The sequence below is a fragment of the Anomaloglossus baeobatrachus genome, chromosome 5 (assembly GCF_048569485.1).
Source record: "Anomaloglossus baeobatrachus isolate aAnoBae1 chromosome 5, aAnoBae1.hap1, whole genome shotgun sequence".
Lineage (NCBI taxonomy): Eukaryota > Metazoa > Chordata > Amphibia > Anura > Aromobatidae > Anomaloglossus > Anomaloglossus baeobatrachus.
Genome location: NC_134357.1, coordinates 503,938,838 through 504,010,926, shown reverse-complemented (window position 1 = coordinate 504,010,926; position 72,089 = coordinate 503,938,838). Strand labels below are relative to the sequence as shown.

The 72,089-nt window shown below is 45.8% G+C and overlaps 1 protein-coding gene and 1 long non-coding RNA gene across 2 annotated transcripts; both read left to right on the top strand.

Moving 5' to 3' along the window:
* Positions 1–12,983: 12,983 nt before the first annotated feature.
* Positions 12,984–29,628, top strand: LOC142311963 (uncharacterized). The gene is made up of 3 exons (XR_012754318.1): positions 12,984–13,110; positions 29,191–29,335; positions 29,465–29,628. It is a non-coding gene; the product is annotated as an uncharacterized LOC142311963 (long non-coding RNA).
* Positions 29,629–29,730: 102 nt separating this feature from the next.
* Positions 29,731–45,301, top strand: LOC142311943 (uncharacterized). Its single transcript, XM_075350813.1, has 4 exons — positions 29,731–29,850; positions 29,934–30,031; positions 30,772–30,862; positions 43,224–45,301. The coding sequence occupies exons 1-4, from the start codon at positions 29,766–29,768 to the stop codon at positions 44,147–44,149; spliced, it is 1,200 nt and encodes a 399-aa protein (XP_075206928.1). The 5' UTR covers positions 29,731–29,765; the 3' UTR covers positions 44,150–45,301.
* The last annotated feature ends 26,788 nt before the right edge of the window (positions 45,302–72,089 follow it).

Genomic DNA, 72,089 nt, shown 5'->3' with positions numbered 1-72,089 from the left:
TATACTCTCATCCTCCTCATATACTCCCCAGCCTGCTATATACTCCCCATGCTGCTCATAATATACCCCTATCCTGCTCATATACTCCCCAGCCTGCTCATTTACTCCCCATGCTGCTCATATACTCCCCAGCCTGCTATATACCCTCATCCTGCTCATATACTCCCCATGCTGCTCATAATAAACCCCTATCCTGCTATATGCTCTCATCCTGGTGTATGGCCGCATCATGTGGCACATAAAAAAAATAAACGTTCATACTCACCTCACTCCCTGCAGCACCGCTCCTCTTACCGTCTATGTCAGCGGCAGCGACGCTGAATGCAGCCGTCCCCCTGCAGCATCGCGATGTCCTCCGGTGGTCTATGCCGGCGGCTGCGTGTGGACACGTGCGCACATCGATGACGTCATCGCTGTGCGCGCCGCTAGTCATGCAAGTCAGCTGACCGGACAGACGGGAGGAGGAGCGATGCTGCAGGGGAACGGTGAGTAATCTGTACTGATTCACTGCCCCCCGCACTGATGATGATGTGCGGGGGGTAGTGAATACAGCCGCACATGATCACTCCAGGCTGCAGTTGCCAGGGGTGATCATGCGGACCGGCTGTTTATTCCTGCCCATCCTCCCGCCCACCTGTCAGCGCCGACTTTACCGCTGAGAGATGGGCGGGAGGATGAGCATGCATATTAAATGAGCGGGCCCACGTGGTCACGGCAGGCTGTTACAGCCTGCTCATGCCCCCGATGACCCGCTCCACCGTAGCACCCACATTCCCCGCAGCCAAAGTCAGACCATAAGACGCACCCCCAACTTTCCCCCAACATTTGGGGGGGGAAAAGTGCGTCTTATGGTCCGAAAAATACGGTAAAAACAGATTTCCTAAGACAAAATCCAAACACCTGGCCTCAAAATAATGACTTCCAAGAAGGATTGAAAATTGTCAAAACATTAAAAGTAGTTAATGATATGGCTGAGCGTGGTGTTAAGTTAATAACCGACTTTAACGACCTTCTGACAAAAGATGGAGAACAAAAGCAATATGTCCTGCAAGTTGTAAGCAAATGCCGAGCATTATATTCTGACATTTCAAAAACTACTTTAACAAAAGCTCTAGAATAGATTAGATAACAATGTAAAATTATCAACTCATGTAGGTACTACGTCTGTATCTTTTCTGTGTCTGTTTTGTATGTATTATATACCTCATTTTTATATTTTAAAATAAAAAATGTCATTAGACTTATCAGTATTACTTGTTTTTTTGTTATATTTCTACTTTAAACTGAAAAATATACAAAAAAACACAAAATTTATCACTTACCGTATTTTTCGGACTATAAGACGCACCTGACCATAAGACGCACCCTGGTTTTAGAGGAGGAAAATAGGAAAATAAAATTTTAACCAAAAAATATGGTCATGACACACTGTTATGGGGCGAGGATCTGCTGCTGACACTGTTATGGGGTAATGTCCCCAAATTCTCTACTAAGGTACCCCATTCTGGTAAGGATCCTCCTGCCTTGTATATGATCCTGTTCATATACCCCCATCCTGCTCATAATATACCCCCCATCCATCCTGCTCATAATATACCCCCCATCCATCCTGCTCATAATATACCCCCCATACATCCTGCTCATAATATACCCCCCATCCATCCTGCTCATGATATACCCCCATCCATCCTGCTCATGTTATACCCCCATCCATCCTGCTCATGTTATACCCCCATCCATCCTGCTCATGTTATTCCCCCATCCATCCTGCTCATGTTATTCCCCCATCCATCCTGCTCATGTTATTCCCCCATCCATCCTGCTCATGTTATACCCCCATCCATCCTGCTCATGTTATTCCCCCATCCATCCTGCTCATGTTATTCCCCCATCCATCCTGCTCATGTTATACCCCCATCCTGGTATATGGCCTGTGGCACAGAAAAAAAAAATAAACGTTTATACTCACCTTTCCTCACTCCCTGAAGCACCGATCTCTGTCTCAGCTGCAGCGCCGCTGTGTGGAGCCGTCACCGCGTGTAGAGCCGTCACCGTCTGCAGCATCGCGAATCGATGTCTTCCTGTCTGTGCCGGTCAGCTGAGCTGGTGGACACTAGCGGCGCGCACAGCGATGACGTCATCGCTGTGCGCGCCGCTAGTGACCAGATCAGCTGACCGGCACAGACAGGAAGACATCGCGCGATGCTGCAGGGGGAAGGCTCCACACGCGGTGACGGGTGAGTGCACTGATTCACTGCTCCCCGCGCTGATAATGATGCACGGGGGGCAGTGAATACAGCCGCACATGATCACTCCAGGCTGTAGTTGCCAGGGGTGATCACGGCCGGCTGTTAATTATGCGCGCACCCCCCCGCCGCCCATCACCCCGCCCACCTGTCAGCGCCGTGTTCGCTGAGAGATGATGGGCGGGAGGATGGGCGTGCATATGTAATGAGCGGGCCCACGTGGTCACGGCAGGCGCTGCTGCAGCCTGCTCGTGCCCCCGATGACCCGCTCCACCGCAGCACCCACATTCCCGGCCGCAGCCCTATAGTCAGACCATAAGACGCACCCCCCACTTTCTCCCAACATTTGGGGGGAAAAAAGTGCGTCTTATGGTCCGAAAAATACGGTAATAACAAAATATACGAAGTATGCTCCTAGTGGTACCAGGTCACTTTCTTGGGGCTAAAAGCTGTTGTAACTCAGTTTGACATAAAATAACAACAATTATGTATAAAATATACATTTTGAAGAACAACATTAGCGTTCTTTTGAGATATTAAGCATGTTTTTATTATTTACTGTTCTGGAGTTATGGCTCCATATGTCAGATTTTTGGCCAAAAATTTGGATTTTTTCAAACTTTGAGCAACGAGCGGCACGGGTTAACATCGTTTGATCGAGCTCAAATTTTGGCTATCTCAATATCTGGAAAGGGGAATCGTTTTGTGGGGTCCAGACGGACAAAATTCCGACATCGATTTTTTGCGGTCACCCTAGTACACACACAGCTCCGCTCCGTACACATTGTATCCTCATGGCTCCACTCCATACACATCATATGCACACGGCTCAGGACTGTACATACAGTTAGGTCCAGAAATATTTGGACAGTGACACAATTTTCGCGAGTTGGGCTCTGCATGCCACCACATTGGATTTGAAATGAAACCTCTACAACAGAATTCAAGTGCAGATTGTAACGTTTAATTTGAAGGTTTGAACAAAAATATCTGATAGAAATTGTAGGAATTGTACACATTTCTTTACAAACACTCCACATTTTAGGAGGTCAAAAGTAATTGGACAAATAAACCAAACCCAAACAAAATATTTTTATTTTCAATATTTTGTTGTGAATCCTTTGGAGGCAATCACTGCCTTAAGTCTGGAACCCATGGACATCACTAAACGCTGGGTTTCCTCCTTCTTAATGCTTTGCCAGGCCTTTACAGCCGCAGCCTTCATGTCTTGCTTGTTTGTGGGTCTTTCCGTCTTAAGTCTGGATTTGAGCAAGTAAAATGCATGCTCAATTGGGTTAAGATCTGGTGATTGACTTGGCCATTGCAGAATGTTCCACTTTTTTGCACTCATAAACTCCTGGGTAGCTTTGGCTGTATGCTTGGGGTGATTGTCCATCTGTACTATGAAGCGCCGTCCGATCAACTTTGTGGCATTTGGCTGAATCTGGGCTGAAAGTATATCCCTGTACACTTCAGAATTCATCCGGCTACTCTTGTCTGCTGTTATGTCATTAATAAACACAAGTGACCCAGTGCCATTGAAAGCCATGCATGCCCATGCCATCACGTTGCCTCCACCATGTTTTACAGAGGATGTGGTGTGCCTTGGATCATGTGCCGTTCTCTTTCTTCTCCAAACTTTTTTCTTCCCATCATTCTGGTACAGGTTGATCTTTGTCTCATCTGTCCATAGAATACTTTTCCAGAACTGAGCTGGCTTCATGAGGTGTTTTTCAGCAAATTTAACTCTGGCCTGTCTATTTTTGGAATTGATGAATGGTTTGCATCTAGATGTGAACCCTTTGTATTTACTTTCATGGAGTCTTCTCTTTACAGTTGACTTAGAGACAGATACACCTACTTCACTGAGAGTGTTCTGGACTTCAGTTGATGTTGTGAACGGGTTCTTCTTCACCAAAGAAACTATGCGGCGATCATCCACCACTGTTGTCATTCGTGGACGCCCAGGCCTTTTTGAGTTCCCAAGCTCACCAGTCAATTCCTTTTTTCTCAGAATGTACCCGACTGTTGATTTTGCTACTCCAAGCATGTCTGCTATCTCTCTGATGGATTTTTTCTTTTTTTTCAGCCTCAGGATGTTCTGCTTCACCTCAATTGAGAGTTCCTTAGACCGCATGTTGTCTGGTCACAGCAACAGCTTCCAAATGCAAAACCACACACCTGTAATCAACCCCAGACCTTTTAACTACTTCATTGATTACAGGTTAACGAGGGAGACGCCTTCAGAGTTAATTGCAGCCCTTAGAGTCCCTTGTCCAATTACTTTTGGTCCCTTTAAAAAGAGGAGGCTATGCATTACAGAGCTATGATTCCTAAACCCTTTCTCCGATTTGGATGTGAAAACTCTCATATTGCAGCTGGGAGTGTGCACTTTCAGCCCATATTATATATATAATTGTATTTCTGAACATGTTTTTGTAAACAGCTAAAATAACAAAACTTGTGTCACTGTCCAAATATTTCTGGACCTAACTGTATCATATACTCACGGCTCTACTCTATAGACATCGTACACACTCGGCAACGCTCCGTACACGTCGTATGTGCACAGCTCTGCTCCGTACACATTGTATCCCATAGCTGAGGTTTGTACACATCATACAAATGCAGATCCAGTCCACAAACATCATATTTACACGGCTCAGCTCCATACATGTTGTATGTGCACAGTTCTGCACCCTACACCTCGTACACACACGGCTCCGCTCTGTACACGTAGTACACACACGGCTCCGCTCTGTACACGTAGTACACACACGGCTCCGCTATGTACACGTAGTACACACACGGCTCCGCTCTGTACACGTAGTACACACACGGCTCCGCTATGTACACGTAGTACACACACGGCTCCACTCTGTACACGTAGTTGCCCTCTTAGAGGAAAAGGTGCGGGGACTGGAAGAAAGAATAGCAACTTTGAAGCTAATTAAAGAACATGAGGACTTCTTGGACGAGGCAGAAGCAACAATTGAGGATATGGAAAGTGAGAAAAGCTTCAGAACACATACAGAGGCTGAAAAGTGGACACATGTGACCAAAAGAAGCCAGCGGATCAAGTGGTCGGCACCACCCACACAGCTTAGCAACCAATATGAAGCCCTCATGCTGGAGAACGAAAATGGCACAGCTCAGGATGATACCGTCTCTACAGGAGAAGACACAGTATCATCAAAAGAAGTTACTTTGTCAACAAAAGCAGAAACAAAAGACACTCAAAAGCACTCAGGAGCAACAAGCAGTGCGTCCAGAAAGAAAAGAAGAGTGGTAGTTATGGGCGACTCACTACTAAGAGGCACGGAGGCAACTATCTGCAGGCCGGACATAACCGCACGAGAAGTATGCTGCCTCCCTGGAGCAAAAATCAAGGATGTGGCCAACAGGATACCAACTATCCTCGGATCCAAGGACGAATACCCATTCCTATTGATACATGTAGGAACAAACGACACGGCAAGAAATGATCTGCCAACTATTTGTGAAGACTTTGAAATTCTGGGGAAGAAAATAAAGGAACGGAACGTACAGGTTGTTTTCTCATCAATCCTCCCAGTCGATGGCCATGGTGTCAGAAGATGGAATAGGATACTAAATTTGAACAACTGGCTACGACGGTGGTGCAGGCAGCAAGGATTTGGATTCTTAGACCATGGAGTGAATTACCTCTACGATGGACTTCTCGCAAGAGACGGGATACACCTCACAAAACCTGGGAAACACACGTTCGCCAGAAGGCTTGCCACACTCATCAGGAGGGCTTTAAACTAGAAGAAGAGGGGATGGGAGAAAAAACAGCAGACAAGAACATGCAGCAGAAGGACAAACTAATCAAGGATACTAGATGCCGTAAAGAGGACCCAAGACAGGGTACTAAGAAGGAAACTGAGAAAAGGGGAGCAAAACTTCTTTCCTGCATGCTGACCAATGCAAGAAGCCTGACCAATAAGATGGAGGAACTGGAGCTGGTAATGTATGAGGAAAAATACGACATAGTAGGAATAACTGAGACATGGTTAGATGATAGTTATGACTGGGCGGCTAACCTGCAAGGACATGAATTGTTTAGGAGGGATCGTAAAAAAAGGAAAGGGGGTGGAGTCTGTCTATATATAAAGTCCAGTTTAAAGCCCAGACTAAGAGAAGATATTCAAGAGGGAAATGAAGAGGTGGAGTCTCTATGGGTGGAGATACAAGGAGGGAAAACTAATAAAATCCTCATAGGGGTTTGTTATAAGCCACCAAATATAACAGAAACCACTGAAAATGTATTATTGAAACAAATAGACAAAGCAGCAAATCACAATGAGGTGATTATTATGGGGGACTTCAATTACCCCGATATAGACTGGGAAACTGAAACCTGTGTATCTCAGAAAGGAAACCGGTTTCTGTCAGTAACTAAGGATAATTATCTGTCCCAACTTGTGCCGGGCCCAACTAGAGGGGCAGCCCTTCTGGACTTAATTTTAAGCAACAGGCCAGATAGAATAACAGACGTACGAGTGGATGGGCACCTAGGGAATAGTGACCACAATATAATACAATTCCACTTGTCCTTTAGTAAGGTGCCTTGGAGGGGGGTTACAAAAACGCTGAATTTCAGGAAAGCAAAGTTTGATCAGCTTAGAGAAGACCTTCGCCAAATTGATTGGGACAATGTCCTCAAAAATGGGAGCACAGAAAATAAGTGGGAAATTTTTAAATCAGTATTAAACACCCACTGCGAGCTAGCCATACCATACAGAAATAAAAGGGCTAGGAACAGGAGAAAACCAATGTGGCTTAATAAGGATGTAAAAGGGGCAATGAATAATAAGAAAAAGGCATTTAAAAAGCTAAAACAAGAAGGCAGCGAGGAAGCATTAAAAATATATAGAGAAAAAAATAAAATGTGTAAAAAACAAATATATTTAGCAAAAGTAGAAACTGAGAGACTCATTGCTAAGGAAAGCAAAACAAATCCCAAACTATTCTTTAATTATATAAACAGAAAAAAGATTAAAATTGATGGTGTTGGCCCTTTAAAGCAGGGGTGGGGAACCTTTTTTCTGTCGGGGGCCATTTGGAAATTTCTACCAACCTTCGGGGGCCGCACAAAATTATCAATGTTTAAATGACCCTGCTATATTGGGTGAAGCAATTAATTAACTGGGGGCATGGGGCTGGGGGCACAGACACCACACGCAGGGCTGGGGGCACAGACACCACTGGAGGGGCTGGGGGCACAGACACCACTGGAGGGGCTGGGGGCACAGACACCACTGGAGGGGCTGGGGGCACAGACACCACTGGAGGGGCTGGGGGCACAGACACCACTGGAGGGGCTGGGGGCACAGACACCACTGGAGGGGCTGGGGGCACAGACACCACTGGAGGGGCTGGGGGCACAGACACCACTGGAGGGAGGCACAGACACCACTGGGGGGAGGCACAGACACCACTGGGGGGGAGGCACAGACACCACTGGGGGGGAGGCACAGACACCACTGGGGGGGAGGCACAGACATCACTGGGGGGGAGGCACAGACATCACTGGGGGGGAGGCACAGACATCACTGGGGGGGGCTGCACACGACTGGGGGGGTGCACACAGGACTGGGGGGGTGAACACAGGACTGGGGGGGTGAACACAGGACTGGGGGGGTGAACACAGGACTGGGGGGTGCACACAGGACTGGGGGGTGCACACAGGACTGGGGGGTGCACACAGGACTGGGGGGGTGCACAGGACTGGGGGGGTGCACAGGACTGGGGGGGGGTGCACACAGGACTGGGGGGTGCACACAGGACTGGGGGGTGCACACAGGACTGGGGGGTGCACACAGGACTGGGGGGGTGCACAGGACTGGGGGGGTGCACAGGACTGGGGGGGTGCACACAGGACTGGGGGGTACACACAGGACTGGGGGGTGCACACAGGACTGGGGGGGTGCACACAGGACTGGGGGGGTGCACACAGGACTGGGGGGGGTGCACACAGGACTGGGGGGGTGCACACAGGACTGGGGGGGTGCACACAGGACTGGGGGGGTGCACACAGGACTGGGTGATGGGCTGCACATAGGATTGTGTGGGGGTGCACACAGGACATTGGGGGGCTGCACACAGGACTGGGGGAGGGGTGCACACAGGTTTGGGGGGATGCAAACAGGACTACTGGGTGATGGGGTGCACACAGGACATTGGGGGGCTGCACACAGGACTGGGGGAGGGGTGCACACAGGACATTGGGGGGCACACTGCGCTGAGAGTTTCATGCAACTCTGGGGGAGAGGGTTTACAGAACTGGTGTGGGGAGGCACAAAGCATTGGGCAGGGCACATAGCAGCAGAGGGTCGGCGCTGGACTCACAGCAGCATTGCACTCACATCACCGGAGTGCAGGAGCCGGACACACTGCATCAGAAGGAGAAGGCAGGCACTGATCTCCGGAGGGCAGGGGGCGGATACACAAGGCTGGAAGCTGAGGCTGCTGTAGACCCGCCCACAATTGGCACTGGCCGACGGGAGAACACATTGCAGCACAAACAGCAATGTGTGGATTTAAAGGGCCGGCGGCAGCAAACCGCGGTGACAGCACGAGCACTGCCTCCCCCGGGAATCTGCCAGGGGGCCACAGAAAAGGTCATGGCGGGCCGCATGCGGCCCGCGGGCCGGAGGTTCCCCACCCCTGCTTTAAAGAATAATGAGGGTAAAATCATACAAAGCGATGTGGGAAAAGCAAATGTTTTAAATACTTTTTTCTCAACTGTGTTCACACAGGAAAAGCATATGCCAGGGGAAATGCAGAGTGATCATGTAAATGCCCCATTAAGTATGACCTGCCTAACCCAGGAAGAAGTGCAGAACCGACTTAGTAACATTAAAATTGACAAATCACCAGGCCCTGATGGCATTCACCCTCGGGTATTAAGGGAGTTAAGTAATGTGATAGACAGGCCTCTATTCCTTTTATTTAAAGACTCTATAGAAACTGGGTCTGTTCCACTGGATTGGCGGCTAGCAAATGTGGTACCAATATTCAAAAAAGGGTGCAAAAGGGAACCTGGAAACTATAGGCCGGTAAGCTTAACATCTGTTGTGGGTAAAATGTTTGAAGGGTTTTTAAGGGATACTATTATGGAATGTCTCAATGTTAATAACTGTTTAACTCCATATCAACATGGATTTATGAAGGATCGCTCCTGTCAAACTAACCTGATCAGCTTCTATGAGGATGTAAGCTCTCACATGGACCGAGGAGAATCATTGGATGTCATTTATCTCGACTTCGGTAAAGCATTTGACACTGTCCCACATAAAAGACTGCTAAGTAAAATGAGAAAGCTTGGGCTCGGGGAAAATGTGTGTAGATGGGTAGGTAGCTGGCTTAGTGGTAGAAAACAAAGAGTGGTTATTAATGGTGCATACTCAGATTGGGCCAGGGTTACTAGTGGGGTGCCACAGGGGTCTGTATTGGGCCCCCTACTATTTAATATATTTATTAATGATCTGGTGGATGGTTTACAGAGTAAAATATCAGTATTTGCAGATGATACAAAACTATGTAAGGTAGTTAACACAAAGGAGGACAGTTTGCAACTACAGATGGACTTGAGTAAATTGGAGAATTGGGCTGAAAAATGGCAAATGAGGTTTAACACAGATAAGTGTAAGGTTATGCACATGGGAAGGAGAAACAGATGCTACGATTACTTACTAAATGGGAAACTGCTGGGGAAATCAGACATGGAAAAAGACTTAGGCATCTTAGTGAATAAGAATCTAAATTGGAGTGCCCAGTGTCAGGCAGCAGCCACCAAAGCAAATAGGGTGATGGGATGCATTAGAAGAGGTCTGGGGGCACGAGATGAAAACATCATTCTCCCTCTGTACAAATCACTAGTCAGACCACACTTGGAGTATTGTGTGCAATTTTGGGCGCCGGTGCTGAAGAAAGACATTACTGAACTTGAAAGGGTTCAGAGGCGGGCTACTAAAATAATAAATGGAATGGGTGCATTACAATACACGGAAAGGTTATCAAAATTAGGTCTATTTACTCTAGAAAAGAGAAGACTTAGGGGAGACCTAATAAATATGTACAAATATATCAGAGGGCCATATAGAGATCTCTCCCATGATCTGTTTGTACCAAGGACTATAACAAGAACAAGGGGGCATTCTTTTCGATTGGAGGAAAGAAAATTCCTACATCAGCATAGAAGAGGGTTCTTCACGGTAAGAGCAGTGAGGCTCTGGAACTCTCTTCCTGAGGAAGTGGTGATGGCCAACTCACTGAATGAATTTAAGAGAGGAATGGATGCATTTCTTGTTAGCAAAAGTATAGAAGGTTATAAATAGCATAATCTTACAGGTAGATAGAAGAGCGACCAAGATTATTAGAGGAATGGGTGGGCTGCAATACCAAGACAGGTTATTAAACTTGGGGTTAGTTAGTTAGGAAAAACAAAGGCTTAGGGGGATTTAATCACAATGTATAAACATATGAGGGGACAGTACAGAGACCTTTCCAAAGATCTCTTTACACCTAGGCCTGCGACTGGAACACGGGGGCATCCGCTACGTCTTGAGGAAAGAATGTTTAATCATAATCACAGATGAGGACTCTTTACTGTACGAGCAGTGAGACTATGGAGCTCTCTGCCGTATGATGTTGTATTGAGGGATTCACAAGTAAAATTTAAGCAGAGCCTGATCGCATTAATTGAAAAATATAATATTACCAGTTATATATATTGGATTTTATGACAGGGTGTTGATCCAGGGAACTAGTCTGATTGCCGTATGTGGAGTCAGGAAGGAATTTTTTTCCACATTGGAGCTTATTTGACACATTGGGGTTTTTTTGCCTTCCTCTGGATCAACATGTTAGGCTACGGCAGGGGTGGGGAACCTTTTTACTGCCGGGGGCCATTTGGAAAATTCTACCAACCTTCGGGGGCCGCACAAAATTATCAACTTGAAAATGACCCGGCTATAATTAGTCAAACAATTAACTCTCCCCTATACCCCTACTGTGGCGGCCGTAGATGATTCTCTTTGGTGCGCTGTGATGTTTGCTTCTCACAACTGGTTTTCCAGGTTTGTCTTTGTTTGAAGCGCAGATTGGTAAATCATATATATCACACAGGAGACACTGTACACACACACACCGCTCTGACACACTGGCCGTATACTGCACACAGCCTTCACACAGGTTTCCTATTTTACACCACCCATGATACACACTGGCCATATATAGTACACATGCACAGGAGATACTGTATACTGCACACAGCACTCACACGCCGTATACAGCACACACACAAGCCATACACAGCACTCACACGCCGTATACAGCACACACACAAGCCATACACAGCACATACACAGCACACACGCCGTATACACAGCACATACACAGCACATGCACAAGCCGTATACACAGCACACGCACATGTATACACAACAGACGCTGGACACTGAAGTGACAAATACATTTGATATATGGTGGTATATATTAGATATAAACACACTTAGCGCAGATATAAGTACCTGCTGCTTAGGTGCCCTGTAAGATCAGGTGCAGCACAAGTGATGGATGCAGCAGCTCAGCTCAAGGGCTGCCTTCATTCTCGTCTTTTCTCTCCAAGAAAAGACCTGCTAGCCATGAACAGCCGAGCACAGAACGGGAGTGTGAGAGGTAGAACGCACGGCACTATACAGCCTTCTATATCCCGTGCAGCCCCTCCCCCATCACTCTGATTGTAGCTGCAATCTCACAGGGAGCATGTAGGAGCAAGAGGGAGGAAGTCCCACCCCCAGCGCTGTCTGCCGGCAATAGACAAGATGAGCGGCTGCCCAAGCACCACAGCCACCGGGAATCTGCTCCAGTGCCCCGGGGGCCACAGAAAAGGTCATCGCGGGCCGCATACGGCCCGCGGGCCGGAGGTTCCCCACCCCTGGGCTACGGGTTGAACTAGATGGACTTAGAGTCTCCCTTCAACCTTAAAAACTATGAAACTATGAAACTATGAAACTAGTACACACACGGCTCCGTTCTGTACACGTAGTACACACATGGCTCCGCTCTGTACACGTAGTACACACACGGCTCCGCTCTGTACACGTAGTACACACACGGCTCCGTTCTGTACACGTAGTACACACACGGCTCTGCTACATGCACACTCTAAACCCCTCGTGACCCCACACATAACCTTCCCCTCATCCAGCACCATGACAACCAACACAGCAGAATTCTGCACACTCTGAGGAACTGATCATGTGACCCCTGACTCCTCCCCTCCATGTGACATCATCACAGGTCCTGTAAGCACAGAACAGCCTGTATATCAGGGTAGCATCTAAATCCCAGTGGGACCTCTGCTGACGTCACGCCCATGTGACCAGAAAGGGGCGGGGCCATCACGACATTGCTCATACCAAAAAGATGCATTTTTCTTCTAAGTCCACATCGGCATAGAGTTGATTACAATAGAAGCGGGGGTCTGGGAGTAAGACCCCCAAGTGGCTAAATCCCAGTGGGTAGAAGGACCTGTGGGCGTGACGGTTTGTTTGGTGGGCGTGGCGATGTTTCCTTCCGTCCTCTATACTCATGCAAGGGGGGGGCTTCGCCCCCCTTTGCAACCCCCATGTGGGGGTCTTACCTCTAATCCCCCGCATCTATTGTAATCAACTCTATGCCGATGTGGACTTAAAAGAAAAATGTATCTACTTGGTATGAGCATTGTCGTGGAGGCCCCGCCCCTTTCTGGTCACATGGGCGTGACGTCAGCAGAGGTCCCTCTGGCCACTGGGATTTAGACGCTACTGTGCATTGTGCAGCTCTGTAGGAGGAGGTATGTGGAGGTTTTCCATTGCTGCTGTGCATATAATATATGGGCCCCTGTCATGTGTATATTAGTGAGGACATCAGACTGTATGGGCCCCTGTCATGTGTATATTAGTGAGGACATCAGACTGTATGGGCCCCTGTCATGTGTATATTAGTGAGGACATCAGACTGTATGGGCTCCTGTCAGGTGTATATTAGTGAGGACATCAGACTGTATGGGCTCCTGTCAGGTATATATTAGTGAGGACATCAGACTGTATGGGCCGCTGTCAGGTATATATTAGTGAGGACATCAGACTGTATGGGCTCCTCTCAGGTATATATTAGTGAGGACATCAGACTGTATGGGCCGCTGTCAGGTATATATTAGTGAGGACATCAGAATGTATGGGCTCCTGTCAGGTGTATATTAGTGAGGACATCAGACTGTATGGGCTCCTGTCAGGTATATATTAGTGAGGACATCAGACTGTATGGGTTCCTGTCAGGTATATATTAGTGAGGACATCAGACTGTATGGGCTCCTGTCAGGTATATATTAGTGAGGACATCAGACTGTATGGGCTCCTGTCAGGTATATATTAGTGAGGACATCAGACTGTATGGGCTCCTGTCAGGTATATATTAGTGAGGACATCAGACTGTATGGGTTCCTGTCAGGTATATATTAGTGAGGACATCAGACTGTATGGGCTCCTGTCAGGTATATATTAGTGAGGACATCAGACTGTATGGGCTCCTGTCAGGTATATATTAGTGAGGACATCAGACTGTATGGGCTCCTGTCAGGTATATATTAGTGAGGACATCAGACTGTATGGGCTCCTGTCAGGTATATATTAGTGAGGACATCAGACTGTATGGGCCGCTGTCAGGTATATATTAGTGAGGACATCAGACTGTATGGGCTCCTGTCAGGTATATATTAGTGAGGACATCAGACTGTATGGGCTCCTGTCAGGTATATATTAGTGAGGACATCAGACTGTATGGGTTCCTGTCAGGTATATATTAGTGAGGACATCAGACTGTATGGGCTCCTGTCAGGTATATATTAGTGAAGACATCAGACTGTATGGGCTCCTGTCAGGTATATATTAGTGAGGACATCAGACTGTATGGGTTCCTGTCAGGTATATATTAGTGAGGACATCAGACTGTATGGGCTCCTGTCAGGTGTATATTAGTGAGGACATCAGACTGTATGGGCTCCTGTCAGGTATATATTAGTGAGGACATCAGACTGTATGGGTTCCTGTCAGGTATATATTAGTGAGGACATCAGACTGTATGGGCTCCTGTCAGGTATATATTAGTGAGGACATCAGACAGTATGGGCCCCTGTCAGGTATATATTAGTGAGGACATCAGAATGTATGGGCTCCTGTCAGGTATATATTAGTGAAGACATCAGACTGTATGGGCTCCTGTCAGGTATATATTAGTGAGGACATCAGAACGTATGGGCTCCTGTCAGGTATATATTAGTGAGGACATCAGAATGTATGGGCTCCTGTCAGGTATATATTAGTGAAGACATCAGACTGTATGGGCTCCTGTCAGGTATATATTAGTGAGGACATCAGAACGTATGGGCTCCTGCCGGGTATATATTAGTGAGGACATCAGAATGTATGGGCCGCTGTCAGGTATATATTACTGAGGACATTAGAATGTATGGGCTCCTGTCAGCTGTATATTAGTGAGGACATCAGACTGTATGGGCCCCTGTCAGATATATTAGTGAGGACATCAGAATGTATGGGCTCCTGTCAGGTATATATTAGTGAGGACATCAGACTGGATGAGCTCCTGTCAGGTATATATTAGTGAGGACATTAGACTGTATGGGCTCCTGTCAGGTATATATTAGTGAGGACATCAGACTGTATGGGCTCCTGTCAGGTATATATTAGTGAGGACATCAGACTGTATGGGCTCCTGTCAGGTATATATTAGTGAGGACATCAGAATGTATGGGCTCCTGTCAGGTGTATATTAGTGAGGACATCAGACTGTATGGGCTCCTGTCAGGTATATATTAGTGAGGACATCAGACTGGATGGGCTCCTGTCAGGTATATATTAGTGAGGACATCAGAATGTATGGGCTCCTGTCAGGTATATATTAGTGAGGACATCAGACTGTATGGGCTCCTGTCAGGTATATACATCAGTGAGGACATCAGACTGTATGGGCTCCTGTCAGGTATATATTAGTGAGGACATCAGACTGTATGGGTTCCTGTCAGGTATATATTAGTGAGGACATCAGACTGTATGGGCTCCTGTCAGGTATATATTAGTGAGGACATCAGAATGTATGGGCCGCTGTCAGGTATATATTAGTGAGGACATCAGAATGTATGGGCTCCTGTCAGGTGTATATTAGTGAGGACATCAGACTGTATGGGCTCCTGTCAGGTATATATTAGTGAGGACATCAGAATGTATGTGCTCCTGTCAGGTATATATTAGTGAGGACATCAGACTGTATGGGCTCCTGTCAGGTATATATTAGTGTGGAAATCAGACTGTATGGGCTCCTGTCAGGTATATATTCGTGAGGACATCAGACTGTATGGGCTCCTGTCAGGTATATATTAGTGAGGACATCAGACTGTATGGGCTCCTGTCAGGTATATATTAGTGAGGACATCAGACTGTATGGGCTCCTGTCAGGTGTATATTAGTGAGGACATCAGACTGTATTGGCTCTAGTCAGCTATATATTAGTGAGGACATCAGACTGTATGGTCTCCTGTCAGGTGTATATTAGTGAGGACATCAGACTGTATGGGCTCCTGTCAGGTATATATATCAGTGAGGACATCAGACTGTATGGGCTCCTGTCAGGTATATATTAGTGAGGACATCAGACTGTATGGGCTCCTGTCAGGTATATATTAGTGAGGAAATCAGACTGTATGGGCTCCTGTCAGGTGTATATTAGTTAGGACATCAGACTGTATGGGCTCCTGTCAGGTATATATTAGTGAGGACATCAGAATGTATGGGCTCCTGTCAGGTATATATTAGTGAGGACATCAGACTGTATGGGCTCCTGTCAGGTATATATTAGTGAGGACATCAGACTGTATGGGCTCCTGTCAGGTATATATTAGTGAGGACATCAGACTGTATGGGCTCCTGTCAGGTATATATATCAGTGAGGACATCAGACTGTATGGGCTCCTGTCAGGTATATATTAGTGAGGACATCAGACTGTATGGGCTCCTGTCAGGTATATATTAGTGAGGACATCAGACTGTATGGGCTCCTGTCAGGTATATACAGTGCCTACAAGTAGTATTCAACCCCCTGCAGATTTAGCAGGTTTGATAAGATGCAAATAAGTTAGAGCCTGCAAACTTCAAACAAGAGCAGGATTTATTAACAGATGCATAAATCTTACAAACCAACAAGTTATGTTGCTCAGTTAAATTTTAATAAATTTTCAACATAAAAGTGTGGGTCAATTATTATTCAACCCCTAGGTTTAATATTTTGTGAAATAACCCTTGTTTGCAATTACAGCTAATAATCGTCTTTTATAAGACCTGATCAGGGCGGCACAGGTCTCTGGAGTTATCTTGGCCCACTCCTCCATGCAGATCTTCTCCAAGTTATCTAGGTTCTTTGGGTGTCTCATGTGGACTTTAATCTTGAGCTCCTTCCACAAGTTTTCAATTGGGTTAAGGTCAGGAGACTGACTAGGCCACTGCAACACCTTGATTTTTTCCCTCTTGAACCAGGCCTTGGTTTTCTTGGCTGTGTGCTTTGGGTAGTTGTCTTATTGGAAGATGAAATGACGACCCATCTTAAGATCCTTGATGGAGGAGCGGAGGTTCTTGGCCAAAATCTCCAGGTAGGCCGTGCTATCCATCTTCCCATGGATGCGGACCAGATGGCCAGGCCCCTTGGCTGAGAAACAGCCCCACAGCATGATGCTGCCACCACCATGCTTGACTGTAGGGATGGTATTCTTGGGGTCGCATGCAGTGCCATCCAGTCTCCAAACGTCACGTGTGTGGTTGGCACCAAAGATCTCGATCTTGGTCTCATCAGACCAGAGAACCTTGAACCAGTCTGTCTCAGAGTCCTTCAAGTGATCATGAGCAAACTGTAGACGAGCCTTGACATGACGCTTTGAAAGTAAAAGTACCTTACGGGCTCGTCTGGAACGGGGACCATTGCGGTGGAGTACGTTACTTATGGTATTGACTGAAACCAATGTCCCCACTGCCACCAGATCTTCCCGGAGCTCCTTCCTTGTTGTCCTTGGGTTAGCCTTGACTCTTCGGACAAGCCTGGCCTCGGCACGGGTGGAAACTTTCAAAGGCTGTCCAGGCCGTGGAAGGCTAACAGTAGTTCCATAAGCCTTCCACTTCCGGATGATGCTCCCAACAGTGGAGACAGGTAGGCCCAACTCCTTGGAAAGGGTTTTGTACCCCTTGCCAGCCTTGTGACTCTCCACGATCTTGTTTCAGATGGCCTTGGAATGCTCCTTTGTCTTTCCCATGTTGACCATGTATGAGTGCTGTTCGCAAGTTTGGTGACGGTCTTAATTACTCAGACACGGCTGGAAAAAGAGATAATTAATCCAAACATGTGAAGCTCATTGTTCTTTGTGCCTGAAATACTTCTTAATACTTTAGGGGAACCAAACAGAATTCTGGTGGTTTGAGGGGTTGAATAATAAATGACCCTCTGAATAAACGTTTCACAATTTAAATAAAAAAATAAATAACATTCTTTTTTGCTGCAGTGCATTTCACACTTCCAGGCTGATCTACAGTCCAAATGTCACAATGCCAAGTTAATTCCGAATGTGTAAACCTGCTAAATCTGCAGGGGGTTGAATACTACTTGTAGGCACTGTATTAGTGAGGACATTAGACTGTATGGGCTCCTGTCAGGTATATATTAGTGAGGACATCAGACTGTATGGACCCCTGTCAGGTATATATTAGTGAGGACATCAGACTGTATGGGCTCCTGTCAGGTATATATTAGTGAGGACTAGAGATGAGCGAACCGGTCACGGTTCGGCTCGAGGTCGGTTCGCCGAACGGAGCTCCCGTTCGAGTTCGGTTCGTCGAACGTTCGACGAACCGAACTCGAACCAATAGGCTATAATGGGAGGCAATCACAAACACATAAAAATGCATTATCAATGTACACATACAGTTAATAAACATTGCCATAACACTTACCGGTCCCCGCGATCCCTCCTGCACTCTGTCTTCTGCCGCTATTCCATCCGATGATCGCTGAATCCTCCCGGTGACCAGCACTGCCAGCAGAGATGCAGGACCTATCGTGACGTCAAAATAGCCATGTGACCAGTCACGTGGCTATTATCTCATTGGCTACAGACTGGTCACATGACTATGACGCGTCATGTAGGACCTGCGAGTGCATCTCTCCGGTACACGATGCACATTTGTGTATCGCCGTGTACCGGCGACATGCTCTAGCACACGGTCGACTCCCCGTTCCGTTAGGGACCGGCTGACACAGCCGGTCATTAACGGAGATCACCGTTGCCATAGCAACGCAGTTAGCGGTGACGTCACCGCTAACCGCGGCTCCGGGAGCACCGTTGCTATGGTAACGCATTTGTCAGCGTTACCGCTAGCAGCACTGATCACTCACGGAGTGAAGGCTGCACGCTGCTTCTCGTGCAGCTTTCACGGAGTGAATGCTCCACGGGAAGCAGCGTCTTCCCCCATGCAGCAGTGATGGAGCAGAGCTGCATTTGTTGAACGAGAAAGACAGAAGACCATGGATCGTGGAGGGCTGACAGGGGGTAATAAAGATGGAGTCTCTAATGTGTCTGTGTATTTATTTCTATTAAAGTATTTTTTCTCTGTGTGGTGTCTTTTTTTTAACCCTTTATTGGAGATTCTTAATGGCCGGGTCAAACGTGCCTGACATTAAGAATCTCTGGCTTAATACTGGCTAGTAAAACAAAGCCAGTATTAACTCATGATTACCAAACAAGCCACCCGGCTCCAGGGCTGTTGGAAGAGTTGCATACAGCGCCAGATGATGGTGCTTCTATGAGAGCACCATTTTCTGGGACGGCTGCGGACTGAAATTCGCAGCAGAGGCGCCCAGAAACCTCGGGCTAACCTGTGCTGCGGATTCCAATCCCCAGCTGCCTAGTTGTACCTGGCCGGACACAAAAATGGGGCGAAGCCCACGTCATTTGTTTTTTAATTATTTCATGAAATAAGTGAAATAATTAAAAAAAACGGGCTTCCCTATATTTTTGGTTCCCAGCCGGGTACAAATAGGCAACTGGGGGTTGGAGGCAGCCCGTGGCTGCCTGCTGTACCTGGCTAGCATACAAAAATATGGCGAAGCCCACGTCATTTTTTTGGTGGGCAAAAAACGTCTGCATACAGTCCTGGATGGAGTATGCTGAGCCTTGTAGTTCTGCAGCTGCTGTCTACTCTTCTCCATACAGACAGACAGCAGCTGCAGAACTACAAGGCTCAGAATACTCCATCCAGGACTGTATGCAGAAGTTTTTTGCCCCCTGAAAAAATTATGTGGGCTTCGCCATATTTTTGTATGCTAGCCAGGTACAGCAGGCAGGTACGGCTGCCCCCAACCCCCAGTTGCCTATTTGTACCCGGCTGGGAACCAAAAATAAAGGGAAGCCCTTTTTTTTATTATTTCATGAATTTCATGAAATAATTAGAAAACAAATGACGTAGGCTTCGCCCCATTTTTGTGTCCAGCCAGGTACAACTAGGCAGCTGAGGATTGGAATCCGCAGCACAGGTTGGCCTGAGCTTTCTGGGCCCCACTGCTGCGAATTGCAGACGGCAGCCGCCTCAGAAAATGGCATTTTCATAGAAGCGCCATCTTCTGGCGCTGTATCCAACTCTTCCAGCACCTGCCTGCTATACCTGGCTAGCATACAAAAATATGGCGAAGCTCACGTCCTTTTTTTGTAGTTTAATGGCAAAAAAAATAAAAAATGCTTCCCTGGATTTTCCATTGCCAGTGAAGGTAACACCAAGCAGTGGGGGTTAGCAGCCAGTAGCTGCTTGGATTACCCTTAGCTAGCAATACAAAAAATGCAGCGGGAGCCCATATATATTTTTTTTAATTATTTTATTTAAATAACTAAAAACAAAATGGGCTTCCCTGTATTTTGATTGCTGGACATCACAGTGCTGTAAAAATAAATCTTTAAAAAAATGACGTAGCGCTCCGCGGTATTTTTGATTCTCAGTGCAGATAAAGCAGACAGCTATGGGTTGCCACCCCCATCTGCCTGCCGTTACCTTGGTTGGCAATCAAAATACAGGGAAGCCCATTAATTTTTTCTATTTAAAAAATAGTTAAAAAAAAAAATGACGTTGGGTCCCCCCATTTTTGATAGCCAGCTAGGGTAAAGCAGACGGCTGTAGCCTGAAAACCACAGCTGGCAGCTTTACCGTGGTTGGGGATCCAATGTGGAGGTCCCCTCAGGCTCTTTTTTATAATTATTTTATAAATATTAATAATTACACAATAAAAGTAGGGTCCCCCCCAAATTGGATCACCAGCCAAGGTAAAGCGGACAGCTGTGGTCTGGTATTCTCAGGGTGGGAAGGTCTATAGTTATTGGGCCTTCACAGCCTAAAAATAGCAGGCCGCAGGCACCCCAGACGTGGCGCATCCACTAGATGCGCCAATCCTGGCGCTTCACCCCAGCTCATCCCGTGCCCTGGTGCAGTGGCAAACGGGTAATAAATCGGGTTGATACTAGCTGTAAAGTCACCTGAGATCAAGCCCAGCAGTTTGTGATGTCATGGCGTCTATTAGATACCCAACATCATAAACTGTCAGTACTAACAAAAAAAAAAAAAATCGACAAAAGAAATTTATTTGAAAAAACAGTCCCCATTTCCTCTTTCACCAATTTATTGTAAGAAAAAAAATAAAGGGGTCCCACGACGACTCTGGACCGTCTAGAATATGGGGGGGAGACACTCAGGGAACGTATCCCCCATTTTCTAGGAGTGCGGACCCTTCATGTGAGGAGTGTGGGTGCAATGAATCTGCACTCACTCTTCCCGGGTCTACAGCAGCAGAGTCCATGTCGTAATGGTTGCTACCAAAGCTGCAATGCCCTGCTCATGAGGTAAGGGCATGCCTAATCAGGAGAACTACTGTAGAGGAAGCTCTGCTCACTGGTATATAGGTGCTCAGAGGTAATAATAGATAAAATTAGTGAGTAACCTCGGCACTCTAAATCTCCCAGACTAAGTCAGTAAGTCACAACGGATAGTAATGCAAAATCTATCTTTATTGGTCCGTATTAGGAAAAAAAATTTTTTCATAAGCATATATGTTTTTGTCCAAAACAAGTTACAAATGACGTTTCGGCCTGATCCTTCGTCAGATTGGACTTATCTGCATGTAATCATGAAAAATGACAATAATCAGTATCACATAAGAGTGAGAGAACAATAACATAAACTCGAACAATGTAGAGGTACAATTGGGATGCAGCAAAAAAAAATTGCAACACAGCAAGAAATGAAACACATGATACAAATGTCATAATACAGTACAAGGACAATATAGTAATGACAAATATGGGGTCAGAGTAGGCTTAGACAGCTCTGGTACGAAAGAGATGTCAATCATAAAGTAACATGTGCAGTAGGTGTAGAGCTACACTATTACTGGCAGAGCTAATGGGTAGACCTACCATAGAAAAAGTGGAGAAAAGGTGGAGAAAAAGTGGAGAAGTGTAGAAAAAGTGGAGAAAAAGTGGAGAAAAAGTGGAGAAGTGGAGAAGAAGTGGAGAAGTGTTTGTTCATGCCAGATGGGAGATAAATAATTTTTTACCGGCGCTGTCATTTACTGTAACGTGATCATCGGTGTACGGTGTATACCTATGATCACGTGAGCTGGGACCGGAAAAACCGTCCTGAATCATGATCTCCAGGGTCTCAGCTAGCCCTGAAACCCCGGAGATTTTCTGACGCCGAGGGGCGCTATTCACTTATTTCTGCCTGCTGTTTATAAACGGCAGATCAGAATAAGGCTACATTAACACGACCGATCCATTTTTGCGGTCTGCAAAAAACAGTCCGTTTTTTTTCACGGGTGCATCCGTGGGGCATCCGTTTCCGTTCCGTAGACGGTCCGTATGTCATCTGTTTGTCATCCGAGTGCCTTCCGGTTTTTTTTGTGTACTGCAAAAAAAACTGAAGGAGGGTAAATGCATAAATTTACCCAGGATCCATAGCTTCATCCTACATGAGGCGGTCACATGTTCACTCCAGTGCCATTTTCTACTGCTTTTCACAGCGTAGAGCGCTCTGGTGATTTTCTTGTGCTTGTACACTTCATATCAGTCTTTTCGGGCGGCACGGTGGCTCAGTGGTTAGCACTGCAGTCTTGCAGCGCTGGGGTCCTGGGTTCAAATCCCACCAAGGACACCATCTGCAAAGAGTTTGTATGTTCTCCCCGTGTTTGCGTGGGTTTCCTCCGGGTTCTCCGGTTTCCTCCCACACTCCAAAAACATACAGATAGGGACTCTAGATTGTGAGCCCCAATGGGGACAGTATTGCCAATGTATGTAAAGCGCTGTGGAATTAATAGCGCTATATAAATGAATAAAATTATTATTATATTATTATTATTCTGTCATTATAATGCCAGAAAGACACAGAATGTCCCACTCTCCTGCATTTTGTAATTTTGCACCCTTTGGTGCCTTTCATGTGACACTAAAGGGTGCTTAGCTTTGTATTTAGCCAAAAAAAATGGAAAAAAAAAATGACGTAGGGTTCCCCCTAGTTTTGTAGCCAGCTAGGGCAAAGCAGACGGCTGCAGCCTGCAGACCACAGCTGGCAACCTCACCTTGGCTGGTAATCCAAAACTGAGGGCACCCCACGCTGTTATTTTAAATTAAATAAATAATTAAAAAAAAACAACACGTAGGGGTCCCCCCAAAATTGGATCACCAGCCAAGGTAAAGCAGACAGCTGGGGTCTGATATTCTCAGACTAGGGAGGTCCATGGTTATTGGACTCTCCCCAGCCTAAAAATAGCAGGCCGCAGCCGCCCCAGAAGTGGCGCATCCATTAGATGCGCCAATCCTGGTGCTTCGCCCCAGCTAATCCCGCGCCCTGGTGCGGTGGCAAACGGGGTAATATATGGGGTTAATACCAGATGTGTAATGTCACCTGGCATCAAGCCCTGGGGTTGGTGAGATCAGGCGTCTATCAGATACCCGACATCACCAACCCAGTAAGTAATAAAAAAAAATAGACGACAAACACATTTTTATTTGAAAAAACACTCCCCAAAACATTCCCTCTTTAACCAATTTATTAGAAAGAAAAACAAATCCAGGTCTGGTGTAATCCAAGGGGTTGCCATGACGATCCACACTGTCCCAGTCAATGAAGAGCAGGATGTTCCCCATTGGCTGGGAGAGCAATGCAGTGACCTGAGCTAACATCAATGGGTCACCCAGGTCACTGCAGGGGATGACAAGTGCTGCTGTCAGCGAGGTACATTACCTGCGCTGATCTCCAGCACACTGACAGCACCTGTCACTGAGTTCAATGACCGCCGCCTTCACAGCCAAGTATCGCGAGAGGCCCGTGACGTCACCGCTAGTCAGTCTCGGGTCGGAAGCGAGAGAAGGTGATGTGACAAGCGGCGGCCATGGAGGACAGTGACAGCGCTGAGGTCGGGATGGCGGGACTTCATCACCGCAGGTAAGCCGAGCGGGGCCATGTGTGCAGAGTGTGTGTGTGTGTGTGTGTGTGTGTGTGTACGTGTGTACATGCCGCGGGCAGGAGGGGGCGGAGCGAGCTGAGCGGGGAAGTGTGGGCTTCCTGCACGTAACTAGGATAAACATCGGGTTACTAACCAAAGCGCTTTGCTTGGATACCCGATGTTTATCTTGGTTACCAGCTTCTGGCAGGCTGCCAGCGATGGCTCCTGCACACTGTAGCTATATAAAGCCCTGCTTTTTGCTGCTAGAACAGTTCTTGAACGTATCTAGAACTATCGAGCTTTTAGCAAAAAGTTTGAGTTATAGTTCGATCTAGAACAGCCCCCAAAATCACTCGAACTGCGAACTGGAGAACCGCGAACCGCGCTCAACTCTAGTGAGGACATCAGACTGTATGGGCTCCTGTCAGGTGTATATTAGTGAGGACATCAGACTGTATGGGCTCCTGTCAGCTATATATTAGTGAGGACATTAGAATGTATGGGCTCCTGTCAGGTGTATATTAGTGAGGACATCAGACTGTATGGGCTCCTGTCAGGTATATATTAGTGAGGACATCAAAATGTATGGGCTCCTGTCAGGTATATATTAGTGAGGACATCAGACTGTATAGGCTCCTGTCAGGTATATACAGTTAGGTCCAGAAATATTTGGACAGTGACACAAGTTTTGTTATTTTAGCTGTTTACAAAAACATGTTCAGAAATACAATTATATATATAATATGGGCTGAAAGTGCACACTCCCAGCTGCAATATGAGAGTTTTCACATCCAAATCGGAGAAAGGGTTTAGGAATCATAGCTCTGTAATGCATAGCCTCCTCTTTTTCAAGGGACCAAAAGTAATTGGACAAGGGACTCTAAGGGCTGCAATTAACTCTGAATGCGTCTCCCTCGTTAACCTGTAATCAATGAAGTAGTTAAAAGGTCTGGGGTTGATTACAGGTGTGTGGTTTTGCATTTGGAAGCTGTTGCTGTGACCAGACAACATGCGGTCTAAGGAACTCTCAATTGAGGTGAAGCAGAACATCCTGAGGCTGAAAAAAAAGAAAAAATCCATCAGAGAGATAGCAGACATGCTTGGAGTAGCAAAATCAACAGTCGGATACATTCTGAGAAAAAAGGAATTGACTGGTGAGCTTGGGAACTCAAAAAGGCCTGGGCGTCCACGGATGACAACAGTGGTGGATGATCGCCGCATACTTTCTTTGGTGAAGAAGAACCCGTTCACAACATCAACTGAAGTCCAGAACACTCTCAGTGAAGTAGGTGTATCTGTCTCTAAGTCAACAGTAAAGAGAAGACTCCATGAAAGTAAATACAAAGGGTTCACATCTAGATGCAAACCATTCATCAATTCCAAAAATAGACAGGCTAGAGTTACATTTTCTGAAAAACACCTCATGAAGCCAGCTCAGTTCTGGAAAAGTATTCTATGGACAGATGAGACAAAGATCAACCTGTACCAGAATGATGGGAAGAAAAAAGTTTGGAGAGAAAGGGAACGGCACATGATCCAAGGCACACCACATCCTCTGTAAAACATGGTGGAGGCAACATGATGGCATGGGCATGCATGGCTTTCAATGGCACTGGGTCACTTGTGTTTATTGATGACATAACAGCAGACAAGAGTAGCCGGATGAATTCTGAAGTGTACCGGGATATACTTTCAGCCCAGATTCAGCCAAATGCCGCAAAGTTGATCAGACGGCGCTTCATAGTACAGATGGACAATGACCCCCAAGCATACAGCCAAAGCTACCCAGGAGTTCAGGAGTGCAAAAAAGTGGAACATTCTGCAATGGCCAAGTTAATCACCAGATCTTAACCCAATTGAGCATGCATTTCACTTGCTCAAATCCAGACTTAAGACGGAAAGACCCACAAACAAGCAAGACCTGAAGGCTGCGGCTGTAAAGGCCTGGCAAAGCATTAAGAAGGAGGAAACCCAGCGTTTGGTGATGTCCATGGGTTCCAGACTTAAGGCAGTGATTGCCTCCAAAGGATTCGCAACTAAATATTGAAAATAAAAATATTTTATTTGGGTTTGGTTTATTTGTCCAATTACTTTTGACCTCCTAAAATGTGGAGTGTTTGTAAAGAAATGTGTACAATTCCTAGAAATTCTATCAGATATTTTTGTTCAAACCTTCAAATTAATCGTTACAATCTGCACTTGAATTCTGTTGTAGAGGTTTCATTTCAAATCCAATGTGGTGGCATGCAGAGCCCAACTCGCGAAAATTGTGTCACTGTCCAAATATTTCTGGACCTAACTGTATATCAGTGAGGACATCAGACTGTATGGGTTCCTGTCAGGTATATATTAGTGAGGACATCAGACTTTATGGGCTCCTGTCAGGTATATATTAGTGAGGACATCAGACTGTATGGGCTCCTGTCAGGTATATATTAGTGAGGACATCAGACTGTATGGGCTCCTGTCAGGTATATATTAGTGAGGAAATCAGACTGTATGGGCTCCTGTCAGGTATATATTAGTGAGGACATCAGACTGTATGGGCTCCTGTCAGGTATATATTAGTGAGGACATCAGACTGTATGGGCTCCTGTCAGGTATATATTAGTGAGGACATCAGACTGTATGGGCCCCTGTCAGGTGTATATTAGTGAGGACATCAGACTGTATGGGCCCCTGTCAGGTGTATATTAGTGAGGACATCAGACTGGATGAGCTCCTGTCAGGTGTATATTAGTGAGGACATCAGACTGTATGGGCCCCTGTCAGGTATATATTAGTGAGGACATCAGACTGTATGGGTCCCTGTCAGGTATATATAAAAGAATACAAGGAATCCTTCCAGCTCCACATGCGATTTTGTATTCGTGTTTTCCAATGAATAACATTACAAGTCAAGCATTATCGCTTTGATAAAATATTTTTTGGACGTAATGTAATGGCTATAGTAGCACTTCCATCTTCGCTTGAACCAAACAGGCATTTAAGTGAAGCCTGGTCTGGTGAACACACCAGTACATTGAACAAGTCCCCCATTAGCAGTAAGTGTAAGCATTGGTAAAAAAAAAAAAACAACAACTTTTTGCAGAACAAACTCTAAATACTGTGAAATCTAATATATAAAGCTGAATGTGTGTATGTCCGGAATTGGCATTGCACAGTCGCAGCTACAGCCACAAAATTTTGCACACTCACACGTCTGGACCCTGAGAGCGTCATAGGCTATGTTTTGAAGGGAAATTTTAACCTCGCGCTTTGGTTATTTGCCAAAAAACCTGCCTCCATTAAAGCGATTGGAGCTGGGAGCCACAGTGCAGCCAGAACTTCAGAAGAATGCGCAGCCACGCCCTTATATGGAATGTTGGCCTGTCACAATGCAGCCAGGGAAAGAGACAGACACAGACAGAGAAAGAGGCAGACACAGACAGGGTTAGAAACAGACGTAGACAGGGTAAGAGACAGACACAGACAAAGAGCCAGACAGACAAAGAGACAGAGATAGACACAGGGAAACAGACAGACAGGGAAAGAAAGGGAAAGAGACAGACAGGGTAAGAGACAGACAAAGACAGGTAAAGAGACTGACACAGGGAAAGAGACAGAGGGAAAGCGACAGACAGGGAAAGTGACAGAGATAGATAGACAGAGAGGGAAAGAGATTGAGACTGACGGACAAAGAGACAGACAGACAAAGAGAGAGAGACAGAGAGATATATACAGAAGGGGAGACAGACAGAGAATGGGAAAGAAACAGAGAGACATTTACTATCCTGGGCGTTAATATATTCTATTTATACATTCTATCCCGGGAATGTTAATACATTCTATTTTGTTAACAGCAGTTATTAACCCGGGCGAAGCCGGGTAGTACAGCTAGAATAGCATTCCACCAGCATTTTACACCCCCCACCCTCTCAAACCCTCACAGTTTCGCACACTCACTAAATGCTGCCACAGACATCCCCCACAGCATCATATGCCCTAAATACCACCGCAGGCATCTCCCCAGCATCGTACACCCTTCTAATGCTACCGCAGGCATCCCAACTGCATCGTATACCACCCAGATCACACCACAGGCTTTTCCCACAGCATCATTTCTCTCCCAAATGCCACCACAGGTATCCTCACAGCATTAAACCCCCCTCATGGAATCCACCAGCATCGTACACCACTTCGAATGCCACTGCAGGCATCTTCCCCAGCATCATACACCACACAAATCTCACCGCAGACATCCGTTCAGAATCGTACTTCCCCATATCTTACACACGCATTTCCACAGCATCATACACCCCCCAAATTCCATTACAGGCAAACCCTCAACATTGCACACCACTCCAAATCCCACCACAAGCATTCTCCCCTCTCACCCCCAGCATTCTACACGACCCCAGATCCCACCACAAGCATCCCACCCGGCATCGCACACCCCCCAAATGCTACCACAGGCATCTCTCTCAGTATTGTGCAGTCCCCCAAATGCCACCAAAGACATCCCCCAGCTTTGTACACCATTCACATCGCACCACATTCAAACTCCCAGCATTGTATACCCCCCCAATCTCACCGCAAATGTGCATCAAGCATCATACACCCCCGAAATACCCACAGCATCGTACACCTCCCAAATCCCACCATATACATCCCGAACAGCATTGTAAACCCCCAAATCCCATCACAGGCATCCCCCCTGCATTTTACATCACCCAAATGCTATCACAGGTATCCTCCCCAGCATCATGCACCGCCCCAAATCCCACCACATACAAACCCCCTGCTTCGTACACCGCTACAAATCCCATAGCCGGCATCCCTCCAGCATCATACACCACCCAAAATACCATCACAGACATCCCCTTTGTGGCTCTATCAGGAGATCTGTCTGTATGGGATTAGATTGGGTCACTTCCCTCCTGACGCCGCTCGCTGCTCTGTTACTGTACAGTCTCCATTATGGCCGTCGCCCACTCCATGTTGTCACTATCAGGAGATATTAATGTATCATTATCTGTTACCGACGGCCCCGGTTCTGCCGTCCCGATCTCTGTGGAGGTTCCTGCACTTTAAAACTTTATTTCTTGTTCTTATGAAATATTTAACAAAGATTCAGATAATTTCATTTTCCTTGTAGATTTGTTTAGTGATTTTTGGTGCTGGATTGGAAATATTCTGTGATAAATCCCTGTTTGTGACTATAGTTGCACTGTGTGTTATATCGGGGGCAGGACGGGGCCAGGACTGGATGTAGTGATCATGTGAAGCCGGTAACAGCTCCGGAGATTTCTTACATGGGATCTTTCTGATGTTACATCGTCATCTTCTCCCCATTCAGGTCCCTACAATATCGGATCCTCTCAGATCTTCTATATAAGAGAATTTTCCTGATTGACCTGTCAAGGATGGATAGGGACAGGGACAAGATGGCGGAGAGGATATTACACCTCACCCTAGAGATCCTCTTCCGGATTACTGGAGAGGTGAGAGATTCTGATGATGTCACATTACATCATTCTTATCTATGGGAATAACAGATGGACAGAACTGGAGAGGTGAGGACTCTGGAAATGTCTGTAGTGAGGTTTATTAATGTGTCTCTCCATAACCAGGATTACACAGTAGTGAAGAAGACCTCTAGTGATCGCTGTCAGGCCCCTGTGTCTGAGGGATGGGGAAGACCCCTGAGGCCAATCACGGGGCCTCCACTTCACCCCCTGATACATGAGGACATCAATGACCAGAAGATCCTAGAACTCACCTACAAGATGATTGAGCTGCTGACTGGAGAGGTGACACTGCTGGGAATGCTGGGACAATATACAGTAATGCTATGAAGGGATCGGGGGATGACGGTATCATTGTATGTGTCAGGTTCCTATAAGGTGTCAGGATGTCACCATCTATTTCTCCATGGAGGAGTGGGAGTATTTAGAAGGACACAAAGATCTATACAAGAACGTCATGATGGAGGTTCCCCAGCCCCTCACATCACCAGGTAATAGTCAGGACTAAATACACACGGCCTATAATTATCTGCATATATAGAATGAATTCAGTCCTTGTATGTGTTTCCTCCAGTTCTATCCAGTGAGAGGACAACACCAGAGAGATGTCACCGTCCTCTTCTTCCACAGGATTGTAAACAAGAAGATCCCGATGTTCCTCTGGATGAACAGGTAGATGGAGAGAAGGTGTCATGAAATCTCCCTATGATGTGTAGACGGCTGTGGAGGTCTTGTGCTCAGTCTTATTTTGTCCACCAGTATTAGACAATGAACAGACAATTTATTAGAGACGTCGGCCATTTTATGATCGGAGCTTCTCTGTATAGAAATTAGATCTGTGACCCTGAGTGCAACATAAAATCAAGTTATTCAGTTTCTGGTAATCAGATTCAGTGTAAAACAACATCAGGAGAAGATAATTGAGAGCTCTAACTGACTTTGAAAAAAAAAAGGAATCATTTTCTGTAGAAGATTAACCAGGGCCAATATTTTAGAAACTGACAACCTTGTGGGTGGAGGTGGAATTTTATGCAATGGTGTACAAAAATTTTTTTTACATTAATGGAAAACTTCCAATAATGTGGACCTGAACTAGTTGAGAAGGCTGTGAAGGACTATTTTGAAGAACAAGCTGTGCTCAGCCAGGAAAATTGCAGCTTATTACATCGCTGGTGTCCAACTAATGTGTCCAAATGCACTTGTCATTCCTCATTAGAAGTGGGATATAACTAAAGAGGATAAAGCTGATCATAGACATTAGATGTTGTCTGGATCTTCTCACAATTTTCTGGTTATGGAGACTGCTGGTTACAATTAGGAGCCAACAGGTTGGATTTATATCGGAGATCTGTAGATGTGTGATAACTATTTCGCATGACTTCTCCATCTGTGACTTTTACAATCTGTTTCAGGGTGAAGATCTGACCCATATTAATACTACAGAGACATATGTGAGGGGTGATGAGCGATGTAAAGAGGAGATTCCTACAGATAACCAAACAGGTGAGTAGTGACCACTAAATGCAGAGAAGTCACAGATTTTATTGTCACTGGATTGTATAATTATGTTGAACTTTTTAGGGTGTGTTACAGACTTATGTTTTTTTATTTAATACATTGGTATTAGAAAGTTTCAATGGGCGAAATTTACGCATCTCATAATGAAAATATGGGGCCAATATCTATACATTGTGCTCTTGAGTCAATCACTGTCCACAGTACAGATGTATCGGTCACTGCTGCAGTCAGTGATTGGCTGAAGTGGTTATGTCTTTGGCCAAATGTGGAATCGTGGAGACTTGAGGGGTACCTGGATAGCATTAGAAGAAAGGCATCAGGCAATCGATAAGGTGAGTATAATTTATTTGCCGCCCCCATATCAGCAGCCGGGCTGCTCGGATCCGGGTGCTAGGTGGCTCGGGAGTCTACGGACCCGGGGGTCGTGCGGCTACTCAAATGAAGGGGATATTTACAGGGGGTAGTTAAAGAGTTTGTGATGCTACCCATGGTATGTGGTAATTTGGAGTACCACCGCTGCCGTTGGGAGTACCCGGGGATCATGGAAGGGGCAGCCAGGTGTTAGGTCCCTCCACAGGTAGGGGGGAATGCCCGGGACTCTGTGATGGTGTTGGGGAGCGCCGTGGGGAGCGAAGGGGGTCACTTTCGTACTCACTCAGTCCATAAAGCTGACACCGACAACTGGATAAGCCAAAGTTCTGGACACCGCTGCCGCTGAGGGGAGCTAGTTTGGGTCTTGTCCCCAATGGTGCTGGCTGGTGATTTATGACCTTCCTCCTGGCAGTTAGTTCACTTCTTTGTTGGTCCTGGTAGCATAAAATTAGTCGGGTCCCGCTCCCCAGTATGGCTAACTGAGGGAGCTTGCTCTCAGGGTTCACGCTTGGGATTTCCTATACTGTTTTAGTGGAAAGTCCTATCCCCCTCGTTGCGATAGTAACCCGATTTTAGAGCGGGTGGTGAGCGGATCTTGAAGGCTCTGTTCTCGTCGGGTAAATTGTCAGGTTGCCTGAAGCTACTCCCTGACCTAGGGTCCACGTACCTCGTCATGCCCTGGGCCCAGCCCGATGATGGTACAAGGCCGCCGACTGTCCTCCTCGACAGTTCCGTGCCCCTGGTCATGATCCTTTGCGACCGGGGGTCCAGCTTCTACTAGGCCCAGACCACCGTCTGCCACCTAGTTACTTCCAAGGAGCCCGGCTCCTGACCTCCTCTCCCTTTCACTTCCTACACTTCACTGACTTACTCCTGACACTCCTGACCTCCTCTTACCAACCCCCCCTAAGTGGGCGACACTATTCCACTCAGGCTGTCCACTGGTGTGTCTGGTGGGTGTGGTGCAGAGTGTACCTAGGACTTTAATTGGCTGATGTTGGCAACACCATACAGTTGGGGACCCATAACCAAGGGGGAGGTGGATATTGCATAATAGCCTGTGACTCCCTGATAGTCCTGGGGCGTCACAATAACATTAAATGTACACTGGACAGTAGCGTAGCTAGCAGGGGGGCTGAGGGGCGATTTCCCCGGGCCCCGTGCTGAGAAGGGCCCACCTGCAGCTTCTGCTTGCTACTCTTTAACTCTGCAGGAGTAGAGCAGGGTAAAGTAGTAAGTCCGGCATAAGCTGGAGGGGGTGGGGCGACGCGAGGGCACAGAGATCAGGCTGCAGTGACAACAAGAGAAAATGAAAGAAAGGTGCTGATAGGTGAACCAGCAGTCAGCAGGGGGCTGCTGTGGAATGCGGGCGTCACACGAGACGAGCTATCGTGCGATATGTCGTCGGGGTCACGGTTTTCGTGACGCCCATCCGGCATCGTTCACGACGTCGTCTCGTGTGACACCTCCGAGCGACGCAGAATCGGTCACAAATCGTGAGTCGTGTACTCGTCTTTATTTTTAAAAAAAAGTTTGTTGTTCATGGCGCCGGTTGTTCATCGTAACCGGGGCAGCACACATCGCTCCGTGTGACACCCCGGGAACGATGAACACAGCTTACCTAATCCCGCGGCACCTGCCGGCTATGCGGAAGGAAGGAGGTGGGCGGGATGTTTACGCTCCGCCCCTCGACTTCTATTGGCCGGCGGCTGTGTGACATCGCTGTGACGCCGAACGTCTCTCCTTCAGGAAGAGGATGTTCGCCGCCCACAGCGAGATCGCTCATCAGGTAAGTACGTGTGACGGCGGTTTAACGACTTTGTGCGACACGGGCAGCGATTTGCCTGTGACGCACAAACGACAGGGGCGGGTACGATCGCACGATAGATCGTACCGTGTGACGCCCGCTGAAGGCTTCACCAATCAAATGCAGATTGCTTCACTCACTCTCACAGGAATCTGCTAGGAGCAGGAAGGCAGCGCTGAGAGCAGCTGTGGATCAGTGACATGTGCTGCTGCCAGACAGGATAGTGTAAGCTCTGTACACACACTGCAGGCTGCGCTGCTGGTGAGTGGAGACTCAGGACAGCACTTCTCTGGGGAGGTGATTGTTGCCTGTGAACACTGGAGAACTTCTGTCCCGTTCCCTGTTTCATATCTGTGATAGAGTCCTCCTCCATGTGCAGTGCAAATTGCTTCAGGGTCCTGAAAATCAGGAATAGTGTAACCCCGACCTGTGTCTACAGCTGATGGTGGGAGAGGGAGAGTTCAGGGTTGTGCAGGTATGTGACATTGCCCTGGCTCTCTGCCCTGCCACACTGCCCCACCACTGTATACTGGAGCCAGCTGCACGGTTCTCCTGTCCTGACACTGTATACTGAAGCCCGCTGCATGATGCTCCTGTCCAGACACTGTATACAGATACCTGCTGCATGGTGCTTCTGTCCTGACACTGTGTACAGATATAAACAGAAAATTTCTTCCCATACAAAATAATTTATTAGATATATAAAACACACAAAGGTGATTGTCACACCAGGTAGTGAAAGTTATAGACAATACAGGTACCAATTTGTCTCAGGATATTATTACAACATCCTGTACACCTTGGCCCTGGATACCAGGGGCAAGGTAACAAGGTGATAATACAAACAAATTTCTCACAGATGGAACCCATACCTATGAGAGTCTATGGGGCCGATCACAGATAGAGCCCGTACCTATGAGAGTCTATGGGGCCGATCACAGATAGAGCCCGTACCTATGAGAGTCTATGGGGCTGATCACAGATAGGGCCCGTACCTATGAGAGTCTATGGAGCCGATCACAGATAAAGCCCGTACCTATGAGAGTCTATGGGGCCGATCACAGATAGAGCCCGTACCTATGAGAGTTTATGGGGCCTATCACAGATAAAGCCCGTACCTATGAGAGTCTGTGAGGCCGATCACAGGCCCGTGTATTTGTGAAGACTTAGGCCCATTTTACACATCCGGCTTTTCGCCGGATTACCGTATGCAGCACACTCCAGTACAGTGTTAATAATGTACAATGGCATCGCGCCAAGCCCCGGTCACATGCTCCTGTCACATGACAGCATGTGACCAGAGGTTGCCGTGATGCCACTGTACTGTATTACACTGTACTGGAGTGTGACGGATATGGCAAAAAGCTGGATGTGTGAAATGGGCCTTAGTGGATCACACAAAATTAGAGGCTTGTCAGATTCTGATCCAAATAATGCAAGTCTAAGGCGGGCTTTACATGTTTCGACATCGCTAGCAATTGCTAGCGATGTCCAGCGCGATAGCACCCGCCCCCGTCGCATATGCGATATGTAGTGATTGGTGCCGTAGCGAACATTATCGCTATGGCAGCTTCACACACACATACCTGGTCGGCGACATCGCTGTGACGCCGAACGCACCTCCCCCTTGAAGGAGGGATTGTTCGGCAGTCACAGCGATGTCACTAATCGGCCAGCCAATAGAAGAGGAGGGGCGGAGATGAGCGGGAGATAACATCCTGCCCACCTTCTCCCTTCCGGCTTGCCGGCGGGACGCAGGTAAGGAGATGTTTGTCGCTCCTCCGGGTTTACACACAGCGATGTGTGGAGCTGCAGGAACGACAAACAACATCGTACCTTCGGTCGACCCGACATTATGAAAATGAACGACGTTACACAGATCAGCGATATTGTTCACTTCTGTGCTCGTTCATCGTTGCAACTAGGATTTACACGTTGCGATGTTGCTACCGACGCCGGATGTACGTCACTTACGACGTGACCCCGACGATATATCGGTAGCAATGTCGCAATGTGTAAATTACCCCTAAGGATCCATGAAGAAATTGGAAGCACTCCAATGCCAGCTGTCTCCTGTCCGTTTTTTAATGAGTATTTGATAGGAGAAAAACTGATGAAACTGTGACATAACTGATCACAATAATTGTCACTGACCGAACTGATGACACATGGACTGTTATTTGTGTACGTGATTCTCAGTGACGTGTGAATGAGCCCTCCATTAGGCCGGGTTCACATCAGTGTATTTTCGGCTGAGTGCTGTATGTGATAAAGCAGACATTGCACTGACAGCACATGGAGCAATGTTATTCAGTGGGGTCCTGCAGATGAGCAATTTTTTTTTCACTGACCAAATTTGCATGTAAAAAGCATCCCAGCATGCACTTGTTTCTTTTGTATGTCAGATCAGACCGCCCATTCAAGTCTAAAGGCTACTTTACATGCAACGACATCGCTAACGCGATGTCGTTGGGGTCACGGAATTCGTGACGCACATCCGTTCTCGTTAACAACATCGTTGCATGTGACATGTACGACCGACCGCTAACGAGCAAAAATACTCACCTTATCGTTGTTCGTTGACACGCTGTCCAGTTCCCAAATATCGTTGCTGTTGCAGCACGCGGGATGTTTGTTGTTCATGCGGCAGCACACATCGCTATGTGTGACACCGCAGGAACGAGGAACCTCACCGTACCTGCGGCCGCCCGCAATGAGGAAGGAAGGAGGTCGGCGGGATGTTCGTCCCGTTCATCTCCGCCCCCTCCGCTTCTGTTGATCGGCAGCTTAGTGACGTCGCTGTGACGCAGAACGAACCGCCCCCTTAGAAAGGAGGTGGTTCGCCGGTCACAGCGACGTCGCTAGGCAGGTAAGTAGTGTGACGGGTCCGAACGATGTTGTGCGCCACGGGCAGCGATTTGCCCATGACGCACAACCGACAGGGGCGGGTACGCACGCTAGCGATCTCGCTACGTGTAAAGCGGCCTTAAGGCCAGGGTCAGAGGAGTGTTGAGCATGGGATGCAAGATCCTGATGACACTTGGCTCCAACTCTGCTGCCGGTTGCCATTATTTTCTTCACTCTGTTTAGAGCTGAGGAAAAACTCGCACATCAGACCTGTAACATTCACTTACATTTGGCCGAGTACAACGCAAGATTTGCTCATATCTCACTGGTCCGCTATAAACTCTAATATAAGCGAGCCCTAAGGAACAGAACATCCATATAGCATGTGTTTTGTTTTGTTTTTTTTTATAGATTCACTGCAACTCTTTAAGGCTCTGTGTGCACTAGAAAATGGCATTTTCTTAAGAAAATTCCGCACCCTCTGAAAGATTACCGCACTTGCGGCAAAAAAACGCAGCAAACCACACCTGAAAACCGCATGCAGTTTTACCGTGGTTTGCTGTGGTTTTGCCGCGGGATTGCCGCGTTTTTTCTGCGGGTTATTCCCTGTGGTTTTTGACCATTATCTATGGCAAAAACCGCAGGTACCTGCGGAAAAGAAGTGACACGCAATCCTTTTGCTGCAGAAAACATGCAGCAAAACCTGTTGGAGAAAAAAAAACGCAGTGTGCGCACAGCAATTTGTTTTTTACCATAGGTTTTGCTGGGGAAGGACTGCAGCAAGCTTATGAACATGTTCTGCAGCAAAACATGCAGCAAAATCGCGGCAAAAACCACAGTGTGCGCACAGGGCCTAAGGGGTTAAAATGGTCTTGGAAATTATATCAGTGTTGGCTTTTGTTTGGCTTCTGCTGAGGGTCCGCTATACCCATAATTAGGGTGCGACACCGTAGTTGTAATCAGGTTAGGGGCCCACTCAGATTTTTTGCCCCCCCCCCTGAGCTGAACCCCTAGCTACGCCTCTGACACTGGACCATATATTTCCAAGCCACGATATAAAACAGTTAACTTCTTTTTACGTGAAAAATTTTAATGGACTGTGAATTCGGACCACAAGAAGACTCCCGAGATAATAAAAGGACACCAAGGGACATGATTTAGGGTTAAGACGAGACACCTGAAATAATTGAAAATCCACAAATAATTTTTCTGGACTATTCTCTGATTTTGTGCATAAGCTTAACAACAATAATCTGAATTTGAACTTTACTTTTTAAATGGTGGGAGAATCTTTTATAAAGCAAGTAAGGGTGACCTTATTACACCAACTTTTAGGAAACCAATGGCCACTAAATCCTTTCTATAGTAAGAATCCAACCATCCATTGACTTTGAAAAGAGGATCCCCAAAAGGCAGCACTTAAGGATTCACAGAAAGTGCTCAGATTTCAACATGTCAGCTCCCCCAGTATTATGATACCCAGCACAGATAAAGCATACGGCTACAGGTTGCAGCCCCCAGGCGTGTGATTATCTTGGCTTTGTATTAAAATAAGAGGGACCACATACTGCTTTTCTTTTTTTAAATAAATAATTTAAAAAGTCGGCATGCAGTCCTCCCCAATTTTGATACCCAGCCATGATAAAGCAGAAAGCTGGGGGCTTGTATTCTCAGACTGGGGAGAACCATGTTTATTGGGCCACCCCATTCTAAAAATGGCAGCCTGCAGCTGCCTAGGATTGTAACATCCATTAGATTCGGCAATTCTGGAACATTACCCAGCTCATCACAATTGCCCTGATGCAGTGGCAATCGGAGTAGTAAGTGGTTAATAAGAGCTCACAGCTGCCACTAAGCCCTAGAACCTCCAACTGTGACCACAAATAACTCGAGTGATGTTACCGCTCATTGCTGTGGTTCAGTCTCTGCCTGAAGCTCACAGTGGGCTGTCATGTTCTATACCCGCACGCTGTCACTTCATGTAGCATACCTGAAGTTGTCATGGGACCTTGTGTGGATTAAGTCAGACCTGGCTGTTTTGGGGGTTAATAAAGAGGTGAAAGAGGGTGCTTTTTTGTATTTTATTTCAAATAAAGAATTTTTTTAATGTTTGTTTTCATTTATTTTCACTTACAGATTAGTAATGGGAGAGGGTCTCATAAACACCTCACATTACTAATCTAGGGCTCAGTGGCAGCTATGAATGGTCATTAACCCCTTATTACCTCGATTGACAATGCATCAGAGAAATCGGGATTAGCCGGGTAAAGTTCTGAGATTGTCGCATCTAATGGATGCTACAATCCTGGGCAGCTGTGGACAGCTATTTTTAAGCTAGGGGGCCCAATAAGCATAAGTTTTCCCAACCTGAGAATACCAGCTCACAATTGTCACCTTTATCACAGCTGGGTATCATTTTTTAACATTTATTTAAATAATTAGAAAAATAGCCGCATGCAGTTCTTTTCATTTTGGGACATAGCCAAGATAATGCGCACAGCTGGGGGCTGCAGCCTGTAGCCATGTGCTTTTTTATGCATAGGTATCAGAATATGAGGGGATCATACGCTAATTTATTTATTTTCACACCAATCGAAGACACAGTGCGTGATTGAAAGCAGTCAGACACGTTGTCACACAGTGTGGGGGCACTGTCTGACTACAACCAGTGAGAGACGCAGGGACTGCTGGTGAGCGGGGGAAGTGGTGCAGATGGATGAAGATAATGAGTGGCCCCGGAAGCAATGTACGGCCGTGCGCAGACTGTTAATATGAAACACTTGCTTTATTCTTATTTTCTTTGTTTTTTTTTTTTTAACTCTTATGACCCGGATTGATGGATCCGGATCGTTACCCGGAGTTCTCTGAGAATGCCAGGGTCATTGATCGGGTTGCTTTGAACCCTCATGGATCCAGACTTTTACTGTCCGGGTCCGCCCACCACTACCCCTAAGCCATCTATATGTGCACAGGTCAAAAAAAGCTGAATAAAATGATACCTTGATATCTACAATTCAATGTCTTATTTCATAGAAATCCACATTTTTTCCTAATATGTAAATGATCTGTTAAGATCTCTGATAATCAGCCTCCAGAGCTTATTTAAAATAAAAGGGGGCATTACCAGCTGAGACATGTAGATCAGGAGAAAAGACTGTCAGTCATTACATGTCTCACATTGGTAACACTCTCTTTTATTTAAAATAAGCTCTGGAGGCAGATTCTTGGGGAAATCTATGTACGGCCCATCGATCTTAATATATCAATTACATATTAACCACTTTACCATCAAGCCTGTTTTCACCTTCATGACCAGGCCATTTTTTTTTCAATTCTGACAAGTGTGAATTTATGATGTAAAAACTCTGGAAAGCTTCGATCCCAATGATTGAGATTTTTTTTGTTTTTTTTACATATTGTACATCATGGTAGTGGTAAATTTAGTACGATATTTTTGCGTTTATTTGTGAAAATTTTGGCTAAAATTTTGAAAATTTTGCAATCTTCAAACTTTGAATTTTTATGCCCTTAAACCAGAGAGTTATGTCACACAAGTTAATAAATAACATTTCCCACATGTCTACTTTACATCAGCACAATTTTCGAAACATCATTTCTTTTTGTAAGGAAGTTAGAAGGGTTCAAAGTTTATCAGCAATTTCTCATTTTTCAAACAAAATTTACAAAAAACATTTTTTAGGGTCCACATCACCGTTGAAGTGACTTTGAGGGGCCTATCTGACAGAAAATACCCAAAAGTGACACCATTCTAAAAATTGCACCCCTCAAAGGGTTCAAAAGCACATTCAAGATGCTTATTAACCCTTTAGATGCTTTACAGGAACTAAAACAATGTGGAAGGAAAAGATGAAAATTTTACTTTTTGCAACAAAAATGTTACTTTAGCCCCAAATTTTGCATTTTCACAATAACAAGAGAAAATGCACCATACAATTTGTTGCGCAATTTCTCCTGAGTACAATGATACCTCATATGTCGTACCATTTTAATTTTAGAGCGCTAAATTGATTTAATCAAAAGCGGATGCCATGTCGCGTTTGGAGACTTTCTGATGTGCTTAAACAATGGAGCTCCCTCACAAATGACTCTATTATGGAATCTAGACCCTTCAATAAATTTATCTAGATGTTTAATGAGTACTTTGAACCCCCAGATCCTTCATAGAATTTTATAACCTTGAGCCGTGAAAATAAAAAAAATGTTGATTTAACCCCAAGTCTTTCATTTTTACAAGGTTAACAGGAGAAAATGCACCATACAATTTGTGCAATGTCTCCTGCGTAGGCAGATACCCCAAATGTGGTGGAAATCTACTGTTTGAGCGCATCACAGGGCTGGGAAAGAAAGGATCTTGATTTCAAATTTTAGAGCACAAAATTGCCTGGAATAGCTAGAGAATGCCATGTTGCTTTTGAAGAGCCTGTGATGTGCCTAAACAGTGGCGCTCCCTCACAAGTGACCTGATTTTGGAAACTAGACCCCTCAAGGAATTTATCTAGATGTTTGAACACATTGAACCCCCAGGTGCTTGATAGAATTTTATAACGTTGACCTGAGAAAATGAAAAAATACATTGTCAACCACAAAAATGTTGCTTTAAGCCAAAATGTTTCAAATTCACAAGGGTAACAGGAGATATTGGACTATACAATTTGTTGTGCAATTTCTCCTGAGTATGCCAATACCCCATATGTGGATGAAAACAACTTTTGAAGCACAGTGCAAAGTGAAGAAGGCAAGGAGAACCATATTTGAGTTGAAATTTAATTTTGAGGATGATATGTCACAATGGCAGAGCCCCTGAGGTACCAGAATAGGAAACCCCCCCCTCAAGTAACCCCATTTTACAAAATGCACCCCTGTGTGAATTCATCCAGGGGTCCAGTGAGCATATTGACACTATAGATGTGTCACAGAAAATTATGCTTTTGGGCTTTGAGCAAAAAATAATTTCAGTTTTACTACTAAAATGTTGTTTTAACCCCAGATTTCCAATTTTCACAAGGAAAATAGTTAAAAAATGCCCTTTAATGTGTTACACAATTTCTCCTGAATGTGACAATACCCAGCATGTATAACCTACAAAAAGAATACTGAAACTCATATTTAAAACAATAATTTTTATTGTTGAGGAATTGTTAAAATATTACAAAAAGGAAAAATGGAGGGGGGGGGATTAGGGAGCAGGAAAAATAGACAGTGAATGTTTTAGACCTGAATTGGTCACCCAGTAATTGTAAGAAGAGTAATATATTGTTTCAATACATGGACTAACTAGGGGGTCTCAGTGTAAGTGGGATACTGTGGGGTGAGTCAGACTCTATAATGAAATATAGCCTATATACATGTTAAATACTTTATTGGTAAATAATTACTATTGATTGCATATAGAGTCCGAGTCAGCCCACATTGATGTCTCTAGTTCAATAGTCCTCACCGTAAGGAATGAAGTAAACATTTGACTGAATATAAAGTGCTCAGTGCTCCTTATTGGACCTCAAAATACCTACATATCCAGTCAACTCGTGACTCAGAATCATTGACTACACTCCTATAAATTGAGCTAAATAGCAAAGAGGACCACTCTAATACAGATTACACCTAAAGTGTTGGAAATCCATGCAAAAATTGAAAAATTCTGTGTATAATCAGCATTAATTTTCAAAGAAAAAGGACAAAAATGACAGCTATTAGTTCAAAAGTGCACAGCCAAGTAAACCTCCAGCTAAATGTTGAGCGCCCAACGCTCCACATGAAGTGATAGAGAAATCATATGTAGGCTATATGTGCACACGTATTGATGACTGTAGATGAGACGTCACGCTGATTTGGAAAATTTGTATACATAACACACCGAAGATTAAGGTGTGTATTGGTTTATCATTGTAAACAAAGGCATAAAAGTATGCTCAGCAAGACTGCTCATCTACAGAACAAAGGCAGCAACCAATTAATCTGGGTGTGCATGACCAAATCAACATCTAGCAAAGATGAAATATGCAGTTCTCTGCCCGTAATGATAGACACTCAAATATATATCACAAGTGCAAACGATATATCAGCTATAAATGAGCAAGTATGCCTATCACAAACGGAGTTTCCATAGAGCACACCCAGGGTAAAAATATATAATGGTAAACCATGGAACATACAGTGAAAGTTACTTACATGTTAAATACTGGGGACCACAGGGAGGCTTCCGAACGTGCGTTTCGCCGTCTTTATCAAGGGAAACAAGGTTGTTTCATGGTATCCTCATCCAGTCCCTTGTAGACTGTGCTACGCGAAGAAGATTGCTTGAAAGCCGCATCTTGAGCAAATGGAGGATCGTACTCAGTGTAAAAATTTAAGAGTTCTGAGTTTCCCAGAAAAAGTGGAAGGGATGAATATAGAGGACTTAATAAATAAGTGGCTCAAACAAAATGTGGCTGAGAATAAGTTCTCTCCACTATCCAGGATTGAAAAAAAAGACAATTGTGTACCTTTTTATAGGCCCATTTAAACCGGCTTTACTTTGAGGCCAATTAAGGAAACTAATTAAGTTCTTAAAAAAAAAAAAGTCAGCTCAACTGAAAATGGCATGTATTACAAAAATGTGCACTGCACTGAAAATTCCAAACTGTACTATTTAAAATTTGAGATTTTTGGCAAAAAAAATGCAATTTCATGAGCTACCCCACTACGTCACGGCAAATTTCTTTGGGGTAGTCCTACTTTAAAATATTTATATTTAAAATGTGCCATACAGCCTCACATAGGAAAAAAACAGACCTTCTTAAAGCAGCACTCACCTGGTGCTTTTTAACCCCGTACCCATAACTGAATCATGGCTGTGGGCAGGACAGGCCCATGCAAATGCTGCATGAAATAAATAAAAAATATTTTAGAGTAGGACTGCCCTAAAGAGATTTGCCATGACGTGGCGGGATAGCTCAAGAAATTGCAATTTTTTGCCACAAATCTCAAATTTTAAATAGTGCAGTTTGGAATTTTCAGTGCAGTGCACATTATTGTAATACATGCCATTTAGAGTTGAGCTGGCTTTCTTGTTTTTTTTGTTTTTTTTGTTTTTTTAAATTAAGTTCTTACCATTTGAAGACTGAGGTTATTAGTCCAACATGGTAAAAGCAGTAATATAGTCTTCTGCTGCTGCCAAGGTCCTAATCAGTTGAAAGTCAACATTTACTTCAAATTGTATAGACATTTTAATACTTAGTATTATGACATTTCTAATAACATATTTGAATATTCTTCCAAAGCACTGTTATTGAAAAATAATAATGTTTTCATTTTTGGCAGATGATTGTACCGGGAGCTCAGAGGGACTTATGATATTTTCAGATGTCAAAGCAGATGATCATGGTATCACACCACCAGAAACACATGAAGAACATGCCATTATCCCAGAAACAATTCCATACAAACATAGTAAAGATATATCATCTGATCCTTCTCAACAGGTTCTATCTACTGATTCATCACGGGTTATTAAGCAAAACAAAAATTACAGAAAGGATGTTGAACATCAAAAAGTACACACGAGAAAGAAGCCATATTCATGTTTACAATGTGGGAGATGTTTTATGCAAAATGAAAGTCTTGTTGTACATCAGAGATTTCACACAGGGGATAAGCCATTTTCATGTTCAGAATGTGGGAAATGTTTTAAACAGAAATCTGATCTTTCTAGACATCAGAAAATACACTCTGGGAAGATGCCGTTTTCATGTATTGAATGTGGGAAAGGTTTTTTTAGGATGACACACCTTGTTAGACATCAGAGAACTCACAAAGGGGGGAAGCCAATTTCATGTTCAGAATGTGGTAAATGTTTTATAAAGAAATCATGGCTTGTTACACATCAGAGAACTCACACAGGAGAGAAGCCATTTTCATGTTCAGAATGTGGGAAATGTTTTTCACAGAAACGATATCTTGCTGTACATTACAGATTTCACACCGGGGAGAAGCCATATTCATGTTCAGAATGTGGGAAATGTTATTCTCAGAAATCTGATCTTTCTAGACATCAGAGAACACACTCTGGGAATCAGTTGTTTTCCTGTATTGAATGTAGGAAAGGTTTTGCTAGGATGGTAGATCTTGCTAGACATCAGAGCATTCACACAGGGGAGAAGCCATTTTCATGTTCATATTGTGTGAAATGCTTTAGTCATAAATCAAGTCTTGTTAAACATCTGAAAATTCACATCAACCAGTCTTAAAAATGTCTTTTCATTACACTTTGTTAGTTACATGATGGTCCTCTATATTTCTACAGTAGAATTTGCAACAAAATCTTTCCCATATTTGGCACATTGTGTTGCTGGGTGATCTTCTATTAAAAATAGTGATGTTTTCATGAAAAAGTGGATACTTTTTGGTTTAACCTTTTAAGGGGAATTTTATGGGGTTGTTTTGGGAGAGGGGGTTGCTTTTTCTACTCCCCTTATTTTAAGAGCCATAACCTTATTTTTGCATTGCTCTAGCCATTTGAGAGGGTTTTTTTGTGTGACAAGTTGTATTTTTTTTTTTTTTTAAACACATATTGCAAACAATAAAGGCAAAGAGATTATGGACATCTAAACATTGAACACTTCCCTCTTTTGAGTGCATCTAAAATCTGTATGTCACTAGTCCATCACTCTCCGTTAAGTTTATTAATAACTGAAATTAAATGCAAAAACAAAAAAAGAAATACTTAAAAAATGTAAAGAACACTTTTCGCCACTTGGTACAGTCAAGTGATCCCGATATAAAATGGAACCAATATACGTTTCTTCTAGGTATGTACTTTCAATTTCCCCAGGGTACCCTGAATGTCTTCTAAGGCTAGGTTCACACGCTGCGATTTTTTGACGCTGCGTTTTTGTGCTTTTTTTGCGGCAAAAACCGCACAAAAACGCACCCGCGTCAAAAAAACGCGGCAAAAAACGCACGCGTTTTGCCGCGATTTGGTGCGTGTTTTTGCTGCGTTTTGCTGCGTTTTTGCTCACTGCGTCTTTATGCGTTTTTTTTATCAGTGAACAATGCCATTAAAGATTGTTGAAAAAAAAAAAAAAGGTCTGATGTCATTTCCTTCTTCAATATGTTCTTCATTCTCCACTAGTGTATGCATTAGAGCAGACAGCTGCAGAACTACAAGGCTCAGCATGCTCCATACAGGACTGTATGCTGGAGGGAGAGGCAGAGGGAGCAGAACTACAAGGCTCAGCATACTCCATTCAATAGTGTATGCAGGAGAGCAGACAGCAGCTGTCGAACTACAAGGCTCAGCATCCTCCATCCAGGACTGAATGCAGGAGTTTTTTGCCCCCCAAAAAATGACGTGGGCTTCGCCATATTTTTGTATGCTAGCAGGGTACAGCAGGCAGGTACAGGCTGCCCCCAACCCCAGCTGCCTATTTGTACCCGGCTGGGAACCAAAAATATAGAGAAGCCCTTTTTTTTTAAATTATTTCATGAATCTCATGAAATAATTTAAAAAAAAAAATGACGTGGGCTTCGCCCAATTTTTGAGTCCAGCCGGGTACAACTAGGCAGCTGGGGATTGGAATCCACAGTGCAGGGTGCCCATGCTTTCTGGGCACCCCCGCTGTGAATTGCAGTCCCGCAGCCACCCCAGAAAATGGCGCTTTCATAGAAGCGCCATCTTCTGGCGCTGTATCCAACTCTTCCAGCTGCCCTGATGCCGGGTGGCTCGCTGGGTAATAATGGGGTTAGGGCTAGCTGTATATTATCAGCTGGCCCTAAGCCCGAAATTCATGGTGTCACGCCAATATTAGACAAGGCCACCATGAATTTCTAGTAAAGATAAAAAAAAAAACCACAACACACAGAAAAATATTTTTTATTAGAAATAAAACACAACACAATTAGTGACTCCATCTTTATTGAAATAAAGAACCCCCCTCCGCAGTAATCCTGGGTCAAGGGTCCCGCGCCGTCCAATCCGGATCCAATATCATCTGATCGGTTTGCTGGAAGGCAAAGCGATCAGATGATGTGTCAGGTTCTAGGGGCTGAAGCACATCACACATCAGCTGATTGTATAAAAGCCGTTTATACAATCAGCAGATGCATCGGTGCAAAAAAAAAAATACTCACTTATGTGCTGATTACCGGCAGCTCCTGGAGCGATTGGAGGAGTCTGATCCCGTCCGATCGCTGCAGCAGCTGCCGGTAATCAGGGATGAAGTCTCCTGACGCATCCGCTGATAGGTTAAACCGGCCGGGCGCCCGCGTCACCGCGATACTTACGATCAGCTGATGCGTCAGGTGACTGCATCAGGTGATCCATCGCCAGATCCTGCATCCATCGGAGGTGTCCCGGCCGTCTGCACACAGCCGGAGCGGCGATACCGTGAGAGGAGATGGGAGCGGGCATGGCACTGGGAGTCTGCAGACAGGTAAGTATGAATTTTTTTTTTTCTACTGTTCACTTTTGTTTTCGCAGCCGCTTCCACCTCCAGCCCAGACATAGCGCCGCACGGCAGCAGACATGCACAGGACGGGAGGTGGAAGCGGCGGTGACGGTACCGGGAGGATTCACTGTTACACCTCGTGGCTCTCCTGTGGCAAGGAATGAGACAGTCTCCTTGCCTGCCACGAGTGCTCCTCCTCAGCAGCGCCGAAGGTCTGCCAGACTGCGCAGAGTGCAGGAGAAACCTCCTCAGAGAGGCAGCACAAGGGTGACACCTAGTGGTACTCCTGTTGCAAGAAATGAGACGGTCTCCCATTCTTTTCCTGCCGCAGCTCCTCCTGCTCAGCAGCCTCGAAGGTCTGTGAGGTTGCGCAATGTGCAGAGGTTTGCTGCTCAGGGAAGCAGTGAGACTCCCGTTATCTCTACACATTGTGAGACCGAGGATCCCGCCTCTATTTCCCAGAGGCAGGAGGGTGAGCATGTGCTATGCTTGGTGGATCCTGATTCGCCCACTGACGTCACACGGCTTGATGACAAGGCTGGTGACGTGGTGAATCCTGACTGGCCAGGCTGGGATGTCGTGGATCCTGATTGGGTCAAGTCCGTCATCTCCGCCTCGCGCCCGCCCTTGGCTGGAGCTACACCTCCTTAAAAGCTCCTCCTGCCATCATGGCGGCGCGCGACTGTCCTTCTATGTTTGGATGTCTGGCAGCGTGCTGCCACGCCACTGCTCAGGCATTATCTTCCTCTGTGGGCTTGGCCCTTGCTGCTTAGGCAGCCCCTGGTTTGCAGGCCGTGTCCCTGCCTTGCTGCTCCGGCAGTAGCTCCTTCTACAGGCCGTGTTCCTGTCCCAGGTGAGCTCCTCGAGTCTCCACTGGACTCACCTGGTTATTGAAAGCACACGTGCGTGGGCACCTCTGTACTACCCTCGTGCCATATTCTCGTGACTTCCACTGGCACACGTGCGTGGGCACCTCTGTGCTTCCCCGTGCAACAGGTACACCGAGCCGTGTGATCCCTGCCATACAACCCACACGGGTTAGAGCAGACCGGTGTACATAGATCGTCTGTGACATTCCAGACGATCGCTAGCAGCAACCCGCTCACTCTTCACCCACCATAGCAGCGGTCCCTTACACCGCACAGTGGACCTTGACCGGCGGAAGCTGTCCATTCCCCATCTTGGCACGCTTCCCCGGGTCCCCCTCGTAACAATTCACGCTTCTGTATTTACTGACAGAAGGAATCCTCTTCCTGTACATGTCACTTTACTACCCACCTCCTGCGTTTATAGCTGCGTTTTTGGTCTTAAAAACGCACCAAAATGCAGCTATTTGCGTTTCTCATTGCGTCTTTCAACATCCCATTGCACTCAATGGATGAAAAGCGCAGTGAAAAACGCGGGAATAATTGACATGCTGCGTTGTTGTGGCACCACAAAAACGCAGCTGAAAAAAACCGCTGTGTGCAGACAGCAAAAATGAAAACTCATAGACTTTGCTGGGGAAGCAAAGTCATGCAGTTTTCTGAGCAAAAACGCACCCGAAAACTGCGCAAAAACGCCGCGAAAAACGCACTGTGTGAACTTACCCTAAGAGGTAGCATTCTGTGTAGGTGAAATGAGAAACTATACCTGTTATTTCAATGTCTGAGTATTGCTTCAATATAAATTTTCTCCATTTTTTAAAAAGAATTTCTCCTTCAATTCATCTTTATTCCTTTCTGTCTCCAATTTTTCCACCCAGAGTAAAGATTTTATCTGGCCCACCACCTCACCCAAGCATGATGGTATGGTCCCTTATAACCATTTGCATAGGATAGTGTCCTTGCTTATCATGGCTATACTGTGGAATAATTTTGGTAATTTGGCCTCCTGCAATCTCTCTTCACTCTCTTCCCCTCATTTTTATAATGGAAGAGCCTAGCATCAGGTCTAGCTCTAGTACTACTCCCTATATACTAAATATGAGTCCTTGTACCTTCCTCCAAAGTTTCTGTCTCTCTACACATTGCCATATCCCATGAAATAAATCTGTTTTCAACTTTTTACATTTGGAACAGTTGTAATTTGTTAATGCCTTGTCCGTTCGGGATATTGAAAGCATAGATGACCCTATGTATCAGGCGGAATTGGGTGTCTCTCCACCCTCCTTTAATTAATGCCTTTCTCATTCGCATCCACCCTTGGAGTGTCTTTTCCTCTGCTTCCCCATCTTCCAATTGTCTAGACCATGCCCCCAGAACTTTATCAGAGCCAAATTGGACTAAAACTTCCCTTAGGTCCTCATAGAGTACCGATATGTTTGTATCCCTTATGATAACTAGGTCCATATCATTTGTCGACTGTTCCTTTTTAAAATCTCTAAGGAGCTGCATCACACCTTTATTGACCTGCCCATATTGTATGAACTGGAACAAAGAGAACTTATATCTTTCCACTACTTCTGGACATGTTAATCATCTGTGTTCCATCTCTTGAAGCAAGTCTGCCACTCCCCTTATCCCTTTATCCCACCATTCCATAGAGAGCTTGTTCTCCTGGCCCATCGGGAAGTCTGGACAGCTCCAAATGATGTCCCATCAACCTCCCTCTCAGAACTACCTTAGCTGTCTCCCAAATAAGCATTACATCTTCCTCGTGATCTCTATTTGTTTTGGAAAACTCTTCCCACCATTCTTTTAATGTTTTATGGACATTGCTATCCCTAAGGAGAAATGCAGAGAACCGCCAGATATAGTCTGTCCGCTTTGTATGTTATCCATCACATTTACCGAAACCGGACCATTATTCGTTTGTGGGGACCTCACCCATTTCATGTTCCCTGTTATAATTTTAACCATTTTCAGGTACAATTGTGGTATGTGTGCCTCTACATGTCCCTCCGTCGGATCCCTCTTGTGGCGAGATTAATTTCAACCAACTGTGAGTGTTCTAATGTTTTGCCCGTATCAAACTCAACTATAAACAAAGAACCCAAAATCGGCCCATACCCCCTGTTTTTGTGACAAATTCCAAACAACTTTAATTTTTTCTATGATGATCCCTCACCCCCTGCATATCCCCAGCCGTGTTTACAGAGTCCCATTTGTTAGATCACCCTTTGACCCCTTATCTAGATCATATCAACATGAACTAACACATTTCGGTTGCACCATGTCAGATCCGTTCACAAGTTCAAAACAAAAAAGAAAAAAAAAGAAAAATGGGGGGGGGAGGGGGATAGCAGAAAGAAAAGACAAACACTGAGCAGGGGAGAACAAGAAATAGGCATGAAAGGAGGAGGAAGGGGCGAGAAGGATGGTATCAAACAATGCATTATGCATACCCCATCTCCTTCCTCGATTATCGCCTTAGAGCGTCCCCCGGAGCAAAGAATAAGAAGTGCTCCATATGATGACCGCTCTCAGGGGCACCTCTCCCTTGCTTTGAGGACTTGTGCGTGGTCAGTGTCTGTTTCTTAGGACTCCTCGAGTGTCCATGACCTTGGTCTTTCTCCATGCTTGTCCAGTCGCTTTGCGATCTTGCTTGTGCCTGCTGTCCTCCATCTCTGGGCGTTGAGCGTGAATTATCAGCAACACCACCGAAACTGTCCGTGTTCAGGATCTCCCCCAACTTCTCATCTGCTACAGCCGGGTCTTTGGACGTAAAAAAAAAGAACCGTCTTGGTTTTTCACTTTAAGCAGTGCTGGGTACAGTAATTGAAACTTGACTTTCTTACGGTATAGCGCAGTGCACAATTTACTGAATGCCTTCCTTTTGCTCGTCATCGTCACCTCTGCAGATTAGTCTCCAAAAATTAACACTTTATGTCCTTGCATGCCCTAAATGTTCGTAAGATCGCCTGTTTTATCTTTTATATTCCAGGTATTTTACTATGACATGGCGCAATCTTATTGTTCCTGCAATTTCCTCCTCAAGTGGGCCCACTCCTTGTGCTCTCTCTACTCTGCATTTGTGATCCAAGCCCAGCACTTTACGATGTTCTGTTTCACAGATGCTGTCTAGATGCCTTGCTGAAATGGACTCTGGGAACCCCACCAGCCTCAAGTTGCTCCTCCTGGAGCGATTCTCCAGATCCTCTAGCTTGTCTCTCATTGCTTGTGCCCCCACATTCATGTCACGGAGCTGCCCCCCCAGCACCATGATTTTATCCTCAGTATCTGATATCCTCTGCTTCGCCTCCATCATTCTAGCGCCATACTGGGAGAGCTTCTCCTGCAGAGGGGCCAGCAACGACTGCACTGTAGCCGCCAGGGACTCCTTTATTTATCCTGCCAGCTAAGCTGCCACTTCACTGGCTACACAGGTGTAATCGATCATCTGTGCCCAGCTCGGCACCTGTGCTCCTGACCCTGGGCTCTGCGTTCTCCTCTTCCATCTGGAGCTGCTCACCCCCCCTGGCGTTCCTCCCTCAGCACTATTTTGGGTGCCTACTCGGTCACCTGTCTCACAGCTCTCTCTGGTCCTGCAGCCTTCCCTCCGCTCCACAGCAGTTATCACTCCATGCATCGGAGCTACACTACCTCCTGGGGCTTGTTTCTCCCAGTCTCCGGGCTGTGTGTGCTCAGTAATGTTGTTTTGTGGCTGGGGATAATGCGGAACTCTGTCTCCTGCATCCTTATATCACAGCGCCGGAATCAGAAGTCGTAATTTTTAATGACATGATTTATTTTATCATTTGATGTAATGGTAAGCCGAACAAAATTAAAAGTATGGCGGAAAGGAAAAAAGTGAAGTTCTGCAATTGTTTTTTTTTTTATTTACAGCATTCATGTTACTTAAAAACTGACTTGGCAATATGATTCTCCAGATCAGTACAATTACATAAAGACCAAACATATGTACCTTACTTTTCATTTTAGACACACCCTATATTTAGAGAGAAAAAAAAAGTGGAGTCCGCGTTATAATCCAGTGGTGTCTTACCGGAGGAAGGGCAGTAGCGGTGGTGGGGTGGGGTTCGAGGAGGCAGGGGCGGTGCTGGAGCAGGGCGATGTTGCTGTCGGTGCAGCGTATGTCCCAGATGCTTGCTGCGGATGGCGACGCAGTGAGGCAGGAGGAGCATCCAGGAACTGTCGGTGGTACGGGCTTAAAAAAAATGGCACCCGGAGTCGGTGCATGTGCAGATTGAGCTGTCTGCTCAATCACAAGCCGAGGTCTCATCTGCGCACGCGCCACCTCCGCAGAGCCCACAGCGCAAAGCCTGCAGCATCATCCATGCCTCCTGTGACTCCCGCTCTCCAGCACCCCCCGGTAAGCTACATTCGGCTTATAAGACGCACCCATCATTTTCTTCCCAAGTTTTTGGGAGGAAAAGTGCGTTTTATAATCTGAAAAATATGGCAGTTTTTGATTTATTTAACTAGTAAAAAAAATCTGTAGAGTTTTTAAAAGAAAAAAAAAATCTTGCTAGTGTTGCGACATTTTGAGCCATTATATTTTCAATTTTTTTGGGGTATGGCGCTGTGTGAGAGCTTGCTTTTTGCATGCCAAGCTGATGTTTTTATTGTTCGTTTGCGTTGTATATGATATTTTGATGGCCTATTATTAAATTATTTCTGTTGTGGCTGAAAAACTGCAATTCTCATTTGGTTTTTTTTTTTCATTACATTGCTTACAGATCAGATTAATTTTATATTTTTATGGATCAATACCAAATATGTGTCTATTTTTTTAATTCATTTTTTAGTGTGGTAAAAGGGGCGATTTTAACTTTCATATTTTTTAAGAACTTTTTGTTCCCTACTTTTTACCGGATTTAATAGTCCCCTTAGGAGACTTGAACCTACAATGGTCTGATCACTTGTGCTATCGCAAATATCAAGCTTGATATAGCTTACTATGAACTACATACCCATATACAGTACAGACCAAAAGTTTGGACACATCTTCTCATCGCTAGAACAACTGTTAAGAGGAGACTTTGTGCAGCAGGCCTTCCTGGTAAAATAGCTGCAAGGAAACCACTGCTAAGGACAGGCAACAAGCAGAAGAGACTTGTTTGGGCTAAAGAACACAAGGAATGGACATTAGACCAGTGGAAATCTGTGCTTTGATCTGATGAGTCCAAATTTGAGATCTTTGGATCCAACCACCGTGTCTTTGTAGAAAAAGTGAACGGATGGACTCTACATGGCTGGTTCCCACCGTGAAGCATGGAGGAGGAGGTGTGATGGTGTGGGGGTGCTTTGCTGGTGACACTGTTGGGGATTTATTCAAAATTGAAGGCAAACTAAACCAGCATGCCTACCACAGCATCTTGCAGCGGCGTGGTATTCCATCCGGTTTGCGTTTAGTTGGACCATCATTTATTTTTCAACAGGACAATGACCCGAAACATACCTCCACCTCCAGGCTGTGTAAGGGCTATTTCACTAAGAAGGAGAATGATGACGTGCTACGCCAGATGACCTGGTCTCCCCAGTCACTAGACCTGAACCCATTCGAGTTGTTTTGGGGTGAGCAGGACCGCAGAGTGAAGGCAAAAGTGCCAACAAGTGCTAAGCATCTCTGGGAACTCCTTCAAGACTGTTGGAAGACCATTTCCGATGACTACCTCTTGAAGCTCATCAAGAGAATGCCAAGAGTGCGCAAAGCAGTAATCAAAGCAAAAGGTGGCTACTTTGAAGAACCTAGAATATAAGACATATTTTCAGTTGTTTCACACTTTTTTTAATTATTTCATTCCACATGTTTTAATTCATAGTTTTGATGCCTTCAATGTGAATCTACAATTTTCAGAGTCCTGAAAATAAAGAAAACTCTTTGAATGAGAAGATGTGTCCAAACTTTTGGTCTGTACTGTAGATGGCTTAGGAAGGTTGCTCCTACTGACAGATTCCCTTTAATGTTCAAGAAAATTTTAAGTAGTGTAGATAATGCAGTTGAATCAGCAGAGCTTTGCTCATTTTTATTCACTATATTCCTCAGCACTTAATTGTCCCAGTCTGTAACTTTACTAAAACTGTATATGGTCTATAACCTATTTCTGCCGTGACAAGTTTTCATTTTTGCACTTTCGTTCTCTTCTCCCATTTTTCCACGAGCAATTTTTTTTTTATGTTCCAGCTGACACAGCCATATGAGGGTTTGCTTTTCACATACAGTGTTGTAGTTTTGATTTACATCATTACTTTTACCATAGAAAAAGTAAAAAAATGAAATGGTGGGGAAAAAAAATAAAAACAAATATTTGTCTTTCTTTTGTTTTTTTTTACTTTTTTACTGTGTTCTTTTTGTGGCAAAGATGATCTGGCATTATGACTTTCTTGTTCTATAGGATTACAGTAATCCCAAATATGCACAGTTTATTTTTTTTATTGAACTGGTTAAAAATAAAATTTGGTTTGTGTTTACTATTTTCTAAGACTGTAACTCCTTTTATTTTCATGTCCGTGGTCTTGTATGAGGGTTTGTCTTTTGCTTGGCAAGCGCATATTTTAATTATATAGAATCATAGAATGGTAGAGTTTGAAGGGACCTCAAGGGCCATCGGGTCCAACCCCCTGCGAGTGCAGGCTTTCCTAAATCATCCCAGCTACTGTATATGTCTATTCAGTTTCTGCTTGAAGATTTCCATTGATAGAGAGCTCACCACCTCCCGTGGTAGCCTGTTCTACTCCCTGACTGCCCTCACTGTCAGAAAGTTTTTCCTAATGTCTAATCTGAATATCCTTCCTTTTAGTTTCATCCCATTGCTTCTTGTACTTCCTTGTGCTAAGGGGAATAGGGTAGTTCCCTCTGCACTGTGACTACTTTTCAGATATTTGTAGACCGCTATTAAGTCTCCTCTCAGCCTTCTCTTTTTCAAACTAAACATCCTTAGTTCTTTTAGCCATTCTTCATATGACATGGTTTACAAACCTTCCACCATCTTGGTTGCTCTTTTCTGGACTTGCTCCAGTATATTGATGTCTGTCTTGAATTGGGGCACCCAGAACTGTACACAGTATTCCAGGTGGGGTCTGACCAGGGCAGAGTATAGGGCAGTGATGGCGAACCTATGGCACGCGTGCCAGACTGGGCACGCAGAGCCCTTTTAGACTGCACGCGCACTGTCACCACACTGAGCCACTTTGAACTGCAGGTGTGATCGCGCCGGCAGTTTAAAGTGGTGTTGGAGTAGAGGAGACATTTCTCCTCCCTCTGACATGCCTCCTCTCCTAGGCCGCAGGTCTGTTGCTTAGGAGACGGAGGAGCGTCAGTAGGCGGCGCCGGCGTCTTGTGGCCGCGCAGGAACTGACTGAGGATCCAGCGACGTGGAGCGGGGGCTGGAAGGTGAGGGGTTTTTTTATTTTTATGTGTGGCTCTGCCAAGGTGTGGGGAGACAGTGACAGCACGGGGCAAACAAACAGAGCACGGGGCAAACAGAGCACAGGGCATACAGAGCACAGGGCAAACATGGCTGGAAGGATCGGGAAAACGTGCAAAGATTGAAAGAAACGTGCAAAGATGGGGGAAACATGGCTGCAAGGATGGGGGTAAACATGCCAGGATGGGGTACATTTAGCAGGAAGGGGTACATTTATCAGGATGGGGGGGGGACATGCCATGATGGGGGTACATGAACATGCCAGGATGAGGAAACATGCCAGGATGGGAAACATTTATCAGGATGGGGTACATTTACCAGGATGGGGTACATTTACCAGGAAAGGGGACATTTACCAGGATAAGGGAACATGCCTGGATGAGGTACATTTACCAGGATGGGGTACATTTACCAGAATGGAGGACATTTACCAGGAATGGGGTACATGCTGGGATGGGGCACATTTACCAGGATGGGGTCATGATGGGGACAAATATACCAGAATGTAGGAAATATATGTAAGGATGGGGGGACATGTTTACTAGGAAGTGGCCAGGAAGGGGGATATAACTACACAATGAAAGGGGAGGGTAGCAACTCGTACGTCTTTATGGGATTTCAGGATGTTCAGACTTTGAAATGTAGATGTGGATTACAGGGTGAAATCTGATTGCATTCCATGCTAAAATCTGTCTAAAATGCTGCATTTTTTTTCCAGAAAGATCAATCCAACTGCTGTGTCTGGAAAAGGCAGGGACTCAGCTTCAATGTGTGGTAAGCATGCATGAGCGTGATGTCCCCTGCTGAAGAGAAGACGGCAAAGGTAATGTTACAATCAATTATTTACATAATAGGATTGGTTGGCACTTCGGAAAAAAAAATGGGTTTAGGGCTACAGTTTGGGCACTCGGTCTGCAAAAGGTTCGCCATGACTGGTATAGGGGAATAATTACCTCTCTTAATCTACATTCAATGCTTGTCTTGATACATCCCAGAAGTTTGTTGGCCATTCTAGCTGCAGTTCCACATGATATGATGCTAATAAGTATAACATATGATTTGTTACTTATCATAAATTGCTTTGATCACTTTCTACTGCATTTTTTACAATCTATAATATACATAAACGACTCAACATTGAAATTTCACACCAAAAAGGAAAAGTTATTGAATTACGAAAAATACATGATCGATAGACATGTGAATGGTATGCAAATGATATAAAAAGACAACATTTTCAAAAGTCTCCATTTATTCAGTAACTAGTACCAACACCTCATGTAGAAATTCCCGCACTTACATGTTTTGGCTGCTATCAATTAGGTTATTAGTGGTTGTCTGAGGAATGTTCTGCCACCCTAAATGCACTTGGGAGAATCCTCTAGATCCACTGTTGGCAGCTACCTGTGCAGTTGCTGAGTAATGACGTTGCAGATGTGTTTGATGGGAGCCAAGTATGGACACGCTACAGCCATGTTAGAAGATTTCAGCCACGTAGACTGCTCACGGTAGCATGAGCAACATGTGGCCTGGCTTTGGCCTATTGAAAAATGGCTTGTGAGACACTTTCATGTTCCCTTGTGAAAGCCTATACAGGGTGTTGCCCATGTGATCTCAAGATCAATCCCTGGGTATCATTGAATCCAACATAAAAGGAAGGAAATAAACAAAAAGAATATTTTCCACAACACACCAGAATAGCATAAAGCAGTTCAACAGAAGCTGGATAACCATGCACATGAACCGTAATCAATCAAACATTATAATCAACATGGAGGAAAAGATGCCACAATCTTTTAAATGGTGGAGGTGGCCATGATAGGTCCTCAGACATCCATGACCTTAGCAGCAATTCACAGGTCAGCTGAAAGTATCTCCTGCTAGACCGATAATTAGTAAGCACACAACAGATCGATGCCCGGCTCTAGGAGAGCAACTGAAAAGCACCATGTAGTATGTCAGACTCTGCTGTGTGAACAGGGTCAAAAGGTATCATGACACCCGGTGAGTTTAGAGCTGAACACAGTACCCCTCCCTCTACAAGGGGCTTCTGGACGCGGTCGCATGACTACTATGGAAAGCCCCAACCAAGTGTTCTGCATGGACATTGCACTCAAGTGCTCTCCTCAGGACCATATCCCAGTCAGTGCACCAGATACTGCAGACAATGATTGACTACTTGGGAATTAACAATTCTAGACACTTTGAATTCCAAAGATCCATCCACCAAAACCGGAGGTGGAGAGGCGGGAAGGGAGACTCCCGAACCTACAAACCTCTTCAATAAAGAATTTTGGAACACATTGTGGATTTATTTTTTTTTCCAAACGTTTTTATTAATTTTTCAATTTTGTAAAAAACATGACCAACTAACATTGCAAAAGAAGAACATTCGTCTGACATAATGTGACATAAAAAGGGGTGGTACCCCAACTTGGAAGTCCATGCTGCTCTTCGATTTAAGATAGTATACATTAACGTTAAACCAAAACAGAGGTAATGAAATGTAATATAATATAACATATGCTATACAATTCGTTAAATCCCTGTGCCGTCCCTGAATGATTTCAATTTTGCTGGCGTGCCTTGGTGTTCTCTACCATCCCGTCTCCCCCTTCCCCCAGAGCCCCCTCCTAGGTGATTTTCAGTTTACCCAAACTGTCCTGGATGTAGCTCAAGAGATACCACTCCAAGTGTAGAAAAGGTGCTATCATATTATTTATTTCTCCCTGTGTGAATTGGCTTTCAATAAAATTTCTCCACCCCCCAAAAAACTTGGCTGTCAACCTGTCTTTATCCCTCTCCGCTTGTAATTTCTCCAACTTCAAAAGGTTGTGTAGTTCGCCCATAACCTCCATGGATGGGCCCTCTCTTTGGATCCAGTGTTTTAAGATGCAACGTTTAGCTATCATGGCTATGTCATGCATTATTGCGTATTTCCTCTTTTCCTGCGTGTCCTGTCCCCCTCCTACTCTTACCTCATAGGAGTGGAAAATCCACACCATTAAGTCTAGATTACTAGAAATTCCCCATGTTGACTGGGCAAATAGACTGACTTGGTTCCAGAACCTAAGGATTGTCTTACATTCCCATAACCCATGCAGCATATCAGTTTTATCTTTTTGACACTTGGGACACCACCTATCCCTTCCTGGTGTGTTGAAACCCATAATGGCCCTATGTAGAATTCTAAAATGAGTATCCCTCCATCTCTCATTGGTAATATGTTTCCGCACTTGTACCCATCCTTTCAGTATGTCATCTACCACCTCTTGCCTTTCCAATTGTTTCCCCCACGCTGTTAAAGTACGAATTTCCTCCCGTGAAATAAGCACCCTCCTTAGCGATCGATAAATTTGAGAGACATTTACACTTGTTACATCACATTCTAGTAGCTCGTTAATCAAACTTCTATTCAATTCTCTTCCAACCACACCAAGGTCTCCAATTATTACATGCTTCAATTGTTCATACTGGATAATATGCAAGCTATTAAGGTTCTACTTATCCAGCACTTCCTGACCTGTCATCCACCGCCTATCCTCCACATTCATAACGTCTATCATTCTCCTTACTCCCTTCTCTTTCCATCTAGTAAATAGCTTATTGTCTCGTTCCAGGGGGAAATTTGGAGATGCCCAGGAGTTCAAGTACTTGGACATTTTCCATGAGAGCCCAAGTTTTTTCCTAACTGACTCCCAGGTTAGCATGGTGTCTCGAAATACTATTGAGTTACTTATGTGCCCTTCAACCCTGGATAGTGGGAGTGCAGAATGGATGTCAAATCCCACGGTGACGCATATTTGGTTTCCATTACATGGTCTGAATGCCTACTTGTTCCTCTCACCCAATCAATCACATGTCTCATGATACTCACAAGATCATACCCTTGAACGTCTGGAAAGTTTAGTCCCCCCTCCTCCACTGACTTCATCAGAGTACGCAGCTTTATTCTGGGTTTCCTTTTCCTCCACACAAATTCTGCATACGCTGAGTTGAGCCTATTCACATTCTTTAGTTTTAGCAGTAACGGGATCGTCTGGAAGGGGTACAGCAGCCTAGGGAAGCTCATTATTTTTATCAGGTGACATCTTGCCAGTAATTGAAGTGGCAGACCTTTCCATCCCTTTACTTGAACTATAATTTTCCTGATTAGCGGGCCATAGTTGAAATTGTAGATAGTTTCCACCATTCTTCCTATATGTACTCCCAGATATTTAATTGATGTTTGTGCTATAGGAATTCCACATAAACAACCATCCCTTACTTTTCCCCCCATTGTCCCATGATGCCCCTTTAGGAACATGATCTCGCACTTTTTTTTGTTCAGTTTGAAACCTGAGAATGAACCAAATTTTTCAATCAAGGCAAGAGTCTGTGCAAATCCGCACCAGGGTCCCCCATATAAAGTATGACATCATCGGCAAAAAGCGCTGTCTTTATTTCTGAACCCCTTATCTTGATCCCTTTAAAGCTATTTTGTCCCTGCAGTATTCTTGATAACGGTTTGATTGCCAGGTTGAATAAAAGGGGAGATAGCAGGCACCCCTGTCTTGTTCCCTTCATCAAAGGTAACACGTCTGATAGAAAGCCCGGAGTGTGTACCCTAGCTCCCAAGTTGGCGTAAAGGTTTCTAATGTAAAGTCTCATCTTGCCTACAATCCCTATGGCCTCCATTACCTTATCTAATCACCTCCAATTTGCATTATCGAATGCTTTTTCTGCATCGAGTGTAACTAGGGCAGGTCTTGCCCCTCCCTCAGTGAGTCCCAGTCTAACCGCATCTACCACCAGAATTGTCTTCCGGATATTGGTAACGGCATTTCTCCCCTTAATAAATCCCACCTGGTGGTCTGAGATGATCCTGGGTAAGATCTCGGCCAGTCTATTAGCCATGATTTTGGACATTTTTAAATCCTGATTTATAAACGATATAGGTCTATAACTAGAGGGATCATCCAGGTCCTTGGTTCCCTTGGGGAGTAATTTAATGTATGCTATGTTGGAATTTTTCTTTTCCCCACCCAGAAACTCATTGAAGACTGAGGTTAGATCTGGCGAGATCAGATCCTTCAGAGCCTTATAAAATTCGCTGTTAAACCCGTCAGGTCCCGGTGCCTTGTTGATGTTAAGCTCCCCAATTGTTCTCGTCACCTCGTCTACTGTGATATCTGCGTTTAAGGCAATCAAATCTTCCTCTGTCAAGCTAGGCATTTGGGCTTGTCTTAACCACTCTGCCTCGTCAGTCATGTCGTTGTTCACTGACCCATATAAGTTTCTATAGTAATCTCCCAGCAATTTAATAATGCCCTTAGGATCCGTAGTCACCTCTCCCCCTTTTCAGTTTAGAGATCATTGTAATTTTTCTGCTGCCCCTTGCCAGATTTGCCAACATCCTCCCCGCCTTGTTGCCAAATCTATGTAAGGCAACCTCCTTGTATGACCAGAATAGTTGTTCCTTTTTTTTGGCCCATTCATCAAATCCCCCTTTTGCCTCCAACCATTTCTCTTTTGCCATGGGAGATTTATTTGTCACATAATTTGTATATGCTACCCGCACTGCTTCGCTATGGAAGTTATTCTCATTGGTTTTCCGTTTGACCATGGCTGCATACCCTATCAGATGACCCCTTAAGACTGCTTTTGCCGTTTCCCAATATAACACTGGGGACTCTCTATGTTCCTTATTGTCCTCTGCGAATTCTCCCCACCACTCTTGTAGCACCTTGTGGAAATTATCTTGCCTGAGAAGGAACGATGGGAACCTCCATATGGTGTCTGTTCCTCTTCTGAATTTCTCTCTAATGCCCAATCTCACCGGACTATGATCAGAGATCACCATATTCTCTATCACACAGTCTTGCGTTCCATTCACTAAGTCTTGCGAGATCCAAATCTGATCAATATGTGACCAGCTGTCATGAGGATGGGAGAAGTGCGTATACTCTCTGTCATGTGGGTGGGTTAGTCTCCAGATGTCTTTCAGACCTACATCTTCTAATGTTACATCCCTATTGTCTGAATTCCTGCCCACGTTACCTGTCCCCTCCTCCTATCTTCAGCTGAGTTTGGGACTGTGTTGAAATCGCCACCTACTATAATGTTAGTCTCCCCATTTGCTAATATGGTGGCCTTTATGCCATCATGGAATGTGGATTGTTGTGAGTTTGGGCCGTAGACATTATATATACGAAGTTTACCTGCTGGGCTAACTATTATTAAGTGCTGCCACCTTCCCTGGTCATCTGCCTTATGTGCCCCTATCTCATGGCTGAGCTGCTTATTTATTAGAATCATAGTGCCCGCTTTCCTACCTTGTGCCGCTGCCCCGTAAATGGTGCCCACCCAGTGTTTCTTCATGCGGAAAAAGTCCTACCTCCCAAAGTGGGTTTCCTATAATAAGGCAATGTCCGTCTTTAGTCTTTTCAGATGCGTTAATATCATTGCTCGTTTGTTAGGTGATCTCAGACCTTTAACATTCCACGTAGTTATTTGTAGCATGTTGTGCTTTGTATTCTACTTTTACTGCTCCCTCCCCTCTGAGCCCCTGCATCAAGGAAGACGAGACGTTTGGCACTAGAATCACGAATAATAACACAAAAATCGACACTCCCTTTCCCCACCTTGTAAATATAACAAATATAACAAAAACGAAGTAACTAAAACATATTTTCCCTTCCGAGAAATGCACGGCGCTTTCCGCCACGTTAGTGACCTCCCCTATTCCTAGCCAAAATGTGTAGCTCCCTGATCACCCCCCATAAAATACAGATTCTATCCTCGGACTAACATGAAAAAGCCTGTAAAAAATATGCAAGAATTATTACAGTATGCCAAAACCTCAACAGGAGTTTCAAGTCCAACTTATCTCCGACTCCAGGTAGCCATCAGTCCGCTCAGAACAATTCCACTTCATTTGAATGTGGATGACGTTCCTGACCAAAGGAGAGAGAAGAGGGAAGAGAGAGAGAGAGAAAAAAAAATTTAAAATTACTTACCGGTAATGATTTTTTCCAGAAGCCACGACAGCGCCACCACAGAGATAGGTCCGCCCATCTTAGGACAGGAAACCACTGAAATAAAAGGGCGGCTCCTCTCTCGCCTCAGTTTAGTTACAGAGCACAGAGAGGAAAACCAGAAAACAGGTAAACAGAATAACAACAATAACAACACATCAGCAATAAAGAGAACGTCGTGCCACGGAACCCCAAGAGACCGATGGGTGCAGAAAATGAAAGTGGAGGGAAGCAGTGGCGCTGTTGTGGCTTCTGGAAAAAATCATTACCGGTAAGTAATTTAAGATTTTTCCCTTCACCACGACAGCACCACCAGAGAGATTCGGAAGACAACAACATTAGGGAGGGACCACAGCCTGAAGCACCCGTCTACCAAAGGTCAAATCCATCGTGGCCGACAAATCCAAACGATAGTGACGAAAAAAGGTCGTAGGAGAGGACCAAGTTGCAGCCTTACATATCAGATCCAGAGGCACGTCTGCTTGTTCAGCCCAGGAGGTCGCCACAGCCCGGGTGGAATGAGCCGTAATACCCTGAGGGACAGGTCTATCCTGAGCTACATAGGCCACCTTAATAGCCGCCTCAACCCACCTGGCAATTGTGCCCTTGGACGCTGCGAATCCCTTCCTAGGCCCTTGGAAGCAAGGAAACAAGGCTTGGGACTGCCTCCAAGGCTTGGTGACCTCAATGTAATGGCTTAGTACCCTGAGAACATCCAAAGTGTGTAACCTTTCTTCCTTGGGGTTCATAGGCGTTGGGCAGAAGGAAGGAAGGACAATTTCCTGGGAACGATGAAAAGACCGAGCCACCTTAGGCAAATATGCGGGGTCTGTACGAAGGAGGACCCTATCCTCAAAAAACTGCGTATAAGGGGGACATCGAAAGGGCCTGGAGATCACTAACCCGTCTAGCTGATGTCAGGGCCACTAGCAACGCAACCTTCAGCGTCAGGGTCCGTACAGTACATTGGGACAGGGGTTCAAAGGGGGGTCCAGTCAAGGAATCTAAAACCAAATTGAGGTCCCAGGGAGGGAAACTAAGACGGGGGACCGGCCTGTCCCTCTGACAAGAGGAAATGAACCTGCGAACCCATCTATTACCTGCGAGGTCAGAAGCATAAAGCGCGGCCAACGCCGAGACTTGGACCTTCAAGGTACTAACAGATAACCCCAAGTGAACCCCCTTCTGGAGAAATTCCAGAACCTCCCCCACCGGGGGCTCCCCCACGGGACTGACACCGGAGAAGTAGAGAAACTTGTTCCAGACCCTAGCGTAGATCCTGGTAGTAGCTGGCTTGCAACTACGCAAGAGGGTGGAAATCATGCCAGAAAAGAACCCGTGACCTGCTAACAATCGCCTCTCAAATTCCAGGCCGTCAAGTGAAGGCCTGAAACCTGAGAGTGAAGCAGAGGGCCCTGGGAGAGGAGATCTGGCCTCTCCGGGAGGACCCAAGGAGACCAACAGCCTCTGGGGCCAGTAAAACCACGCTGTCCGGGGCCAAAAGGGGGCTATGAGGAGCAATATGGCCTTGTCCTCCCTGGCCTTCATTAGGACTGCGGAGAGCAATATCAGGGGCGGGAAGGCATACAGCAGACCCCCTCCCCACGGAACCTGAAATGCGTCCTTCACTGTGGCAGTGCCACAGCTATTCAGGGTCTCCCATCTTGGGACAGGAAACCAAACTGAGGCGAGAGAGAGGAGCCACCCTTTTATTTCAGTGGTTTCCTGTCCTAAGATGGGCAGAACTATCTCTCTTGGGACGCTGTAGTGGTGAAGGGAAAAAAAACAAAACAAAAAGGGGAGTGGGCCCAGACTTTGGGATATGTTTTTTTTCCCCCTCCTCCTCCTCTCAGCTTCCCCCCCCCCCCCGGTGCATCTTCCTCAACGCCTCTCCCTGCTTGAAAAAAACAAACAGACAATAAAGGAAGAACAATGAGTGAGTTCCAGTTCAGGTATCTTGATTTCTCTCCGAGGGTTGGTCCCTATGGTCCGGGCGATAGTTATGCTGTTGTCCTGGACTTAAGCGGGCTTTACACGCAACGACATCACTAACGAGATGTCATTGGGGTCACGGAATTAGTGACGCACATCCGGCCTCGTTAGCAACGTCGTTGCGTGTGAAACGCACGAATGACCGTTAACGAGCAAAATTACTCACCTAATCGTTGATCGTAGTCCGGTCGTTCTAATCCCGATTATCGTTGCTGTTTCAGGACACAGGTTGTTGATAGTTCCTGCGGCAGCACACAACGCTATGTGTGACACCGCAGGAACGAGGAACATCACCGTACCTGCGGCTGCCCGCATTGAGGAAGGAAGGTGGTGGACCCACTCTGTGGGTTCTTTCCACTCTGAATTTCGCCTTTATGCCCAGGGCCTGAGGTAGCTCCAGCTTGCATATATTATCTAACTGCCCCATTGACACCGACTCTGGTAACCCCACTATACGTAAGTTGTTACGTCTCGACCTGTTTTCCAAACTTGCGCCTTATCTTTCAGGTACTCATTAGATTTCACTAGAGCTGCTATTTGTTCTTGCATAGCCAGTATTGTCTCCTCAGAGTCAGATATTCTCTGTTCTGATTCTGCCAGTCTAGATGTATGGGCATTTATCTGCTTTTGCATAGCAGCTAATGATGTGTGTATAGCTGCCTCAATAGCCACTTTAATCTCTTTTGACAAGTGAGATGCCAGTTCTTCAGCCAGTTTTTTATAGTCCACAGTAAGCTCTTGTGTGTGCTTGTCTTGGCCTGCAGGTAGTGCTGCTTTCTTAGCTCTCTTTGTCTGAACTGAGCCTTTGCCTTCCTCCCCCAATAGTTTACAGGCTTGTGATATTAGTGTAGCAGGCTGTTTTCTGTTTCCTTTGTAAGGGGTACTGTTATTCCTTGCATTGAACTTCCTGTGGGTCTGAGCAAGGTTAATCCCTCTGTACTGTTTGTCTGCTTCGTCCTCCAACACTTCCGTGCCTCTGGGCTCCTCTGCCTTGCTGCCATCTTCTTCTCCCTCTTCTGCCTCCATATCTCCCTCATCCTCCCATTTCGATCTGCCCTCTTCAATCCCCTGCATCCATCTCTCCTGCTCCATCCTCCACTGTCTCCTCGCTCATATCTCCCTTATCTCTCCCCCTCCGGCTCTGTGTTTGCTCTAGGCTAGGTTCACATTTCCGTCAATTTGTATCAGTCATAATCCACGGCTCTGGTAAACAACGGAATCCGTTTGGCGGATTCCTTTGTTCCCATAGACTTGTATGAGCGACGGATTGTGACTGATGATGCTGCGTTGCATCCTCCGCCCGACTGATCAGTCATGGAACGACTGACCGTCGGGCGTCAGGAACGCAGCTTGTAACGTTTTTTGAGCAGCGCAATCCGTAGGATTTCGCTGCGCATGCTCTCTCTGGCTCCCTGCACACGTAACCAGGGTACACATCGGGTTACTAAACAATGTGCTTTGCTTAGTTACCCAATATTTACCCTGGTTACGTGTGCAGGGAGTCAGCGCTAGGCGGTGTACGCTGGTAACCAAGGTAAATATCGGGTAACCAAGCAAAGTGCTTTGCTTAGTTACCCAATATTTACCCTGGCTACGTGCAGGGAGCCCGACACTTCCCCGCTTGGCTCCGCCCCCTCCCTCACTCGGCTTGTACACACACACACACACACACCTGACGTCCTCAGCGCCATGGCCCTGCTCGGCTCCACCCACCTCGAACTCCGCCCCCCGCACACATTCTCGGCGGCCGAACGATCAGCTGATCACCCGGCGGTCGGCTGCTGTGAGCGATTGGCTGATCACCCGGCTGCTGTGAGCGATCGGCTGATCACCCGGCGGCCGGCTGCTGTGAGCGATCGGCTGATCACCCGGCTGCTGTGAGCGATCGGCTGATCACCCGGCTGCTGTGAGCGATCGGCTGATCACCCGGCGGCCGGCTGCTGTGAGCGATCGGCTGATCACCCGGCGGCCGGCTGCTGTGAGCGATCGGCTGATCACCCGGCGGTCGGCTGCTGTGAGCGATCGGCTGATCGCTCTCATTAGCCGGTCGCTGTGAGCGATCGGCTGATCGCTCTCATTGGCCGGCCGCCGGGAGATCATCTGTTCGCTCTGAAAATCCGGCCGGCTATTGTGAACGATCAGCTGATCGCTCTCTCTTTTACAACGGAGTCCAATAATTAATTCTATTCTTGTCATCCGTTGTACAATGCATCAGTCACAAGTGTCAAGCAACGCATGTGACTGATGCAAAACAATGGAAATGTGAACCTAGCCTTACTGTGTCTCGCACCATGCGCTCAGACTCCTCCCCCATGTCACCGCTTCTCCAGGCTTCCTCTCCGCCGCCGGCGCTCCTTAGCAGGTACCGCTCCATAGCTGCAGGCTTCAGAATCCCTCCTGTGCTGTTCTCGGCTCGGTCGCTTGTCCGGGGGGAACTTTTTTCAGTCGGTTTCTCTGGGGGACAACGGGAGCTTCTCCTCTAAGCATCCACCGCAGCCAAGACTGGATCCGGAAGCCCCACATTGTCTTACCTGCAGTATATAAAATCCACAAACGAAAGGCGAAAGGGTTGATGATGGCAGAAATACTAAACGGATGGATGAAACATGGTCCTAACTTAAGTGAATCTTAAATTAATCTTAAGTGAATATCTTAGGCTTGATATTCTTAGTGGGTAACCACACCAAATCACCCACATGCAGTTCCAAACCACACACGTCCACAGTCAGCCACACGCTTATACCTAGAACCAATGCTAAGCAAATGTTACTGAACCTTTCTCCAAGTAGATGATAATGCTGACTCCAACTGTTCCTCTTCAGTTACCCCAAAAGATTGATTAATGCGCTCTGTTTGCCCACTGGATTGTGAATGGGACACAGATGAGTAAAATAATATAATCCCTAGGAGAAAGCAGAATTCCCTCCAGAAATTAGCAATGAATTGAGTACCCCTATCAGTGACAATGTTAGACGGGACTTCATAGAATCTAACAATCTCACGTATGAACACCTGAGCTAACATCTTAGCATTCGGTAGAGATGGCAAGGCAATAAGAGGTGACATTTTGGAACACCTGTCAACCACAACCAAAAAGCGGTATTACCATTAGAGGTAGGGAGATCTGTGATGAAATCCATGGAAATATCAGCCCAAGGTTTGCTAGGTACACTTAGGCCCTGTGCGCACTGGAAAATGGAATTTTCTCAAGAAAATTCCGCAGGTATTCAAAGATTACCGCACCCGCTGTAAAAAACCGCGGCAAACCGCACCCGAAAACCGCATGCGGTTTGCCGCGGTTTGCTGCGGTTTTACCACGGCATTGTTCGCGGTATTGCCGCGGTTTTGCCGCATGTGGGTTGGTATGTGCTTTATTGCATTCAATGCAATAAAGCACATTGAAAAAAAAAAAAGTCATTTCATTCTGAGATAGAGAAATAGACAGAAGAATAGATAGAAGAATAGATAGATAGACAGACAGAGGGATAGATAGAAGGATGATTGATAGATAGATAGATAGATAGATAGATAGATAGAGTCCCTGTGAGCACACGCTGCATTTCTCACGGTCGGCAGTGAGTTCACATTACCGGCCGTGGGAAATGCCCTGGAGTTACCTCTGCTGTCTCGCTGCGAGGCTGCATTCAGCGCTGTGTGTCAGTCGCGGCTGGATGCAAGCATCGCAGGATGCCGGAGCTGTGGATTACGCCGGAGCTTTGTTTCGGGAGGGGTTAATAAAAGGGTGAACGAGGCTTATTTGTGTTGTATTTAAAATAAAGGATTTTTCGATGTCTGTGTTTTTTTACTTTACTTACGGGTTGATCATGTCAGCTGTCACATAGACGCTGCCATGATCAAGCCTGGAGTTAATGGCGGTGATCCGCCACCATTAACTCCTTGTATTACCTTGACTGACACTGCTACACGGCAGCAGGAAGAGCCGGGGACACCCCGGTACTGCCGCATAATGCATGCGACAGTCCCGGGGCAGCTGCGGCTGATATTCTCGGCTGCAGGAGGGGGGAGGGAGGCGGGGGACATTAACCCTGCCCCTCTCCCTCCCCAGCCTGAGAATACCGGGCCGCCGCTGTGTGTTTACCTCGGCTGGACGGTAAATATACAGCGGAGCCCACGTGTTTTGTTTTCTATATTTCCGTTTGATTTCTATGTGTGTTCTATATGTCTGTGTCTGTGTTCTATGTCTGTGTGTGTCTGTGATCTGTGTGTGTTTACTCTCTGCTCTGCTTCCTCTTCCTGTCATAATGACATCAATTCCCTGCAAAACCGGAGGCAAGCGATGTACATTACTGGAGGTAAACCGCGAAATACCGCAGGGAATAACACAGGAAAACGCAGTGAACCGCACAGAATTTGCTGCCTGCGTTATTCCCTGCGGGATTTCACGATTCCGTTGGAGTCAATGGAGTGAAATCCCGCAGCGATGTGCGGAAAAGAATTGACATGCAATTGTTTTTGCTGCGGGAATCCCGCAGCAAATGGTATTAATGGTAGTTAATGGTAGACAACATCAGGACAGACGAGAGTGTTATGGTACAAGCAGACACCTAAGAGACCACATCCCTTTGGATTTTGGGCCACCAAAAACTAACCAATAAGAGATCCAGAGTGCCTTTCACCCCATGGTGAACAGCCAGGAACAGAATCCTGATGCTTCGCAAAAACCTAAAGTGAAGGTTATGGGGCACAAAAGACTTGTTAGCTGTAACCCCAAACGTTGCCTCATCCTGGGCCTCAACCATCTCAGACTCAACCTGTGTACAATACCGACATCACTACTCCGTTCTGCAGGATGAGCAGCGGTTCCCCACCCAGAAAACTCCAGAACAAAGCATCTGCTTTAGTATTTTTGGAACCAGGACGGTCGGTAACTGAAGAATTAAACTTGTTTAAAAACAAGAACCATTGAGCTTGTCTTGGAGAAAGGTGCTTTGCTGACTTGAGATACAGTAGATTTTTATGATCCGCAATGACAGTAACTGGGTGAATAGCCCCCTCCAAAAGGTGTCGCCAATCCTCAAATGCCAATTTGATAGCTAGTAATCCCCTATTACCAATATAATTTCATTCAGCCAGCGATAACTTTTTAGAAAAGAATGCACATGAGCAAAGTTTACCAACTAATGGACTCTGAGAAAAAAACAGCCCCTACCCCTATCTCAGAAGCGTCAACCTCCACAGTAAAGGGAAGTGTAACATCAGGCCATATAAGAACCGGTGCTGGCGCAAAGCATTTTTTCAGAAAGTCAAATGCATGTACAGCACTGTCAGACCAGTCAGAAACGTCCGTAACTTTCTTCTTCATGTCAGTTAGGGGTCTAGCTGTAGCAGAAACATTTTTATGTTTAATCTCTTCTTATTAAAGGGAACCTGTCAGCAGAATTTTCGCAATTAAACTAAAAGAATCCCCCTCTGTAGCTCCTGGGCTGCATTCTAGAAAGGTTCCTGTTACTACTGTGCCCCCTCTGAGACCTAAATAAACACTTTATAAATCCTTACCTTTTTGTATGCTAATGTTGTTTTATGGTCACGGGGGCGGGCTGTATGTCGTCCGTTATTTGCCCTCCTGCCTCTGTTCGCCGCCCCCCATGGCTCATTTACATACACAAGAACACCGCCCCCATGTAACTGTGTTCCCGAGGTCTCGCGGGATTGAGCAGTGTGCACAGCATGAACGCTGGTGAGGTGATTGCGCAGGTGCTAGATTATGGGTGGTGCTGTGATTGTCATCAGCAACGTCATCCAAGTACCCGCCCATAATCTCGTGTCCACGCTTTTCCCTCTGCCTCCACTGTTATGCGCAAGCGCTGGCCATATCAACCACGTTACCTGTTACCTGCTTCAGGGAAAGATGGGTAACAGGTTACGTGGTTGATATGGCCACACACAGATCTGCAGTAAGTGATCTTAAGGGTGCTTTACACGCTGCGACATTGCTAGCGATCTCGTTAGCGATGTGACACGCCAGATCGCAGATAAGATTTGCCGAGATCGCACATAGGTCAATTTCTATAGCGCCGGTCACATGTGCGATCTCTGCAAATCGTATGTGCGATCTGGCGTCTTAGGCTACATGCGCACGCTGCATCTTTTTGTGTTCACAAACTGCAGCCAAAACTGCACCTTATCAGAGAGAGCCTGGTGTCACAAAAAATGCTTGTAATTATAGGTGCGTTTTTGCTGCGTTTTCGGTGCGTTTTTCACAACCTGCGTTTTTGCTGCGTTTTTGGGACAAATGTTGACAAAAACGCAGGAAGAATGAACATGCTGCATTTTTTTTGTCACAAACATTTGACAAATAAAACGCTGACAAATAAACTGCAATGTGCGCATAGAAAATTTGACTTCTCATAGACTTTGCTGGGAAGTCAGATGTCAGAAAGTTCTGACAAACTGCAGCCAAAAACGCAGCAAAAAAAAAAGCAGTGTGCGCATGTAGCCTTACATCGCTAATGAGATTGCTAGCGATGTCGCAGTGTGTAAAGCACCCTATGGGCTGCGCGTGAGACCACGCCCCTTTCTTAAAGTGGTAGCGTCCCATTATCTGGAAGTGACCTCAGAGGTCACCTGTTACCAAAAGGGTATTTAAGTTCGTCTTCCCTGACAGAAGGCGCTCGAGCAACGCTCCTAATAGTGTGTTGCTAGTATCCAGGCCCCTGTGTACTATTGTTTGTATCTGCGTACCAGCTATTTGTTCCTAACTCTTTGTCTCGCCATAGTGCCACCTCTGCTATACATGCTGTGGGCGTCACCTGTGCCATATCTGTACCCTACCTGCTGTGGACGTCACACCTGTGCTATACCTGGCCTTAAAGAAACTATTGCTACCGGTTCCTGGCTGCCGTGCATTTAGGCCCTTTGAGGAGGCACCACACAGTCTCTGTATAGGGGTTCGCTGCTGGTCGCTTTCTCAAGGGAGTCCGGTGCACAGTCCAATGGGTCCACCCACGGACGCTCACCGCCCCTCGGTGAGCGTAACAGACGTCTTGCTCCCCTATTTTTACCCTGGCGGGTAATAAACATTAAAGGGAACCTGTGACGTACAATATACGTTCTCACTTACAAGCAGCAGCATATGTGGCCTAATAACCCCTTCCTACCCATCCCTGTGTTGTAATAATGTGTATTATGAATGTAAAAAACAAAACAAAAAAAAAAAACTTTTTATTGCTTACATGTTTCCTATGTAAATAGGATAGGCTGTAGTCCCCTGGGCGTCGCATCGCCCCTGGGCGTATGCATGCTTTCCGTGGTATCACACTCATGGATTTACATTAGCGACGTCACAGTCAGCTCCCGCGTGTACCATTCCCACAGCCATCTTACCTGGGAGCTTGCTTCTTGGCTTCAGATGCGCACTGTGCATGCTCAGAAGCCTCCTGCGGTTCAAGTCATGCGCAAAGCGCGTCTGAAGCTGGCAAGTAAACAGCCGAGACAACACATGACCAGAACCGCAGGAGTCTTCTGAGCATGTGCAGTGCACATCTGAAGCTGAGAAGAAAGCACCTGGATAAGAAGGCTGCGGGAATGGTAAGTGAGCACGTGCGAGATCTCAAGGAGTGACGGGGATGTCACTCATGTAAATCCATGGTATCATGCCTACAGGGGCGCGATACCAAGGAAAACATGCAAACGCCCCCAGGACGATGCAACGCCCAGGGGGCTAGAGCCCCTGCTCATTTACATACGGAACACATAAGTAATAAAACATATTTTTATACATTCATGGTACACATTATTACAACACAGGAATGGGTAGGAAGGGGTTACTAGGCCAGGCATCAACCTGCTTCTAGGTTATAACGTATAAGGGACCTGACAGGTTCCCTTTAAGATGTCATGGTGGAGGAGATACGTAGACCCAGATTGGAATCCCCCAATCCTCCTGGGTCTAAAGGGGGCTTTACACGCTACGATATCGTTAATGTTTTATCATCGGGGTCACGTTGTTAGTGACTCACATCCGGCGTCATTAACGATAATCGCAGCGTGTGACACTGACCAGCGACCTTAAGCGACCTCAAAAATGGTGAAAATCGTTCACCATGGAGAGGTCGTCCCAAACTCAAAAATCGGTAAGGGTTGTTTATCCATGTTGTTCATCGCTCATGCGGCAGCACACATCGCTATGTGTGACACCGCAGGAGCGAGGACCGTCTCTTTACCTGCCGCCGGCCGCAATGCGGAAGGAAGGAGGTGGGCGGGATGTTACGTCCTGCTCATCTCCGCCCCTCCGCTTTGATTGGCCGCTTAGTGACGTTGCGGTCACGTCGCTGTGATGCCGAACGTCCTTCCCCCTTGAAGGAGGGATTGTTCGGCAGTCACAGCGTCGCCGCCGACCAGGTAAGTACATGTGACGCTGACGTAGCGATAATGTTCGCTACGGCAGTGATCATAAACAATC

What these genes read in the sequence shown, in the direction of transcription:
- LOC142311943 (XM_075350813.1), top strand. Translation starts at nt 29,766, where the DNA reads ATGGAGGAGTGGGAGTATTTAGAAGGACACAAAGATCTATACAAGAAC. An exon ending in CCAGCCCCTCACATCACCAG is followed by an intron (nt 29,851 to 29,933) that starts GTAATAGTCAGG and finishes TGTTTCCTCCAG; the next exon opens with TTCTATCCAGTGAGAGGACA. An exon ending in TCCTACAGATAACCAAACAG is followed by an intron (nt 30,863 to 43,223) that starts GTGAGTAGTGAC and finishes CATTTTTGGCAG; the next exon opens with ATGATTGTACCGGGAGCTCA.